Source organism: Manacus vitellinus, unplaced genomic scaffold, assembly GCF_001715985.3.
Source record: "Manacus vitellinus isolate BGI_N305 unplaced genomic scaffold, ASM171598v3 scaffold_1_pilon, whole genome shotgun sequence".
Taxonomy (NCBI): domain Eukaryota; kingdom Metazoa; phylum Chordata; class Aves; order Passeriformes; family Pipridae; genus Manacus; species Manacus vitellinus.
Window position 1 is genome coordinate 10,853,905 of NW_021939396.1, and position 59,245 is coordinate 10,913,149.

At 39.8% G+C, this 59,245-nt stretch overlaps 2 protein-coding genes across 3 annotated transcripts; one reads left to right on the top strand and one right to left on the bottom strand.

Moving 5' to 3' along the window:
- Positions 1–454: 454 nt before the first annotated feature.
- Positions 455–26,820, bottom strand: FAM91A1 (family with sequence similarity 91 member A1). Of its 2 annotated transcripts, none has more exons than XM_029959332.1 (24): positions 26,740–26,820; positions 24,459–24,543; positions 23,587–23,738; positions 22,646–22,703; positions 21,185–21,252; positions 20,269–20,382; positions 19,135–19,225; positions 16,789–16,851; positions 15,640–15,746; positions 14,813–14,851; positions 14,603–14,715; positions 13,904–14,022; positions 13,386–13,498; positions 13,100–13,186; positions 12,243–12,375; positions 11,453–11,601; positions 10,862–10,996; positions 8,765–8,878; positions 7,800–7,872; positions 6,734–6,883; positions 6,149–6,256; positions 5,784–5,907; positions 4,681–4,750; positions 455–3,554 (listed from the first exon to the last, which is right to left on the bottom strand). In XM_029959332.1, the coding sequence occupies exons 3-24, from the start codon at positions 23,668–23,670 to the stop codon at positions 3,378–3,380; spliced, it is 2,289 nt and encodes a 762-aa protein (XP_029815192.1). In that variant the 5' UTR covers positions 23,671–23,738; positions 24,459–24,543; positions 26,740–26,820; the 3' UTR covers positions 455–3,377. The 2 variants fall into 2 exon arrangements, with proteins under 2 accessions (XP_029815192.1, XP_029815193.1); XM_029959333.1 differs by lacking the exon at positions 26,740–26,820 and adding an exon at positions 25,715–26,100.
- A 5,946-nt stretch (positions 26,821–32,766) lies between these two features.
- Positions 32,767–57,352, top strand: ANXA13 (annexin A13). The gene is made up of 11 exons (XM_008934558.3): positions 32,767–32,863; positions 46,314–46,392; positions 48,626–48,720; positions 50,319–50,489; positions 51,045–51,078; positions 51,164–51,243; positions 52,478–52,546; positions 52,764–52,865; positions 54,808–54,883; positions 55,730–55,842; positions 57,017–57,352. The coding sequence occupies exons 1-11, from the start codon at positions 32,849–32,851 to the stop codon at positions 57,134–57,136; spliced, it is 954 nt and encodes a 317-aa protein (XP_008932806.1). The 5' UTR covers positions 32,767–32,848; the 3' UTR covers positions 57,137–57,352.
- Positions 57,353–59,245: the final 1,893 nt, after the last annotated feature.

The window sequence follows — 59,245 nt, forward strand, 5'->3', positions numbered from 1 at the left end:
AAAAGGTAGTTACATACACATTCTCAAGAAAATCCAGGATAGAATAAAGGAAGATTTAAACACAAGGAGGAGGTTATTAGGGATCTTTCACCATCTCGGTCTGTATTTCTTTTTTATATTGTCATCACACATTACAGTTATACTGCTAAAATGAATCCTCAGCCTGCATTACTTCATATAAACGATTTTGGACTCGTTTCTTCCAAGTTCCCAGTCAAAAATGTCTTTAACCAAAGCAAACAGATAAGACACCACAAGTGCCTTCAAATATCCAGTATCCAATATTACAAGTATAGATTGTGGCTGAAGGAGGTAAAGCAGACATCATCATCTGGTACTTTCCCTTCTCCTCAGAGGTTAAGATACTTTGATGACATTTGGTGGCTTGAGCACTATACTGACAGAGTGATATTTTAGTGCTGTGTCCAAGAATAAAACTACTGCATGAGAAGGATTCTGCACATGGTTTGACCTACACCACAGTTTATTTGTAAACATTTGTTACATGTGTCAATAATTTAATTGAACACAGACTTTGTACAATTCAATTTATAATATTAACAATGTCACACTAGAAGAGCACAACTGTATTCAGTTACAGTTGTACTTTAAAACTTTCAAAATACAAAACATTTGAAACACTGAACAAGAAAGTAAGGGAAAATTTGAGAACAATGAAGGAAAAGAAAAAAAGAACTGTGCAATAATAAGTCATGATCAAAAAAACTGAAAACAAACATAACACACTTCCTAACTGGCTCCTGAACATCTTCAGGTATATCCATCTGGCTTCAATACTACTTAGGTTGTGTCAGAGCACAAAGCCAAGCTTTCTTCTGCAAATTAAAAAGCTTGCTGAAACAGAAACTTAAAACAGGTTTACAATGTGTAATGCATATGATTTTCTCCACAGTCAATAAAACTACCTGAAGAAAAGAAATTGATTTTATTTGTTTTTATTTGCAATACAATATAAAATAGATTCTTTTGGTATGAAGATCTTTGAGATCTTTTGGGTTTTTACACCATATTTAAAACAAAAGTCACATAGTTTGAAGCCTCTTGACCATCCCAAGCACTGGTGCTGTAGTAGAGTTTCAGGTATTTCAGTGGACTTCTTTGGTTGCAATCTATTCAGTAAACTTCAGATATGCAGACTTGAATATTTAAGCTCTAAACTAGAGTTGAAGCCCCTAAATTAGAGTGGCTTGAGTTCTAAAAAACTGAAACATATCTGGAATTCTCACCAGAAGACTTATGGGTATTAAACAACTCTACTTTTATTTAGAAACTTTACTTTAGACCACCTAAATAACAAAGGGCATCCTTCACTTAGCAACACTGAAGAATATGCAGTGAGAACAATAAGTTTTCATCTATTTTCAAACTTCCATAAAACTGGCACTATCATCACTTTACATACTAGTATAGACAGTGCATGGCAAAATTCAATACAAAACAGCAAACTAGCTCACCTACTGCAGCTTACTGTAGCACTTAAAGTAACATCTATAGTCCTGAAAGTGTAAGCCATCACCTACTGCTTAATTACTCTGCAGTGCTAGGTATTGGCTTAATCTCCCTGTAACAGTTCTCACAGTAAATGTTTGCCATTTCTAGCAGGCTGACATCCAATTCCTCCTCCATTTCATTTGAAGGAAATAAGGCAACTTAAAAACCACTATGGAGAATATGCATGTCCAGTACAGAAGTCACTGTAGTATAAATCATCAACTTCATATGGATAATGTAACTGTAATATATGCAGAATAGTAAGTTCAGCTGTTGTTGGTAAAATTCCAGAAAAAAACAGATGTAAGAAAGCAGCACTGAGTAAACCGAAGTACTACAGACTTCCAGTTTTTTAGAGCACAAGTCCTACGCTTACACTAGGAATGTACATAAAGCAAAGGAAAGAGAATGGAATTTTCACAGTTGTAACTGAAGTCACTGCACTATCCTATTGTGGTGCATTTGTCCTTTTCCAGCTTCTGTCCTGATTTTTCTTATAGCCATGCAGAACAGGATACAAACCCAAATGTTGCCATTTTCCTCCTTGCTGCTGTCCAGCATCATCTGTACCACAGATCCTTGGCCCATTATGTATTGCAGGCTAGTAATGACAGGACGGTTAAGTCCCATTTTTAATTATGACTATTTAAAACAAGGCAGCTCTAGTAAAGAAGGGACTTGGCAAAGAAGTCTTAACATACTACATTCTCTTGTTCTCCTTGTGTGCTAAACGGGACAGACTTTTTTAAGCTGGCAAGAAGTTATTACCTAATATAAACAAAGTAAAATCATGTTACATAAAATCATCCCCTACAAACAGAGCTAGAACATGATTTTAGCTGAAACAGCTTACTGTTAGTTTTTGTCATAATCAATAGTTAATGGTTCAAGGAACACAGATTCAGAGAAGTCTCTGCCTATACATCCTCTGCTGTTACCTTTCTTTGCTAATGACTGACATGAAAAATCAAGAGCTCTGTTCTTTCAAACGTTAATCAATAAGACAGAACTAGTTATACCCCTTAAACTCAACTTATGACAACAAGAGTTTGCCCACAAACAGAAATCATCAACAGCTTCAAGTTACAGCAGACTAACTCCCAGTGTGATCAAATCTCATACGTTCCTGGTTTCATACAAAGAGCAGGATGAGTCCATTATCACTATTAACTCTACAAACAGAGATGACCACCTCAGACCTTTCCCAATTCCATACCTCCATCAAATTCTGCCAGAGATGAAAGTGCAGCATCTTCAAAGTGGCCTTAGGTCATCAGCAGGACTTTGAGTCTGCACTAACTCAGTCTCCTCTTGCCATTGTACTGATTTGTCAAGATCCCACTGTTAAGCTGAATTCAACAATTCTTAATGCCCCATATCACCATGATACTTTTTTTTTAATCACTTGGTATCACTGAGCTTTCAGAGGAAGAGACAAATCTCTTACTTTTATACAGAAAGATTTTCAGTAATACAGTACAAAACTAAACAGAATTCATGTCTGAGTAACGAACATAGAAAACTACTATTGCAATTTTGTGGTGACAGCATAGAAATTTAACAATCATCAGAAAGCCTAGAAAGGGCATGTTTAATTATAAAAGAAAGATTGTCTCGAGATAAAAATAGTGCTGACAGCTAAAAAGCTCTCTGTTGCAGCAAGATATGCAGTAATGAGTAACAAGTTCTAGACAGTTTAAGTACTTCCCCAATACTGCAACACAACACATTTTTGTAACACTAGTTTTACATAGGTTATGCTGCAGCAGCAGTACAACTTCTTAGTGGTTGGCACTAGGAATTAACCATAATAGAAGAAAGGCATTTAGTGATCAATGCACAAGAACCTCTGTTTGACTTGTTCCTTAAGTGTGGTTGAAAAAAACTGAGGAAGGGGCCCATCCGTTCCATTCGGATAATACACCTTCCTTGAACATGAGATTCTTGGCAGGAAGAGGAACACCCACGTCTGCAGAAATTGGCTGCAAAAGTGAACTTGAAGAACCAGCATCATGGAGCTGATCCAGTGTTGAAATACCTTCCTAAAAGCAAAAGGAAGAAAACCATGTCTTAAAAACAAATGAAAGACTTAATAGGAAAAATATGACAGGCTAATCTAATCTGCAAATACACTTCAAGTTTCTGAAGTATGTTACTTTAATCCAGTAAATTCCAAATAATTATGGAAGTAAAAACAAAATAAACAAAATTAAATAAGCATACAGTTGCCTCAGCTGCACCTGTGCATATATTATTTGGCTTCCAAGGAACCTTCAGGGAACTCTGAGGCTTAAAAATTAAGACCTAGAAAAAAATGAATTGAAAGCTCTAAAATCTTCAGGACATCTTTTGAACTGCTATTTATCCCATACCATGCTAAGATGTACACAAGTATTTGGAGGCAACAACTTGATCGTACACTGGGGTATTATTTCCCAGAAGTTTGGTTTGCTCATCTTAAAATTCACTTCAGCACGTTTTTTTTAACTCTGTGATCATCAGCTAGAAAAGTGTTATCTCAGACATAACACCTAACACATTAGGGCAGGAGTCCCTTGAGACTGACAGACGAGGGCTTCAAACCTACTAGGAATCATCAACATTCTTATCAGGACACAATTCCAGGATCACACTATCCATCCCTGGTTAAGTAACCTGCAAATTTGTTACCTTACTGAAAAGATAAGAATTTTACAGGAAAGTGCCATAAGACAGAGCAGCTAAGCAGAGTCCATGTTACGGGTGGACATGCCTTGCTTGGATACACTCGCATGCAGAATTAGAGCAGGCTGCAGACCTGGCAGATTCCTCTTGGCTTGCTACACAAGACCCTATTCTCTATCTAAACTCTTGAAAAATCCTCCCAGAGGATGTAGTTTTACATATTTATTACATATTTATACTCATTGAACACCAAGGTCTAGGAGCAACCACAACAGAATTGAGTCAAGTATTAAATCAGGCTAGGAAAGGGATAGGGAAGTACTTTTTTTTTTTGCTGCCAGCAACATTTTAGGTTGATAGTGCTCTTAATGCAGTTACCATTTAAAGAAAAAGCAAATAAAACAAACCATATATGTTTCCATACACTAAAGAAAGGCAAGTAAGAGGGCAGAAAGGGATGACAGACCATACAGAAGGATTAACATCTGGATTACTGCTCCTTACCTGGAATGAATGAACAAAATTAAGGACCTGAAGAGACAGCTTTCTACTGGAATGTAAGAGTTTTTGAAGGCTGTAAAAAAAAAGAAAAGAAGCAATGTTCAAGGTGCACAAATTTTTACTGAAGTATCCCCATAGTAACTTGATCCCAAATAACTCTAGTAGTACCTAACATCACATGACAAAGTTAAAAGATTTCACACAGAAGGCTTGGTAATTCTGTCATCACTGAAGAGGTGCTCGACTTATCTGCTCTTGAGACTAGTCAGGTAAATGCTATTTTCCCTATCATTTACACTGCATAAAGTGGAATCGTTGCAATTGAGAAATACCATTTTACATAAGACATTAATATATTAGACATTATCATGTCTCATTCTTATCTAGGACAGTCTGGTAACATGACTTTTAAGTTACATTAGTGACACTCTGTTAAAAAGCAGAGGATTTACTAGAATAAAATCCTTAAGCCATATTTTCAAGCAGCCTCATTTTTGGTCTCCAGAACCATGCCTTAGGAAAAAAAAAACAACAAACCCACAAAAATAATCTACAAAAAAACCCAAAGGAAAGAAACCCAGAAATCCCATTGCTGAAAGTATACTCCTTCATAAAAAAAAAGCTCCAGTAAAAAGCATTAGACAGCTTGATCATAAGCCATGACTAAATTTATCAAGTATGATACAAATACTTGAAAATTTCCACAAGAACTAAATGCATTTTACATCAAAGCATCACCAGCAAGCTTTCCTCCTGCACTCCAGAACACTTTAGAGGAGGAAAAAAAGCCTGTACTAGGCTAGGAAGGGAAAATGTGTAGGAAGGAACCCAAATTTACTTTTTTCCTGATCTGCTCGCAGACAGCTTACAACAAAGAATTAATTTTTGCCTAAGAGAAACTGTAAAAACGTCTAATCTTACCACAACTAAGGACTAGTTCTACATATCTAGGACCCAAAACCCAACGCCCTTACATACTAGAACTGAGCTGAAACACAGCTCAGGTCTGCTTTATAGTCATTAAATTGTGGGTATCTGTTCTTGCAGAAGCTCCAGACATAACACATACCACCTGTTAAACCTGCAGCTGATAACTTACAGCTCACCTTTCTTTTCTACATAATCCATGAGTGGCGATTTTTCTGCAGACCTTCTGATTCAATTCAGAGCTGAATAGTGGAATGCCAAAGCATAATTCCAGTGGAACCCATTCCAGTTCATTTGTGGGTACTTCAGAAAGAAAAACAAGAGATAACCAAACTGTAAGAAAAAGCAAGAATGTTGACCCCAGAATCAGCTATCTTAGATCAGGATCCACCAGACATTTCATACTTTTTCAGACAGCTCATTTACTGAACTGCTCAAATATTTAAGGGAATCTAAAGAGGAAGTTAGCATTGCACTTGTCCCAGACAATAATCAATCAACTGGACTGAAAATGTTTAGTATAAGCCATTTGTCATGTTTTCACCTTCAAGGCTTTGCTTGACTGCAGAATCCACTGAGGTTTCTTCTATTACCATCTCAAATGATTCTGTGCTCCCATTTACATCAGATCCTAAAGTTAGTTCAGTCTCTCCTAAAGGAAAAGTAAACTCTTAAATAAACATGTACATGAATATAAGTTTAGCTACCTTTGCCCAAGGACTAAACAGCCATAAAACTGGAGGAAGGGATATGGAGAAACATAGGGCCTGACTAATTTTAGGCCTAAAGAGTTATTTAGGGAACCTCAACACTTACAAAAGATTATGTTCTGGAATAGAAAAATGACACAATTTATTTTTAATATTTTAAAGAGTATTCTTTTTTCTTCTGTTGACTGTTCTATTTCAGTGATTTTTCGGTCTGTATTTGGTATTTCTGAGCTAGTCTCAAAGAAAAATTAGAAAGCCTACTGCCAATAGATCTACACTCAAAACAGGTTCGTATCTGTGTCGGACAGTATTTTGTAGAGTTACAAATCAAGGAATTTAATCCTTTGTTCACTTTTGCTCAAGTGATTATATGTGAAATTAAGGGGATGCAGACAAAAGAGAAATTATTGGTAACCAACCTCTTCCATCAGAAGTATCACTCAGCTTTCTGTTAGCACGTTGACTTGAAGGATTCAACATTGTGACATAGCCACAAAAATGCTGCAAGTCCACTTTGTTTCTCAATATTTTTAAAGCCGTATGAATGCCCATGTTCACACGAGAGAAGTCTAGTAGGAAACAAAACATATTCCAGCTTATGTTATAAGAAGCCTCCCACATAACCATGTCGTTCAGCTGTAGGCCATGGTAAGTTTTTTATTTGGATTTTTCTCTCTTGTAATGCTCCATCTTAGTGATGACATTGTTAGATCTGGAATAACACCAGGTGCTAATTGGTATTTTATAGTACAGTAACAGAGCCAAGGAGAAAGAAAAATACAAACAGAAGACAATCTCTCTCTTGTGTATATTCAGACAGCAGAGGTGGCAAGGTTCAGCTAGGAATCAGATGTCCAGCTCTTTCAGTGCCAGAGTCTTCTATGACAAATTAATGCAAGATATATGTTTCACATATCTGAAATTCTGAAGAATTAGAATACAGTACTAGAAGTTAACAAGGAGTTTAAACACTGACTTATTCATGTCAGAACTTAAGAGATGCAGGATTTCTTCAAACTTAATGCTAGATGAAAAAACAGACGTGTCAGAGAGAGCGAATATAAAAGTAACTAATTTTGAACCTAGTAAAAACTAAATTAGGAAGTTAGCTTTATTTCTAGCTGTCCCAGATTCTTCTAAGTGGTAGCTTAAATAATTGGAAGATTTATTTATGTACTTAATAAATACGCTAATAATCTAGTATGCACAAAGAAAGATTTGAAAGTGTTTGTGGAAGTTATTGCTTTATATATGTCTTAGGAGAGAAGAGAGACCAGAAAACTCATCCTAGTTAGGTCAGAGAAGATAGAAAGAAGATGGTATCTCTAAGCTCAGTACAGAGTTGTCAACCATTTCCATTTTCTCATCTGACTCAGAAGCTCAACAAAATTTGTATTAAAAGGATTATTGCAACCTTACTGCTCAAGATAATGTGCAACAGATGTGTAACGTAGTGTAGAAATTGCATTAAAGACAATCAGTTACCTCCCTGTTGCTCAGCTTCATCAAATGGGAAAGGTATGTGCATTGTTTCTCCCATTCCATGCATGCCATGCCCCTGAACATCAAGAAATTAAATTAGGAACAGAAAAAATACTCATCAGCTCAGCTTAGTCCTACCTGTGCTCCCTTTTAAGGAGAACCAGCCAAGCTGATGAAACAAACAAACGGAAATATTTATACATTAAGGCTCTTGTTTAGCTGAAATAAAGTACCACACCTTTCCCCTTAAAATGCACATGAGTAAACACCATGAAGTTAAACTTCAGTGAAGAGAAGCTGTTTTTCTCTCCAATAACTGGTTAAAAAAGCATTTGAAAAAGGTTGAGCACTTCTGGAGCAAAATGGAGTTTCCACCCCTATGTACAGAACATTTTTATGCAGTCACAGGCTGCTCACAAGTTGGCCTCTGAGAATGTGTAATTTTATGTTTGTTACAATATTAAACATCTATTTATTTGAATGATTAATTCTGAGAGTTTGTCTAAATGAAAGAAAGTGAAGAGAAAGCTATTTTACTTCTCCCAAATGCAAAACCCCAATCTATTCTGCTGTTTGTGATAAACACCATTTTTTGCTCATACTTTACGGTATGTATGAGCTAAATACCAAACACTCTGAAAAAGTGCATTTCTTGAATAACAGTTCATAATAAGTTACTTCATATCACTGTCTAAAAAACTTGTGGGCTCTTCATTTTCACTCCAGTTACGTATCTCCCCCACATATAACTAGGAAAACTCTGCTTGCCTATAATACCATAACACATGCATAATGTGCATTCAGTTCAAAACCCATTATCTTAACCACCACTGAATCACAGCAGCACTGGCTACACAAGTTAAACATATTTTTCAGTTTTTGACAAAAGTGTAGCTCTCCTACATTGTTAATCTCCTCAACTCAAAAAATTATGCAGGTTTTCATCATTTATACAGAGCACTCTGTACCTGAATTAGAACAGCAGAATGTGTTAAAGCATCATTCAACATTGTCAGCACATTTGAAGTAGGAACTACTCCTGGGTCGTGACCCCAAGACGTTATTAGTAAGCGATCATAACCCTGGAAGAGAAAATTAGGAGTATTTATAGTAGTAATGAACTAGCTAAGCACATAAAGTGAAATACTAGAGTTATGCATTAGCATATTGTTACAACTCAGAAGTTATCAAAGGTAATTGCAGCTCCACACTGTTATACTCGGTACCAAGGATCACTTATGCTCATATTCCTGGTAAAGACAGAAGTTTGCCAACCTCAAAGTTAAGATGCTATTTTGAACAAGAAGTATCTGTCACCAATTCCTGTAGAGTTGTGTGGCCATCACAGCAGTCTCCTAGCAAATAGGAGATTAAAGTAACCCCACATAAATTTAAAAGCAAAATAAAAGATGGATAAACTAACACTATCAGCAGAGAAAAAAGACTTATCAATCCCTAAAATACCTATCCAAGGGTGGGATGGGGAACAGGAAGACAACAACACTGAGTAATTTCCTAGTTTCTCAGTTTTCAAGATTGAACTCCCTAAAATTTCTAGAAATATCTTGACAGTTTCCTAAGAAAATGACACTACAAAATAGCAGTAAGAGAGAATCAGTCACACATGCATGCAGAGGAAAAAAAAGTGCAATAAGTTTGTGATAGTGCAGAATGTGAGATCATTTAGTTCATCAAAACCTGTCCTATCAGCAGTATTGAAGTTTTCCAGGGCTACTACACTGAATGCTTTTTACTAGTAGAAGTGCACATTTACTGGTAGTTTCAGCTAATGACACTAGAGTTTGAATCAACTCATCACCAATGGCCTTACAAAATGCCTTCTGCTCTAGAAGACTTGATTCACTTTATCCAGTAATCTACAAAATTTTTGCAATCATAAAGGGAAGGGAACACATGAAAGGTTTGAGGAATGGAAAATGCATCTACAAATCCTAGTGCTAGAGATGACTGCCAATGTTGGTACGCCAAAGTATGCACTCCCTCTCTGGAGGTCTCTGTACCATTCTAGTATATTTAGGTCCTCAAGTATCTACTCAGAATGTAGCTGTAGTTAAACAATATTATTTTATAAATTCCACTGTGAGGAACAAGACCCAATGTCTGTGGCATTTCAAATCGAAGTCAAGATACAATGATTTTTTGATTTTTGATAAGTTTAAAAGTTGTCATGGCCACTCCCACCTACATCTGTCTAGTATACAGAATACCCAGCAGTACTCCTTTGTGGCACATTTGTCCTTATTAGCATATCAGAGACAGAATGGGAGAAGGCAACACCTGAAGTTTTTCAGGCAAAAGTTGATCATCTGTGCTGCTTTGTGGGACTCCTTGCCAAAGCACTTATGGATGCTAAAAAATTCAGAATGGAAGGAATTTGGGAGATCAACTGATCACTGCAGAGACAGCAATTCAAGACACAATCTCTGCATACACAGAATCCCATACAGCTCAGGAAGTTCCAGACCAGAGCACGTGGGAGAGCAGGATGGTCTTAAGTGGAAGTATTACATGCTGTGCTGCTTCTTCCTACTTACAGACATGGTTAGAGAGAGGTTACTGGGCTAGGAAGACCTTTCTTCCAACCTACTGCAACCTTTATTAAATTATGCTGTCATTTAAACTGCAGGAAGAATTACAGCCTAGAATTTCAAAGTCTTCATCACAGATTTGGACAAACTGTAAGTGATCATGTTAGTCATCTCTGTCTTTTTCACACAGCTCTTCTACATCTTTGTAACACACCCTAGGGATGGACTAACAAACAAATTCAAGACTGCAGTACCATATTTTACACTAAAATTGAAAGAGGTGGCATCAAACATACTGGAGTCACATTCTGACAAAGGGAGAGACATAAGTATCATTCCTTTTTCAGGACCTCAAAAGAAAACAAGCCAAGATGCTACATAAAACTTGCTTCTAAAAAAGGAACATTATTCACAATGAACTGTACCTCTGACTTCAACTGTTATCCCTAAATAGCATACAGCATATCTTTGAAACATTTGGAGAAGGGAGGGAGAATAAATTCATGCACAGACTACCTGAAAAACGTCTGGAAGTTTTCGAAGGCGTGTTCCTTTAGAAAGCAACAGAGAGGGTGGTCCTTGTCCAGTTATGTGGTAAATATAGAGTTTGAACCAAACTGAACTGACTTCTGGTATTGCAGGTCCAATGTGCTGAAGAGAGATTATTCCAGAAAATAGAAATAACTTAATAATCAACTGTCACACATACAGATATCATTTAAAAATCAGCAGTTTTAAAGAAATATAAATCTAGTTTTGCAGTATTGGAGTACAAATGTATTACTCTCTACTGATGATATTCTAAGTATTTAGTGAAGTAACAAAAGACTCTTCACAGTAAGGTACTTTCTATGAATCTAACTCAAGAATAAAATATCTGTCCTTGACTCTACTTCAACAGATAAACTGATCACAAATTCAACAAAGTTTATTTACTAAATATTCAGTTTTCCTCAATTAAACATTTTTAGATCTATTACAATAATATTCTACATGCCAAGGATTTTGTCACTTTAAAAGGGACAACACCTAACAAATGTATCCAAACCAAAGCTATTAAGAAGATACTTTACTAGATGGGGGGGAAATCCCCCAGTATTTTTTCACCTGGGGTGTGCAGCTACTAATCGGTCGAATTTCATTGGTGAGTGGTGCCATGGAAACCAGCAGAGTATAGTTTTTGTTGAGAACTCTGCTGCAGGTCGCTGGATCCAAACCGAGCAAACTCTCGCATCGTAACAGGTCCAAGGGGAACCCTATGTTCAAAATGTCAGATTCTTAAATTATCACTTGGAATGGAACACAAAACACAAAATGTGATTTCACATTTTCCATTTTCCCCTGCTAAGCTGTAAATACAGCATCTCCCACACTGAAGTTTTAAATAATTGGGGTGAATTTTAATAATTCTGTACATAATTTTAGCAATTCCAGGCATACAGGGTTGTCTGACACAGAACTATAGTTTGTTCCTCTCTAACTAACTGATCTAGGAAATAAGCAGAGATACTGAGGAAATTAGCTAAGATTTACCAAAAAAACCCAAACCAACCAAAAAAAAAAAAAAAAAGCCCCATTAGAAGAATACACTCTCTTTCAAGACTTGAAAAATGTCTTTGACAGAATATCTCTTTCTCAAGTTCAGCTTTTCTTGCCATTCTCACGCTTTAATCTGTTGCCCTGGATGTTAAGTTTAAGCCTTGGCAAATAAATCTGTCATTCAAGAGGCAAATCCAGTAACATAAACTCAAAGGATGATGAGAAAGTGATGCCTTGGTTTCAAAATATTGTTAAACAAGCAGGATACAGACTGCTTTCAACAGCAGCACAGACAGAAAGCTGGGTCCATGGCAGATAAGTAACCAACTCAGAAGGATTCCCAAAACTGCCCCAGTACCGTTGTTTGGTTGATCAGGCTGTACAGCTTGTGCCCCCAGGTCTTTGTTATGCCGCAGAAACAGTATCGTGTTTCTCAGTGTAAGTGCATGATCAAAGTACCGCTGTGCTTCCCCTTCACCTGTGCTTTGAACCTAAACAGCAAACAAAATAAATCCATGGTGGTGGTTGCATCAATTACACAAAAGGAAAGATGAACAAATTAGCATTTTAAAGCTTTCTCATTGAGTAACAACCTTGCAGTTTCTATGCAAAGCTGACCTACAGCAACTATTAAATGAAAAGCGAGTCTTGGCCATGCTAATGGAACGGTCAAAAAGTACAAAAGACCAACTCTATAAATCAGAACCATGACTCAGTCTTCAGGTAAAAGGGTTTAAGTGTTCAGTCAACCTGACTGGTATAAAATGATACAGCAATTAACAGCAGTCCTCCTACACCATTCTACAGTTGTCCTTCTAGAATTATCTTTAAAATGTGTATAGGCTAAGCATTCCAGCACATAATGGTCAAATTTTCCTACAAAAATGATGTGCAGCATTTCAGAAACATTAACACCCTACTAAAAGGGAAGCGACATCCATTGAACAAGTAGGTGTGTGTACACAGACTTGGGCAAATGTAATTCATGAACTCACTTTGCTCACCAGATGCACCACACTCATACACATACACGGCGTGTCCTTGAAAGTCACTAGAGGTATACATGCAGTGAATAGCAATATGATAAGGTCTTATTTTCTTGGTCTTATTGTTAAATAAGCAGTTTTAAACAATGAAAATACTGTGAGGAGGGAGTTGGCCCCTTTAACACTTCAAGGGTTGAAAAAGCATTTTGGCAAACATGTAACAGATTACCTTTTCCAGCTCCACCAAGAAGCTGTCAAGACTCTCATCTGACAGTTTCCCAACTTCAAACATAGTGACTGCATGACTTTTCAAGTTCTGGAACAACAAAACAAAACTGTCTTAATTCTTTGAGAATGGACTGGTAAGGAGAAGTTTTATTAAGTAAAAAAAATCCTTAACAAACAATACAGAAGCTTTTTTACAAATATTTACAGCTGTGTTATCTTGATATCAAAGTAATTTAAAGCTCTGCATATTTATTCTTGGCATAATACACTGAAGAATTTAGACATACTGGTGAAAGATTTCCCATCATTAAAAAGGCAGTGAGAGTAGAATCGAACAGGAAGGCAATGCGCTTTGTGTGTCCACTAGACAGGTTCAGGCTGCTCACGCTGGCTGTTTCAGCTAAGAGAAAACAAAAAGAAAGCAGATGATCATATTTGTTTTATTTAAAAATAGTATCATCATGTTTAAGTCAAATCTAATTAAAAAAAAAAAAGAAAAAAGTTAGTTATCACCATACCAAATAAAACAGAATTCCCTTATTACTACTAAACTGATTGACTTAATTCAAAAGTTGATATCTTTCTGTCAATTTATATCCACACTACAGATCAGTTTCTTCTTCAGAAAAAAGCTATGAAGCTAAAGAATTTTAAACCAAGTAGACACAACCTCCCCCACTGAATATTCCATATGAAAAAAAGAATCTGCATAATCTGTGTTTCTGCACCCCTTTACAGCCTATGCCACTCTAGAAATATAAAAATAATTGATCCTAATGTATTAAAATTTACTGTTAGTGCTAACCTGGATCATCTTGACTGTTGGTATCTGTATCTGTGGCTGATGACCCAGCTTCCTGTACAGGACTTCTGTTTTCCCCACTGTCCCATGAAAGCAGCATCTTTTGAGGATCCAAAGTACTCCTATTAATGTGAATTAAAATCCACATCTATCGGTCACTGTGACACCAGAGAAGTATCTCTGCCTTCCAGTGCTAGTCCATGCACAGGCATACCCAGTACATGCCTTTCAACACTTCTAAGGCCTAAACCCAGTCAAGTTTGATATCCCTCAGACTGCTTTAGCTTCTGCAGAAAAGTTTACTGGGGGTTTGAAAATACCAGATTGTGAAAGAGATATGAAAAATCAAATCACCATCATTGAATAAGAATCCAATCGAAAAAACCTAATCCACTTTGTTCTCACAGTCTGAATAAGCATCAAAGAAAACAGGTAGAAGAGTCATTTTACATGGCTTAGCAGATATTGAATTAAAAGTGCACCAAATGTAGTACACTGAACTTACAGGCTAAATTACCATTCCTTATTCTCAGATTAACAAGAGGACCAAGAGTTCTTGCCATTATATACATTAGAAAGCCAAGTGAGATTTGTTATTGCATAAGTCAAAGAAAGCAACCAATAGCTTTACAATCAGATTTTGGTTCTAAGTTTTCCCTTCAATGAGAAAAATAAGCCCTGTGAAAGGGTGAAGACACTTACTTCAGTCTGTTTACTGAAGGAACATTCTTCCACGATGGATGAAGATTATCCAGGTTTATTACTTGGCCTTTTTTATGAGCAAAGCCTAACCGACAATACATGGACACAGCATTCTGAAGAAACACATAATAAGGAACTGCTGTATGAAACCAGGCTGCAAGACAGTGAACTTTCTGTATTGAGTTCAACAGATGCATTATACACACATACCTTTACTAAAGATAAGTCAATCTCTAACACGTTTGCCAGCTGAAAAAAAAAAAAAGGACAGGTCAGCAATACAATATTAACAATGCAGAGTAATTCACCATTTGTGGGATCTGGTGTCTTTCTGTTGGTTTTCTTTACTTTTAAACCCAGCCTGTATTGGTAGGAGCAGTTTTGTCTGCATCAAAATGATGAAAAAAAGAGGATGAAATCTCCTAATTGTCCCACTTGAGAGCATGCCAAAGAAACATGAGGCTATCCTCCACTGCGTAATCTCTAGGTTAATCATGTATATCATTTCTATGTTAGTTATGTATATCGTTTCTAGGTTAGTCATGTACATCAGAACACACACAAAGAGGAAAACAAATCCTGGATATATTTAATGGGTATTTTTCAGATGTTTATTAACAAAGTTTTGAGAAGACCTTATGAAAACGTATTTCTCATACTGAAACCATCCTTAAGCAAAAGTTACATTCCTGCTTTAAGCCAACATCCTGCATGCTTTCACTGCCAAAGAAAAAATTACTTGAATTTTATTTCACACTATCAAAACAGACTATGTTCCAGTTCTAGCTGTATAAAAGTCTAGTTTAGTCACCTTTGAATAAATTCATTCCACCTGATGGAATTGTTTCACTAAACTGAAGGTACTCCTCCAAGCTTAAAGTACTATAAAAGCTACAGGTTGGACTTAAGCCTGGCAGTATCTCTAAACAAAATCACTTGATATGAATCCATATCTCTGCTTTAAGTATTTTTAGCAGTGTGCTTTGGGCCATTTTCAAGTGTTCCTATCTCCCTGACACAGTTTAAGTTTTACTTACCTCTGCCACATTAGTGTGTTCATCTATTGAAACAAATATCTTGTAAAGGAGTGTTTCAAAGTAATCACCTTGCACTCTGTTCATAACAAAACCTTCAAGTGGTGGCACTGAAACAAGAATTACTTTCAAAATTACAATTTGGTACTTACTTTACTAAACTGAAACTGCACTAAAATGGAAAAATAAGTTTATACTTCTTTAATTTTCATTATACCTGCAATTTTGAGGATTTCCCAGGCACAAAGAATAAAAGCCTAAAGATAGCATATGCAGTATTTAAAATTCTCCCACTCCTTAAAAAAAGTAACGCTTGTCAACATGTTGACTTATAAAAACTAAAGCCACTCTACCTTACATCACAGCCTTGCACTCTCCAGCTCATCAACTAGAGATAATTTCCAGTGTCTAGCACATAAAATGACTGCAATGGAGACAAAATCATGCCTGTGTTTGCAGTAGGACACAAAAACACCACCCCACCCACACACTCCAGAACTGAGATTCCCAAAGTGATTCTCTAAGCAGTAAGTCTTCTGTATTTAGAGGACTTTCACTTAAATGATCTCTACTACAGCAATGACTGGTACTTCTGCATGACCAGGTTCCAAACAATTTATGTCTTTGCAGATCATACTGAATTCACAAACCCCTGAGACCTATCACAGCATAATGAGTTTGTCCAAAGGGCACACATATGCTGGGATGGTTTAGTCCATGACTAATCAAGGTAACAAGACCCATGAAGAATAGAACTGGTATCTATTAAAACATTATATCTGTCTGGCAAGAAGTCAAAAACCTATGACTTTTTGGTAACTACAATTCTCTGTGCTATTCTTCCTTTTCATTACAAACTTATAGAGGGATACTTATTAATTCATACCATGACTCCCATAAAAGAATCTCATCTTACCGAACTATGCGTTCAAGATAACCTAAAAAATTCAAGTTGAAAAAATCCTATATACAATAAAAACAATGTTTTAATATGGTTGAAAACGTTTAGTCAGGAAAAAGTTTCATAGCTCAAATGTTTTGTTTCAGCACACTCATGTACACAGACAAGCAGCTTCCAAGAGAAAGAACTACAGGATAACTGAAATTAAACTGAGAAAACGTAGGTATAATAGTCATGAAATATTTACTTACCTGCTATACAGCTATCATCAGATATTGGTACATCAAGGTAAATAAATCCTTTGTTATACAAACCTTTATAAATAAAAGGACACAGTTTTAGAAGAAAAGAAACATTTTCCAGACTACTGAAGATGTAAAGCAGACTTCCCCATCAGCCGATTCAGATTTTAAAGTAATTTTTCCTAATAGCCTCCACAGTAGAATATTTCTTTGCAATGCATGGACCAATAAACCCCACATAATACTGAAGAGGTGTTGGTGTCCCCCTAAACCAGAGTTCCTCACTCACACTCTGAGCTCTACAAGTCCTTTCAGGACAGCACAGCAAAAGAAGTTCCATTTGACAAACGTGAGCAGATCTCTGCTTAAATGTTAACTTAGTTTTCACCATCATCACTGCATTGTCAAGAAGTGAGGGTTTTATCCTTAACTAGCTTTATCAGCTGATGCTGGCTACATTTGGGTACCCAGGCCAGGACTCACACACTTGATAGCAAGGATACAAACTAAATCACATCAGTTCTGATGGTCCTCACATGTCCTTGCCACACGTCTTTACAGAAAGTCTTGCTTATACAGCTGCAAAAGTAAATTCTGGTGCCTTTCAGCACAAGGCATCAGCAAAGTTGTAGCAGATAAAGAGGAGCATTCCATACAACAAGGACAATAATACAGTAAACACTTAAATTACACTTTCCCCACTTGAAACTGATTTGAGCACTGAGTTCTGCAGCGAAGATAAGCCAGTGAGAAGTTTTTGAGGAATGGAAAAAAATCACAGCATAGTTATCTTTAGAGTCCAAGTTTTGTAACAGCTATCACAGAATATGCCGAGTTGGAAGGGATCAATAAGGATCACTGAGTCCAACTCCTGGTGCTGCACAGGACACCCCAAGAATCATGTGCCTGAGAGCATTGTCCAGATGCATCTTGAACATTAGCTATCCTTTAATGGTAAAGCATAAAGCCAAATTACAAAGTATAAATAAGCCAAATTTATAGTCCACAGTTCCTTTGGTGCTACCCAAGATCAATCCATCTACACCACATTCGTCACGGTGGGGGTGAGGTGTACCAACAACCCTCAGGTGAAGTGTTACAAAACACCTGAAGTAGAATTGTCAGGATGTTTCATGCACACACATTGCTCAGCCCAGCTGCAAAAAGTGCCTATACACCTGTAGTGTCTCTAGTTAAATTACCACCCTCAATCACATCATAAAGATCTTAAATAAAATGCCTGCATTAACCCATCAACTAACCCGAATTCACGTCAGCTAAGCAAAAGAATGTGTATCAACAAACCAGCTTCAATGGACCATTACAAGTCGTCAACATGCTTAAGGTGCTTTATACTGTCTCTCCTTCAGATTCAGTTCTCATAGTTGATATATCCTTATTTACATACCTGAAATGTACTGGTGGCATCGTAGTCTGGACTAAACAGTCCTCTTTCCCCATAAAATACAATCCTTCCTGCAGTTCCATTACATTAATTGTCTGTATATTCTTTTTCCATACATTAGATCTTTCTAAACCTACTAAACCTGAGCTGTAACCCTCTCCAGAAACAACACCAGGCAATATATAAAGATCATGAAGAGATTTTGGAATTCAAATTTTATTAAGCTCTATACTGTTCAGATCCCTCCAGAGCATGAATTTCACCTACCTCACCTTTTTTTAGTTGTTTTGTTCTGCTCAGTAACAGGTAGTGAAATTCTGCCTCAGTTTCTTATAAAGAACTACAGTGCAGGTTTGAGTGTTTGTAGTAAGCCAAGCACTTACAGGCAGACTTTTCAAGGAGGATTTTGTCTGTGAATTTTTTACTTCCTTGCCTAATATGATTTGTCTATACCTATTACTTGTCACACTGAAATGGGAAGACATGTATGCACACCGTTTTTCACTAACAGCTGCAGACTTCTGGGAATCAAAACAGCCTCTTAGATTTGAGCCCCATTTTGATGCTGTTAAAATAGTGGAAAAATAAAAAGGACTTTCCTTTGAAAAGCAAGGAGTGCAGTTTAACCATCCAGGATTACCAATTCTGACATTTTTAATTTTAGCTTCCATTGTCATCTACATCCCCTTCCCCCACAATCTTTACAGGCAGTTTCTAATGAAAGAATTTGTTGACTCAAACAATAACAGAACAACAGCTGCTAACTGCTCACCATTAAATCATTTACAAAATCTAGACTGCAGTCTGTACAGCTCTTGAATATTCTCCTTCAACTCTTCTTTTGCTTCAGCTTTCTACATTCCCTTTTATTCCTAGTTTTGAGACACTACTCTCAGAAAATTACTAAGGAAGATCTAAAAACAGAAAAGGAATGTTCATTAAAAACTTACTGTGAACTACATTGAAGTCTAATGAACCAGCCAGCTGAGGACCTGAATCAATTATCTTATCAATAGCAGACTTCTCTGATGTAGTACAAATCTAGGTAAAAGAAATCATATTAGTCTTCTGTAGAAATTAGTCTATGCAACTTTCTTAATACTACTCAAAAGACCCCAAACATTTCAGTCTCAAATTAGTCTTAAGTAATATAAGAATACAGTAAGTAACTCAGGCTCTTAACCAAAATATTTGCACAGAAGAATTCACTGCAGTTCCTGTTGAAGTCTTAAAATTTTTTAGCTTGTCCCCACACAAAATTATTCATGCTCTAGGAACAGTAATTAATTGCACAAGAATTTGGCAAGTGAAGTCCACAGTATAATAGGTTTGCTCCTTAAAACTTGCAAATCAAATGTTCAGCCACACAAATGGATTCACTCTAGAAAGAGGCCCAGTGCTTCAGGTTAACTTCCCTGGGCTGGTGGAATGTCAAAACATAAGTAACCACTGCCTAAGACATTCCAAATAGTAGCCAAAAAACAGATTCCATCACTGCTTAAAATATGTGCTAATCTAAACAAAACACTTCTAGAGAAGGAAATAAATCCAGATCAAATGACTAGCTGACTGTAAAAAGATGACTGTGAGAATGAAAACAGAATGAGGATGAAACATTAGGTGATCTCATAAGTTTTCCATGTGCAAACAGTGAAAAACTAAGCAGACACAAGAATAGAAACAATGAAGATATGTGTCAAATAAATCCACTGCCATTCTGATTCTAATTATAGAGAAGATTCAGCCAAAGCTGCCCTGTCAGGATTCAAACATGAAATTTAAGAAAACATTTTTTTTTGCTTGCTCCCTACAAACCATATGATCACATACATTAGTTACCACAGATTGGTTGATGCAAAACCACCTCAGCACTGTATGTAGTGCAGAAAGTACAAAAGAGAGAGAGGGCAGAATACATCAAAGAAAACATCACAATCTCCCTTAGTTCCAATCTTTATTTCCATAAGAGAGTTGCTATAAATCTGCAACATAATCTTTGTGTATTCCACACAAAAGAAAGCCCTTGTTTTCAGGGACTATCACTATTCAACCACACTTAAGAGATGCAACCCCTACTCCAATACCTTGATGTCATCCTCAGTGATGTAGCCGGCCTGCACGACCCACCACGCCTCTATAGCAATCTCCACAGGCTTCATGGGTAACAGATCATGAGCAGTTTTCCTTCTGAAAAATTTCTGCAGTGGTACAGTCCATTTGAGATAGTAATAAAGAGCACTTCACATGCACAGACAGCCTTTATAGAAACTGATCTGTATAAATATCCATTTTAAAGTACATTACATTCACAGACTGGAGACACACAAGACACAAACATACTATTAGCTCTGTCATTTAGTAAAAGTTTCCCTTCTCTCTCAAATCACATGGAAATGGGAAGGAAAAAAAATTATTTACATCTGATATTGTTAAATCTTCCCATAAACTCATCCATATTGTAGGTGTCACTAATTAAAACGCACACTATTCCGACATATTAGGATCAAATCCAAATTTTAACTATGATGTTTTCTAATGTGAACAGGTAAGAGAGCACAGCAAAAAAAGTATACAAACAGGATATTTTAAAGAAGTTCAGTGATTTTAAAAACACATTTTACAAACATATTTTATTTACTTTTAAGGACAAAGTACCCCAACAGTCTCAATAAGCTCAGTGCTAAACATGTACAGAGAATGTCAGTCCAAGAAAGAAAAACTGGAGGACACTGTTTATTTATAGACCTGAGTACCCTCTCTTGCATTTCACTGCCATTACTTTTCAGTTCACTATCAGCTGCATGTTTTGGTAAGCTCACTTTCAGTTGAAGGACTGTGAAGCTACTTCAAGAGCACTTAGGAGTTCCCTGAAGAAAGGAACGAACTGCTGCAAACTAAAGGCCCTCCTTCTATCAACAGCCATCACAATGTTTTCCACATGTTCTGTTTACATCCAAGGAGGGGGAGGGTAAAGGGAGGGAAAGTCAAAGACAAACTTACTTTTGAAGACCTACATTGGTTCATTAGATCAATATACTGGTTTCTTCCTATGCCAAGAAGTCTTAGACCTGAAAAATAAGTAAGGTTTTATTTCTCTTGAGACATGTTTAAGCTGAAGATATCTTAAACATTCTTTAAAGAATCAGAACTCATTACATAATAATATTTTAATTACTCTTATCCAAAATAAAAGGATAGTTATAGGAGCTAAATTAATCTCATAATCCATACCCATTCATTCACTGTGTACAGGTTAGGAAAAAAAAAAAAAAAGAAGAAATCCCCTATCACTCAAGTCACAGGGTAGCAGGGAATAATCCTTTTTTCCTACGCTCACATCAACAGTTTCAAATTAATAGTTATAGGTTTTCCTCCAAAGCCCATACCAGACACTGGATTAGAACTCTAAGAATTAGAGCACAAAAGGCTGCTTAAGCTTCTAAGGAAGATGATTAAGATATAGTTGAGTTAAACTGAATCAAAGTTTACTTCTATAATCTTTAGCCTTCAGCCAATAAGAAATGATGAACAGATATTAGAAAACTATTCTTTAGTTTTAACTCCAACTTTCTGGTTTGACACTAGCTTTTATGATAAAATGTAATTGAAGAAGTTTAACTTAATTATACTGCAGTCACTAATTTGCAGCTGTGCTAAGATAACAATTGTTGGTGGGGGAGAGAAATCAAACAAAAAGAGGGAAATCATTCCTCTCTTCATACTCCTGACTAACACTAGTGGTGCTGAAGAACGAAGTTTTATCTGTGAACATTACATAGAGGCAAACCAGTAGTTAATTGACAATACCCTTTTAAAAACAAAACCAACTCTTTCCAAAATCTACAGGTTACTCCTCACCTGACCATACACTATCCTTAAAGACAACTTTATACATATATACCAAAGGTGAGGAGTTAAGTCTTTAACTATAGGTAACTTTTCAGTGGCAGGTTTGATTAACACCATCCCTGTGCCAGCAGTTTACACTTTGCTCTATAAGACTTTTTAGTAGGCTGTTGATCTTATTCTGTTCTCCTCCACCAGGTTCAAGGTTTTTGCTTTCTTAATCTCCCCATCTCATACCAGAACAGTGTAATAAATAAAACATCTGACACATCCATGAGTGTCATAAAATACCAGATTCTCTTCCCTCTCTTTTCTGGTACATCATCCCTTAATTCACATTCCACTTAATTCACATGCCACTTCACAGGAGTGTGACAGCCTCTCAGTGACTTGCTAATGTCTTCAGCCCAACATGTGCCAAAAAACACACTAGAAAAGGACCAGCAGCTCATTTTGCTGGATGAAGAGTACACACTCCTCAATATCACTATTAAAACGCCTCTACACCTTCATTCACATGCTGATGTTCAAGCAAACAGATGCCTGCAAATTCATTTTCAGAAGCTCCTTATTTCCAGCTCACTGAAAGCAGTAATGCAAGTAGGTAATACTTACAATCAGCTGCAGTGAAGTTGGGTAAAGAATCATAGCTTTTTTCACTATTCATTATATCCTTAAAAAGATAAGAAAACTTTTAGTTTGCAAGAAGAAATTGTTGCAGAAAAGCAGGACTAAAAACCTGCCTGTCCTTTTTATTTTAAGAACTAAATGAAATTTAAACAGGTCTATTAAAGTCAGTTACCTCAAACTTGCCAATCATTTGATTAATCATTACACAATAAGTTAAATACATAAAAAGTGAGACTTCTGTTTAAAGTTACCTTTGCAAAGAAAAAAGCTGACTGAAAGACTAATACACAAAATCCTGTATCTCTCTTCACAAAAAAACAAGCACACAAAATTTCTAACTAATAACAGAATAAACAAACAACTAATCCATTATGTCTGCAATCACTATACACACAATAACATAAAAACATTCATAATATCCAACAAAAATAAAAGAAGGTTGCCAGAGTGCTGATAGAAAACAGAACCATTTTTGTTCTCATAAAAACAGATCTGCTTCAGGCTTTTCAAAAAGCTTCTAATATGGTTAAGTGTCCTTTTTGAAAAAAAAAATTAAAAAACATTCAAAGTTCTGGGTTTTTAAAATGGTGATTCTCTTTGTTTTATTAATCTGAAAAAATGGGGTATTCCTTTTACAGATTGAAGTGAAGACTCATAAATCTCAAGCATCAAAAGAGAAAGTCTGGTCTCAGAGTGAGTCCCACCCCAGCTCCACATGACAAAGTCCAGCTCTTTAAAGGCTAATGGGGCAGAAACAAAAAAAAATGCAGGTACAAGTAGTTCTCTGGAAACTTTCCTTACTGTCTCCTTACTTCTTAGAAGACCCTACACAAAACCAAACAAACTTGTATGCATTACAGGGCCATTACCAACATCTCTAGACAGAGAACAACAAAAACACACTCTCACCACAGTTCTGCACTCACCTCCATTATGCCTGTGTAATAGGAAAATGGTGTTACCCTCAGACCTTTCACCATGATGTCAGACAAATGATAAGGGTACAACATGAGATGATCTCGACTGTATTTTAACAGTTCTTCATAATATTTACGTTCATCTTTCTTGACGTGCTTAACTAAAAGGGGAGAAAAAGTTGCACTGCTCTATGATGTTCGATTTAAAAAAAAATAAAAAAGTGTTACAACAAAAGGATTAAAAACAGCATAATGGCAATTGACAGAAAACTAGGAGCAAAATAAAGCAGTAGTGCAAGGCATTCAGCACCCAAAAATTCCTACATAGGATACAAGTAGTCTCAGAGCTGTTAGAGATGACACCAAAACAGGGCAGATTTATCTAATGGGTTACCAGGAAGTGGCCCATTGAGATAGAACTCATGAAGGCTGTAGAAAATTCTCTTTTAATTAGTGAAACTATTATCTACTTGGTGAAGACAAATGGATGCAGTCAGTGCGAAGTAAATTGAAGTTCTGCAAACGAGTCATAGCCAACAGTCAATGTGAGTCAGGGTCACTGCATCTCATCTAGTGACAGGCTTTACAAGTCAAATGGTCTCTTAACATCTCTTAATTTCTTGGAAAATGGCAGCAGAACTACAGCAGGAATACAGTTCCACTTGGCAACTCAGTAACCTTCAAGAGTGCTTTGCTAGAAAAGTTGCCAAATGGACTCAAAAGTCAAGATTTTTCTTGATGTTTTATTATTTAATAGTATTTAATTTTAAGGAAGGGAGGACCTTTGAAACAGGCTTGTTCTTGCCTTTTTTACAGTAAAGACAAGCTTCCACACAGAAGGACAGGACAGCAATTAGAAGTTACTTTGCTCCTTTACTCACCTAAGTTATTCCGGTATCGTAACTGATTGCGGATGCTGTAGAGTACAACTTGCCTTTCATATTCCCTCTGGGAGTTTCCAAGACCCTTGAAAACATAAAAACCTTTTAACTGACTTGCACAAACCCCCTTTTAGTTAAACCACTGCAGTGTCTCGTGAGGAAACCTATGCAGGTATTTGTCATTGCTCAGTGAGCTCCCAGTTCAACAGTGACAGTATCTTTAGTCTCTGTAGGAGTTCAAAAATATCTTTAAACAGGTTTCTACACAAGATTCAGATTTAAGCCATCATCTTCAGATATTTTTTTCCCTAATACCACTGTGATAAAAAAGGGAGCATCTGATTTTCAAACCAAGCACATGATGCATCAAACATCTTCCAAGCATTCAGCATCTTTCAGCCTTGAAGAATTACCCAGAATTAGTGTAGCAAAAACCAAGCATAGTGAATGGCACGTGAAGCTTCCACTGTTACACCCAAGAAGCTTATAATCCCCCAAAAATAACATAGTGAAACTGCTCAAGCTGCAGCTTCACGGAAGTGAAGCAATCAAGTGATCCTAGGTCACAAGATTAAGGAACAAGCACAGCACATTACTTGACTATCAGGAAAGAAGATAAAAAGAGAACTTTGGTTTATGCTTCAAATGCCTTACTTCAAAAACTGTCCCCTCAATATTCTTTAAATTACTTGTCTACTCTGCATCAAGTCATTTGGGTTGTTTGGTTTTCCTCTTTCCTCTCCTGGTTCCCTCACTGATGCTTACACTAGAAGAGATCCTCTGATGAAAAGGTACTTTACTGCATATATGGGATAAACAAGAAAGTTGCACACAAACTGCAGAATCAGCTATTAGAAAAGCAACCTCTGATATCTGTAACTGAATAAATATCCAAAGAAGGATCTAAGTATTTGCTCAAAGTACAAAAATATTAAGGACTATGTTAACACTGAAGTAAACAAAACAGGATTCCAGAAGCTACACTGAAGTAAATAAAACATTAAACACTGGTATATTTTCTATCCTGAATCACACAGCCAAGATTATGGCACTCATGCTAGGCAAGTAAAGAGAAAGCATCATTCATTCCACTCCTACTGCCCCTGAAATCTCAAACTCAAGGAATTAAATTACTCGAGGCCTGCAACCACTACTCATCCTCTCCATCCTTCCTCTGTGCAAGAGAAGGAATTAATTGTTTAACAGCATCTCCTTTCAAGCAGCATAAGACTTTGGAGACAAGAACCTCCTCTCACCTGGTCACACTACCTTCCCTCTGCTATCGGAGCCCCATTAAATCCAGGCAATCAAAATTTCATGAGGTTTTGTTTTCTAGGAGCCATTCGCAGCACAGACCTCCTTGGCTACCGAAACACGGCGCTGCACAAGCCTCCGAGGACACCTGTCCTGGTTCGGCTCACACAACCACGGGTTGGAGAAGGGACACCCAACTCCCGTTTTTCCATCTGCAAAAGCTCAGCGGGTACCCTACATCTCCCTCTGGCACCCTGACATCTCCCAAGGCACCCCTACGTACCCCTCCTCTCCCCGAGGCCATATATACACACACATACACCCCGCTCCTCGCACACAGAGCCCACACCGCTTTCTTATCCCGTTTTCTCCAGAGGCACCACACACACACACACACACATACACCCCCCACACACACCCCTCTCCACACAGGGGGGCCCTGCACACCCCCAATCACCTCGCTCTGCATATGCGGGCCCCCCACCCTCCTCACACCCCGCTGTCCCCACGGAAAGCCCCACACCCTCCTCGCAACCCCCCTCCCCACAGAGAGCCCCACACCGCCGCCCATATCCCCCCTTCGCACAGCCGCCCTCCCCCATCCCGCAGTCACCCCATGGCCCCGGGGGCCCGCCCGCCTTCCCCCGGGGCCGGCAGGGCCGAGCCCCGCCGTGTCCAGCCGCCGCTGCCCGGGCCGGCGCTCGGCCGCCCGCACCTGCTGACGCTGGCGGGCAGCCGGGCCCAGGGGTAGTTTGTGGCGATTGGAACTCCACGTTCGATGTTCATGGCGAGCAGGCGCGCCGCGGGGCGCCGCGCCGGGAGGCGCTCCGGCCCGGGGAGGAGCCGCTCCGGCGGGCCGCCCTGCCCTGCCCGGCCCTGCCCTGCCGCACCGCCGCCTCCCGCTGCCGCCGCGGCCCGGCCCCCGGAAGCGCCGTGCGCGCAGTTCCGCGGCGGGTCGCGGTGACCCGGGAGGGAGGGGAGGGAGGGCTGGGACGCGGTGCCGTGTGTTGGAGAGGCGATTGCTCACCTTGGCTGCGGGCTGGCACCGACCGGGAACGGCTCCAAGCCGGAAATGCCCCTGTTGCCTGCTTGGTTCGGCTTAACAGCAGTTCCCTCCTGGTGCAGCTCGCGGCACGCCCGGGCAGACGCGGGGAACAGCTCAGAGCAGGGGCACAAAGGAGCATTCCACAGCATGGAATCACAGGATCAATTAGGTTGGCAAAGACCTCTGAGATCATCGAGTCCAGCTTGTGACCGGATATCACCTTGTTAACCAGACCACGGCACTGAGTGCCGCTTTCCATAATGTCCTCCAGGGACGGTGACTCCGCCACCTCCCTGGGCAGCCTGTTCTAGCGTGGAATGGACTGAATGAGGAAGATCATTTTGCTGAGCCGTGGCCCTGGGCTGCCCCAGCTGAGTGTGCCCCGATATGTGGTGTGCACAGGGAGGGCTGAGGGCTTCCAGCCCTGAATGCCAGCAGAGCCCATCCTGTGTGTACCACTGAGCGAGTGGATTAGTGTCACCGAGGAAGCTGCTTCAAATAAAACAGCGGCAGGTGCCTCTCCTGATCTTAGGCTCTGGGTTCTTGTGAGTCATTTTTAGTCTTAACCTATGTCAAAATCAGTGCCAATTTCCAGGCAGAAGCATTTTCTTATGGTCGGGGAATTACTGATGGGGGGAAGGGCACTATATTTTTAACCCTACACAGCATTTTAGTGGATAATTTTATGTATAAGAAGAAAAAAAACAAAGCAAGTGAGGCCCTGATTTCCTGTGCCATTTGTTTTTTAAAGCTGTTACCCTGCATGCTGGGTAATAACCTTGGAGCAGTGGTGGCAGCTGAAAGGGGATCAGCAGCAACAGAAAGAAACTCAGTGCTCTGTTGTCTTCGAGTAGGTCCCCAGGGAACTTTGGACCCAGTTCTTCAGCATCACTGGTATCTTCAGGATCTCACTTAGGTGTAACTGCAGAGACATGAAGCCTCAGCCAGAGGACATGCCATACAGAGAGATCCCTGCAGCTGAGGAGCAACTCACATGGCCTCCACAATCTATGATAAGGCCTCCATGCTCATATCACCAACAGAATCCAGTCCAGGAACAGTCACAGCCTGCAAATCTGACCTCATCCTCCAATTCTTTTAAAGTCAGTTGTCAGGTTTCTTAGGAGCCCTTCTGTGTCACACCCCACAATGGTTTATAAATAAACTGTGAGAAGACAATAAGAAACCCTGTTAGCCTTGCTCATTCCACATAAACCAGATGGTACGGGTTGTTAGCTGGTACTGTCTGTTTGCTTTTGATATCAGCAATGAAGACACACCTCTAAATAGGTCAGGACAATTTTTTTCTTGGGTGGTTCTCAGATAAAGTATCTTGTTTGGGGCACCAGCACCTGAATAGTACTTTTAGTTAGATGCATATGTGAGAATCCCCAAGCTAAAAATTAAGGTGCTCAAAATAACAGTAATGTAGGCAGTATTCCTATTCTATTGTATTCCTATCAGCTGCCTCAGGCTTTGCAGTTATAGCACTGGCAGAAGGGAAGAAAAATCAAAACAAGTAGAAGCTATTGACACGGTAGATTTTCAAAAAGGCAGCATTATTGAGCAGAGCCATGATTAGAAATGAACAGTGAAAGTACTTGATTTTTAACAGGATTTTAATTTATTACCAGGAAAGGTGCCATGCAACAGAATTGTTCTGTATTTATTAATGAGTTTGAGAATTTGCAGACAATTGATTCAAATTCACATTCTAAATGAAGGTCACAGATAAAACAGTCTGACCTCTTGCACCTTCAACTGAGGTCTTTGAAGTTATAATCACATGGTTTTTAAATCATGTGTGTAAAATGCAGTAAGCACTGAGGATCAGATTGCTGATCCTTTTTTCCAAACCTTAGGATATCATTAAAACCACATGTACTCCCAGGTCTGCTCCTCAGAGATAGATATAGATTATAGATGTAGATATATGTGTGTAGGATGTTGCATAATTTACAGTTTCTCCAGCTGACCTTTCAGGCATTTGCAACAATGAACAGATTTATCCTGGAACACAGGCACTATGTGTAGCCTTTTGCAGTTGTTTATGACTTTCCCTGACCTGCATTAGTGGTCACAGGAAATCAACTCTGGTGTAGAGATTTCTATGTGCTGTTGACTATATATAATGACTGGTTTTTTTCCCCTCTTCAGGTTGATACATAAGACTACTTACTCAAAGGCATTAATTTCTGGCAGAAGTAATCTTATTGCTACACATTTTTCTTACTATACTTCCTGTCTTTTCTTCATATAGAGAAAATTTGCTTCTTGGGTTTTAATATATTTGCTTCCAGTTTCTCTCAGCAGCCTTCGTTCTTGAAGTCACCTTATCAAAAGACTTTTTGTTCACTGACTTTTCAAAAGTATACTTTTTTCCTTATTCCAGGTCTTCTGTGCTTTTTCCTTGCAACAAGATAACTCTGTGTGTCATTACCACTTTCAAACAAACTGCCTTCCTTTTCTGGATTTTCAACCAGTTCCTCCTTGTTTAAAAACAGAAGTAGCATCTTGGCTTCCTCTAGTCACTTCCTTTATTTCCTGAGACAGAAGTTGATTTTCAGTGTGCTCAACAAGCTCTTTGGACTGGTGGGGGCCTGCCAGTAAAATGTAGTGCTCTGAAAGAGTGAGCTGAGCTAAACTCCTCTGAACTGAGCAGCTGTACTGCGATCTCTTACTCGCATTCCTTCTGGTCCTGACTGGCCTGACCAGCTGCACGCCACCCTCACCAGCATGGGAAGAACATTTGTGCTCCAAAATGACTTTTGACTCTTTCTTGTCAGTGACTTGTGCAGCACCCCTGAGCTGCCTATTCAGATGGACAACTGTTTATCAGATCCCTAGATTGAAGAGTTTGCAGGGAATTTTCCTTAGAAATAGTGGTTTTTTGCATAACCAGTGATTTCCTTCAAGGGCACTGACTTCCAACTGGAGACAATTTCATTGTAAATGCCTGGTTTTAGCCGAGTTTATTGACTGGCTAAATTTTTTATCTAGGACTTCCACTCCATTTTTCAAGCCCTTAAATTCCTCTCCAAAGTGAACATTTGAAAGCTTCAGTCCTTCCTGCATCTCATCCCTGTTAGTGAATGTCTTTGCAAACCTTTGTAAATATTTTGGTCCCTGATAGTGCCTGATCAGTCTCTGGTCAACCCTCTGCCCGATTTGTCTGGTCTGGATAAATCCCCAAATACTGTCCAGAATTCTTGTGGTTGTCTTTACTTTCTGAAAATTCTCAGTCTCACAGAAGTTCACAAAAAGTCAGCAGAGTTGAACAAGAATGCCAGGCCTGTAAGAGCTATTTCACAGCTCATTCCAATGCTGTGGCCAAGGTTGGTGAAGGCATTAATTCTGTTGCCTCTGATGTAATCCAGAAGCTGTATTTCTCTGTCACAGAAATCCAGATGTCTGTCTCTCCAGGGAAAGTTCTGCCTCTTCTTGCAGACAAAGCACCATCCCACTGCCCATCCATGAGGGCACACTGCTACCACCCACTGCTTTGTACCCTCTGCAAGAAGGGCAAAGCTCAGCTTCACTTAGTTCTGACCTGTTACTACATTGATGCTTTACTATTTCACTTACTTTACTAGAGTGAAGATTTTCATTGCCTCTTCCATTTAGTCTCAGTTAAGACCCATCAGCTGCAAACAATTCTGCGGTTACCTTTAGAATAAAGAGTAGCTTGGTGGCTGCCAGCAATAATCTCCAGTGGCAATGTTATCAGTTAACAGTTACACACTGCAGTGTGTGGCATTTTGCACCTGAGATAATATTTCATCTCCTTTTCATCTTTTTGAATTCTCAGAATGCCCCCATGTCATTGCCTGGGGTATGTCACCCACAGGTCCTCATGTCTTCTTCAGGGAGTCAGCCCTGTTACTTACAAAGCTGAAAAGTACCATACAATCCTTAATTTGTGCTAATTGTACAAACTTTTAAACTTTCAGAACGTAAGCATAACATAAGTCAACCACATTTATCAGTGAGAGTAACACAGTTTTCCTACTGATACCGCATTTGCATGTTTAGACAGACCATTTGCATGCACAGCATGGTATAGTAGGACTCAATCTGCTGTTTGTTTTAAATCCTTAATGAGTCACACCTTCTGGGCTGCTGTATTTCATTCACAACCAGTAAAAGCAGTAGGAATGCCAGTCTGTATTTCAGCTTATGAGTGCTCTCATACTCAGTTGCAGAGAAACCTTTCGGTTGCTTTCTCTCAAACTGTAGTATATTCTTTAATGTCAGTTGGGGTGGCTTTATTCCCAAAAATATTCTGAAAGAAGTGGGTAGTTCCCAGTTCATTAAAGACTTTGAACATGCAGTATGTTACCAAGATCATTGAATCATTTTTTCATACTTGCATTTGATTTTTGCATTGCTTGTGTTTGAACACCATAATCAAAGGTGATCATTTGTTTTTAAGTGTGTTTGAATGGTAATAAGGTCTTTGCAGAAGGTATGTCAAACTATTTTAAACCTAGAATTTTTACTGTACTTTCAGTAACACAGTGATTTTCTTTTGCTTACTTTTTACAGAATCACATAGGTTTTTTCCCTGAACTGCTATAAATTCAAGTGTACTTGTTTTGGTCTCTTATTTTTCTCTGGGTATCTTACCTGAGGTCTAAAGGAGGACCTTGGCTGGCTGTCAGTTGTCCACAAAGCTGCCCTCTCACTCCCCATTCTCAAAAGGACAAGGGGAAAAAAATTAGGCAAAAAAGCTTATGGGTTGAGATAAAGACAGGGGCAATATTCACCATTTACTGTCATGGGCAAAACAGGCTTGACTTAGGGAAATTAGTTTATTTTATTGCCAATTAAAAATAGAGTAGAAGAGTGAGAAGCAAAGACAAAAGTAAAAAGACCTCTTTGCCCCCACCTTTCTTCCTAGGCTCAACTTCGCTCCTTCATTTCCACCTTGTCCACCTCTTTTCCCCGAGCGGTGCAGGGGAATGGGGAATGGTGGTTTCAGTTAGTCCATAATACTTTGTCTCTGCCACTTCTTCCTCCTCATGCTCTTTCCATGCTCTAGTGTGGGTTCTCCACAGGGTCTCAGATCCTGCCAGAAAACCTGCCCCTGTGTGGGCTCCACTCCACTCCAGGCTATCATTCCTGGCCTGCTCCAACAAGGGCTTTCCACAGCCTGCAGCTTCCCCCAGGGCACACCCACCTGCTCCCATGTGAGGTTCCCCACGGGCTGCAGGTGGATCTCTGCTCCACCGTGGAGCTCCATGGGCTTTGGTGGCACAGCTGCTTCACTGTGGGCTGCACCACCAGCTGCCGGGGAATCTCAGCTCTGGCATCTGGAGCACCTCCTCCCCTCCTTCCTCATCAACCTGGGTGTCTGCAGGGCTGTTTCTTTCAGGTTTTTCTCATTCCTCTCTCACAGCTGCTGCCCAGCATTTTTTACCCTTTGTTAAATATATTACCACACCACCAGCATCATTGACAAGGCTTAACTTTGTCCTTGGGTGGGTCCATTTTGGAGTCACTGGCTCTGTCTCTGTCCAGCATGGGGGCAACCCCTGGTCTCTTGTCACAGGGATGCCCCTGAAACTCCCCACTACCAAAACCTGACCACATAAACCAAATAAAAACAGTGAGATTCTGTTCAAAATATTTTGTAGGAGCTGAGGTCCTCAATGACATATTAAATACCCTTAAATCCCATAAGATCCAATATGATCTCTTCAAAGGAGGCATCCTTCTTTCTAAAATGTTTGGAAGGTTACTGTTGGGTGGTACAATAGTTTTATGTTTTAAATCATTGTAATAACAAATAGATAAATTAGTATGTATGATATTGAGGCTTACACTGTGAAATCCTGATTTTCCTTAGAGAAACCAGTCAGCTCCATGACACAACAGGATATGACATTTGATAGTGGGGATAATAAAGCCACCAGGTAATAGTGAATACACCCCACCTTGCAATGACTAGAATTTAAATAGTCATAAGTTATTGATTAACCCAGGGTTGGGTAGGATTTAGCTGCTGTAGTAAAAGTTGACTATTCCATCTGCATGCTTGTTTTACTGAAGAGCAGAAGAGTTGTGTCTTCCATATTCAGGCTAAGCAAAAATGGGCAGTTCACATGTAAGTAGTTATTTAATTTGGATTGTCAAGAATGCAACAATTTCCTGGGTTTATTTTTGTCAATTTTCACTTTAAATGGCATTAATACAGCTGCAAGTGAAGATTTAACCTCAAAAGTTAAAACCTCAGCTTTAAGTCTGTGTGGTAAACTTGTGCGTAGCTGGTAACGTTGCTTCATTGCAGTACATGAATAATGAAATTATTATAACACACAGGTCCTAAGTGTTTTAATGTTCCTTGTGGCTTAGTTAAACAGGGCAGCACACTCATTTTGATAAAAAGAAGTGATGTGTTGGATGTCATGGGAAAACAAATTTTAGTTAATTTAGAAAATTTGTATTGGAACATTTTGAATGCTAAAATAATTCCTTAAATAAATATGAAAACATTCCTGTCCCAAAGGCCAATACTTTGAAAATCTGGCTGTTTATCACAGAACAGTAGGGACAGGAGTAATCTCAAAGTGTGGTGCTTGCAGAAGGGCCTGATTAAAATCCAGGTGTCAGGATTTACTACATTAAATTAGTATATGAATTTTGACTGAGATAATATTGGCTAACATTTGTGTGTCTGAATAATGACATTTAACCTCAAAAAAACATGATTGTCAAAAGCTTGTGTGTGATAGCAGTGAATGATTGGTCCCTCTGAAAGTTAAGTAGCTTGTGCTGAATAAGCTGAGGGGTTTTAGCTCCAATTTTAAAACCAATGGATAAAAGCAATATTTAGTCAGCAATGCATTTTCTCCTTGAATGCTGAAAACCTGTAATTTTACAGTTTATATCAATAGAAGACAGCCTAATTGCTGATACAGGCTAATGTGACATTAGTTTCTCTAAGATTTATAATACTTTGTCATGTGACTGTTTTTTAATTCAAAGTCAGCAAGGCCTTGAAAGATGCCAAGGATCTGGTGCTTGTGGACCAGTTCTGCAGGACATTTTCTTTGGCCGACTGAGCAAGAGAACCCATACATACCATTTGCACAAAGCTCCAGTTACTAATCCAAGGAGCTTTTTGTCTCCCTGTGTATGGGTGGATGGTCCCATCTTGACACCATCTTTTTGCTGACTGGCTGTTTGGATAAGGGGAGAGAAGGGAGCAGTTTAGCAACCTACCAGTGCATAGGAAACAAGGCGAAGCCCCAGGTGCCCACGTAATCACACTTCACAGGGTTGTTGGCAGGTGTCTCCTGAGGGTCCTGGCCCTGGAGAGCCTTTCAATGGACTGAATGTCCACTGAATGCAGTGTAGAGCAAGTGTACTCAACTCAGGTTTAAACTAGCCAGCCAGAGTCTGTCTGTGGTAGGAGTGATCACAGCACTGCATCTCAGGCAGGTTCAGCAGGTGCACGAGCTCCATGCTGGACTAGGTAGCCTTGGATGTAGGTGCAGTACAACAGAGTTGTGCTGTAGGCTACGTTGGGAAGATGTGTGAGCCCATGTTGAAAGAGAATTCCATGACTCATCTGGGAATTGCACCATTCAGTTGTTACTGGGATGTTACAGGTAATCTTGGAGAACTACTAGCACCCGTGTCAGAGAACCACTTCTGGAACAGCCTGAAAATAAAATAAAAGAGTTTTCAGCTGCAGTTTGTTCTTTCTCCTAATCTCATATTTTGCAACCGTAGGCTCATGAGTGTCTTATGCATTGTGTTTTCTAAACCTCCAGAGCAAGTCTTACAAACTCACAGAGGATATACGAAAACCAGCCATAGGGACCACCAGTTTGTCAGCAGATGAGCCAGTAAGCACTTTTTTTATGAAGGATGAAAAGGGCACCTGTTGCTGTTGGATTATGGTGGCTTTGGGAGGCACTGCAATGCACAGGGGCAGCTCCTCTTTTGTGGTCAATACTGGCACTACTGGCTGGGTAAAAATGGGTTGTTTCATTCTGTTGAATAACACATCTCTCCAAAATTTCATCTGCTTTGAAATTTCAGAAGTGAAATTCTTATCAATAGCTTCTGCTGCAAGAAATATAAAATTGATCATCTATATCAAATGAGATATTTTACTTGCTTAAATGGATTTAAGTTTTAAAACTTCTTTTTTTTGTAATGTCATTATTAAATGAAGTTTTCATTGAAAGCTAAGCATTCTTCAGTGAAACGTTCCACTATGTGGATGTTAAAATGGAACTTTTCAGCTATGTCATTTTAAAATGGAGCTTTCATCACAATTAGCATCTTTCTGAACATGTTAATTTGAACAAAAAATCAAATTTGACTGAAAAAAATGCTTTCAGTAAAAATTTTCCAGCCAACACCAACTGTTAGAAGCTGAGTTCCCAACTGCACCTAATGCAACATTATAGCTTGAAATCTGCACAGTTCCAAATCCTTTTTGATCTCTGAACTCAGTCTGGTTCTTTTTTCTACAATCAAGCAGTGTTTTTGATGGCACATCCCTAGAGATTTAAGTTCTCTAATTATTTTATTTATTTTCAGTCTCGCATTAAGCTTATCTATGCTTCTGCTGTCCTTAATATTAAAAGTCAATCCACCTGAAAATCTGGGTTGCTGCTCTGCTATAAGGAGGATGGTTTGGGGACATTTTGGGAATAGCAGCAATGGTTTTTGTTATATGATTTGGAAAGTTTGGTGGATTTTTACTTATGTGAAATGGTGCAATTTTTTTTCACCTTCTGTCTCTCAAAAATACATGAAGACTCTTTATGCATTATTCTGTGATTTTAGTTAGTCTGGGGATGGTGAGTTCTTTGGTTTTAGTTTAGCCATTTTTAGAGATTCTCTGGCATACCTTTGAGTTTCATCTTCTCACTAAAGCAACCTAAACCTTCTGCCAGGGAGGGCTCTGTAATATATGAAGGGGATGGCAGGTTGTTGTGGTTTGAGAACTTTAAGGTAAAAACGTAAGTATAACATGGAGAACATATTCGCCTGAGGAGTCCTCTTGGGCATTAGGTCACAAACATCACAGGGACTTCTCTGTTTCCTATGGACATAACTGCCCTTGTAGAAATGTTTCCTTAGTACAAGTATTACCACAGCGTGATTTTATTATCTCATCACGAAGCCCAACAATTGCTCTTTGTTGCTTCCCCTGGCAGACCAGTGTTCAGTGACAGTCGATTCTTGTTTGGTCCCTGGCCATAAGCCCACAGTCAGCAGAAGACAGAAATAACTTCTTGTTCAGCCACTCAGCACTGGGGAAGAGCTGTAGCAGATTCTTTTCATTCCCATGGTCCCTTTTTACCCAGGATATTTGCTGCTCCTTTTAGGTCTGAGGCTGTCCTGTGAATGCTGCTGTAGTAGGTGTTAACACATGAAAAAATTATGATGCATTTGTGGCAAAAAAAAAAAGAACCCATCTGAAATATCAGTCATTACATTTGTGTTTTACATGATGTAAATAGGTCAAGGAATTATATTTTACAAAAATATAAAAAATTCCGAAGTATCTGGACTCTAATGCTCTTCTCTGTATACAACAGTTTTAGTATACTCTACTAAGTTCTGTTGTTACTGTTTAGGAAATTTTTGTCACTAGACTCTCATCTCCACTGGATAGGTTTATTGGCACAAATCAGTTATGATATCTGGTAGCTCAAGCTTAGATGCCTCAAAAGAGGGACCCTGAACAAAGAAACCCATTGGGCAATTAAACCCTCACAATCTAAACTCCCCATTCCTCATGCAATAGTCCAGACCAGTGGTAATATTATGGTCTGGGGTCTTGTCCCTCTTTATTGGTTCACTGTTTCATTACCACGTGGTTGCCACATGGTCATCTTCATATTGGTTTTGGTCAGTTCTGTAATCCATGTTGTAATATGGTTGGTACAGCTCATATACCACAATCTGTGGCTGTCCACTCCAGCTATTAATTTTTCAGTAAAATTTAAGCTGCTAGGTTTGTCTATTCTAACTATTATTAATGTCCAGGTTGTTCAAGTTTCACTACAATCCATCTTTACTATTATGAATGATCAGATTATCACCTCCAGGTTCCACTATAATCCATCTTTGACTTAAACAACACAGCCATACGGTTTAGATAAGGTTCAACTTGCAGCCCAACAGTTCTAGCTACTTATGTCAAACAAGAACTCAGCCATTTTCAAAATAACATAAAATTTTCAACAGTTGCTATCCAGAAAAATTACTCTGCCTTTATGTTAACTATGACTACTGGCTGAAGCAATGGATCGATTACTGCTGCTTTAGGTGACTCAGCTGACCTAAATGTATCTTGAAACTTCCTCCACCTCCTTCCTGTGATGTAGAAAGTTGTTAGACACAGAAATCTCCAAGTTTCATGAGCACAGTTGCTTTTTTGGACACTAAACATACATATCTGCATAGTAACAGCCCTTCATGTGTCTATGAATATATAGATGGTGTTTAGGTAATGCATATTGCAGAGGAATATTTTAGAAACAGTAAAGGGCCAAGGGGAGAAGCATGTCATCTTGGGGCTTCCCTGATGGGGTGCAACATCCTTCAAGTTATTCTCCTTGTAAATAATAGAGCTTTAAAATACATGAAAGAGTCAGCATGATGTTCCCAAAGATTGTGCCCAAGTATTTCAGCCCTCTCTAGGTATACTTAAGTCATGTTAGCTTTCACACTGGCATACACAAGAATTTACTTCAGTTTCATCACGGTTAACCTACCAGAACTCATCACAAGTCTTAGTTAAAGTAATGAGTGTAAAATTTTTAGTAGGACATAAGAACACTTGAGCCAGGGATTTGGTATCTCAGCTGAAAAAGAGCCAAAATATGCCAGTTTCCAAGTGTTTCCCAACCAGGTATTATGGTCAATAAAATAATAGTAGACAAGTCTGCCCCAGCATAACAGAGACTTGAAATACTAGATTTGTCCAAGGTGAATAAAGCCATTTGTTTGCTTTTTTTATGGCTTCCATTTGCAAGGTAAGTATTAAAAGGAAGTGAAGTGAGGCATGAATCATGACTATCCATAGGCATGGTGTCTTTGAAGATTTCTAGCATCCTTTCCTGCCTTGGCTTCAGCTGCTCCACCAGGTGAGTCAGGCCCTTGTCAACCCCATGTCCCCTCTGCCAGCCCCATGCAGGTGCTGGGTGTGCTCACACGTCTCAAAGGTATCTGTATTTAAGTATCTGGCTTGAACCCTCTAGAAATAAAAACTGCAGTTTTGAAACACTGGCATTCCCACTGCATGGTGCCCTGGTAGCTAACTCTGATTTTAAGAGTACTCCGTATTAAGGTGTTCCACCAGCTACAGAAATGTTTAGAAGCATTTAAAACTGGGCAGTATAAAATTCAGCCATGAGAGAACCACGCCAAACTTATTTTTTTCTCTTAATTGTGGACTTCTCTGTCATGGTGATGAGCATGAATAAATTGGATAAAAAATTAGTCATCAAGTATTATGAGATGTAATATGATATATTAACAACTACTAGAAACAGGAGGGACATTGTAGGAGAAAGATGGTTTTAATTTTGCAGTTTAACTGTCAGAGCATTACCTTCACTGTTGCCATTTGTTTGTAATAGGAAAAAGTAAATGTGATTAATTCTATTAGGATCTCATTGTCACTGTAGGTTTAGTCTCAGATATAGAAAACAGGGTTTGCACCTCTCGGTTTAGAAAGAGTCACAGAGTCATTGCAAAGGCTGTTGAGTAATGAAGTTTAATCCATAAGACTTACATATATTGTATCATCCAGTATAGATTCATATAGAAATTGTTTTGATCTTTATAGCAAATAGACTGTCAGGAACAAGCCAGGATGTTGCTGTCATACAGCTGTTAGACATAAAACAGCTGCAAGGATTTGGGAGAGTGACAGCCTGGCCAGCAGATGGTGGATAGCATTCGGAGAGACTGATACCATTCTCTGAGCAGGCAAGGAGGCAGATGGCAATTTTCCAGTTGCATATTGTGGTTGACAAAAACGTGGTTGAGAAAAATGCTCAAACAAAAAAAAATATGACAGGACAAAAATGACAGGTATGTTTTACAAACTAGGAAAAGAAGGAACCTTGTGGTCAAAAGGACACATGCTGTCTCAAGGTAGCACTTGCTAACTGATACGTCAAAAAGGTGTTTGTCAACCCCACCTCTTTATTACCACAGCACAAACCCTGGTGCTTTCTGATATTGCCCTGCTGCAACGTGCTGCAGCTGTTTGCTTCTGTTTGGTTTTAAATGTTAGTGCCCATTGTCGTGGTTTGAGACTCTTAAAATCCAATTTCCGATTTTAAGCCCCCCTCCCACAACTCACCCCAGTGCGAGATGGGTTTTCCAGACACAAGACTCAATATGTACGCTCTCACCTGTGTACTAAAAGCTTTCACATTTCACATAAATTCCTACCTGAATAATTGAGCCCAATTATTTGAATTTTACTGGAGAGCTTACAGAAGAACCTCTTACTCTGATGCAAGGATGATAGGAGATGGTGAGCACACCATCCACTAATGATGAGATATCCTCACTCTGAATGGCCTTTCCCAGTTAGATGAGACCTGACCCTGCCTACCAGCAATTAACTTTGTTTTTTTTGCTTCTCCGCTATATTAAAGAGCTCTAATATTTGAAAGGTTTTCTTATGGGTGCACCCTCACACTGAAATGAAATGAGTTTTATCTGCTTTTCTGCCCTTTCTGGTTGGCGGTCTGGAGCTTTCTGAGCAGGCCAACCTTTTATCCCCCAGGAAAGTTTGCAGCCCCACACCAAGCTGGCTAACATGAGCACGAGGCACCACAGATCACGAGGCACCAAGGCCCTCATCCATCCCATGGCAGAGCTGGAGGCTCCTGGCAGAGGAGCGATCTTCTGCCTGCTAACTCAGAGAGCTCTCTCATCCACAGCTCTGAGATGTGTGATATGTTTCTCCAGGCTCTTTGCCATGGGTGAGGCAGATGTTGCTTGTCAGGCAGGCTGGATGCTACCACTGAACTGGCTTGTCCTCCTCTCTCTTGGTGTTGATTCCAGTCTCGACTGCATTGTTAGCTGACACAAGGGGAAGATATACTTTCTATTGGAATGCAAAGGTTTAAATAAGGTGACATTATTATTTTTATTTAAGAATAATACACCTTATCTAGTGGTAGAAGGCTGTGACAATTATAGAATCATAGAATAGTTTGAGTTGGTTGTGCTCATACCTTCTGCTGTGATCCAGAAAAATTGACCCAGGTCAAAGGGGCCCAAGGAACCACTGTGATAGGGTGAAAAAAATCTTTACGACTGGCAACATCTGTCTTAGTAACTCAGACTATTGATGAAGTACAAAGCATTAGGTTTTCAGTCCATCTATAGCAGTAGATCAGAATTAAAATACAGCAGCCTACTCCCATGTTTGTTCTTGTGTTTTATTCTTAACAGACAGAAATGCTTGAAATGAATGATGAGGTTTGGGCTGTCATTAAGAGTATAGCTTTTGGTGGGAGTTCAGAGTTTGTTCTGCTTAACAAGATGTTATCCTGACAATGTGTGATGTACTAGAAGGTTTTAATCATAAGATCTAAGACAACATGTCCTTTTTTCCTCCATCCATTACTGTTAGTCTAGTTAATCTTGGATTCCAGTTGCATTATAGCTCATTAAAGACTTCTGCCAGGATAAATAATTAATCTTGGATATGTGTGTGTTGATAAAAAATTAATCATGTAGGTGTTGATTTGCCAGAAGCTGTCTTCTGTGATCCTAGTGTATTAGGTACAGTTTAACTAACGAGGTGCACACCCTTGTATTGTTGTTTCTTATGCTACCAAGGCGACTCCATGGTTTGGGATATTTCCTGGTAGACAGAGAAAACAAATTTTTCCTCTCCACACAAAAGAGAAAGACAGAAAATCATAGAACTGGAAGGCACCTTGAGGTGTCAGCTCACTTATCCATTGCCTACAGCAAGATCAGCTCTGCCTAAACCAATCCTGACAGCTCTAACTCTAGCTGTGCTAAGCTGGAAGAGAACTGGTTCATTAGCGTGAGACTGGACTCCTTGAAGGTCTTTGAACTGGTGACTCAATAACTGTGCATAGTGAGAACCGAGAAATCTCAACAGGTTCCATAGCTTCCTATCTGTGATGGGGTTTCAATTGTTCTGACTTGTCTATTTGGTTTTCTGGTGTTTCTGTCCTTACCTTTGGGATATTATGGATTGTTTGGGGGTTGGCTTCCTGAAGAAACAGAATGCAAGAGGATGTAGAGGAATGCAGTATGTATGTATCTGTCACCCTAGCTAAAAACACTTGAATCCACTGGATAATTTTAGATTAATTTACCAGCAGGTTGTTAATCTCAAAACTAATAGTGCCTGTTATGTTTCTTGAAAATCTTAAGAGAGAGACTATATTAGAAATCCCCTGAACAAAAGACCGAGGCATGAGGTCAACCCTTATAAGACACCAAAGAATCCACACAGTGATAGGTCATTATGCCTGTGTCCATCACAGGAATTGGTTCAGCTGCAGTAGGTGGTAAAGGCACCAAAATGAGCCAGTCAGGAGATGTAAATCTGTAGGAAACCAGGCAGAGGGTCTGCTGGTGCTCGCCTGCTTGGTAGAGAGGAAAGCTCAGATTGTTGCACATGGAACTAGTTTATGTCATTCTTTTTAAAACCTCATTTTTCTCCAGTGCATTTTTGTGAACATAATTAAATATATGTGAAGCATAAGAAAATGTCTGGAAAAACTCTGGTGTGATTGTGTAGCCCACCTCCAGTATCCACTGGTGATGCTCTCAGGTATGTGAAACATCCACACCACATTCATGGGTGCAGGCCCACAGGAGACCACTCGTGTCTGATGGGCAGCAGGCAGCTTACCCTGGGACATCTCTAACAGCACCAGAGACCTATGTTTAGACAACTGAATACTGCCCAGAATTTTATTCCAGACCCCACTCAAGTGCATGAGTTAATGCTGTAAAGAGCATGGCTGGGTCAATCTGCCCTTTCTGTGAAATTTAATTTTTATTTCTGTTAAAAAAAAAAAAGAAAGAAAACAGCAGCAAAAGAGAAGCTTGAAGTTAGACATCCACTAAATAAAGCACATAAAATGGACCTGGCAAAAATAAAGAGCAGGGGTAGGCACTCAACATGCCTGGATAAATCCAGCCCTTTTTAGAGCTTTGCCCAAAGCTACTTAAGCTGCATCTTGACTGTTCTGGTCAGCAGTTACATTCCTGCTGGCTCTTGCTAGTGATTTTCTTGTAAGGGTCTGCATCTGCATATATCCATGTACATTATCAGTTCTGATCTGTGTTAGAGCTGCAGTAGGTGACCAGCATCCCGAGCAGCTGCTCTTTCCATTGTTCTGAGAGTACTCCTCCATAAATCTCTGTTCCTGAGTGTGCTTTTGGCACCTGCATGAGATGATGGAACTGGAAAAATAGCTTTGATTTTTCAAGCTGCATTATCAGCTGTTTTCAGAGAGGGCACATTGTCTCTCTTTTGCAGTATGGGAAGTTACCTGGCATGTTCATGATAGCATTTCTTCTGTTCTTGTCTACTGACAGATGAGCATCTACTGCAAGGTTTGTTGTCTTTTGCTCGAGGAAGATATTAGATTTTGTTTTCAGAAATGTCTGCAATGTATTGCAGTATCCCACCAATTTGAAATACTGATGCCTTGAATCCATCAGAGTTCAGTCCTGCCCTCCACTCCTTTTGCTGATCTTTTTGTTAAACAGTTTCTTTGTGCTTCTCTAAGCATTTTAGACCATCTTCAACTATAAACTCATCTTACAGATCCTTAAAGTGAAATGTAGAAAAACTACTTGATGTGCTTTACAAGTTAGAAGTGTTAGTTTTAGGTCAGCTATAATCTGTCCAGTTTAATAGAAATAAATCTATGGCAATTCTAGCCAAAGTTTCAAGGGAAAAGGATTATTGTCTAAAATAAGCTTGAGTGAGGCAAAAACTATTCAGGTTAAGTTAAAACAAGCCTTGACACAGGCCATAAATACAACTATGCTGGAAGTGAAAAGATTTCTTACCAACAGAACTCTGGTTGCACTAATTAATATAGAACTATTGGAGAGAAATGAGAAGAAAATTAAATCAGTAGATGGAGCCAGACTGATTTTTGAATGCAGGTTCTCTTACATCCTGTGTCCAGCTGCAAAGTCTGTGTTCAGACTGTCCACCTGATATTTCAGACTCCATGTCATGCTATCACCAAAATTGCTAGAACAATTTTAAGTCAGTAAACACTCAAATCTAATCTAAGATCCTAACTCTAAAACAAGAACTATACTAAAGTGATTCTGCCCGTGTTTTTAAAAGAAAAATGCCTACAAATTACAAATGGTATTAAACATTGATTTATTTTCCCATGTATCCCTTACAGGAAAATCCACCTGTCAAAATCCACAGGGTAAGAAGTAGTACAGTTTTGAAACAGCTCCCCCTTTCCTGCTTGGGAACAATACATCAGTGGGCAAGGTCAAGGCCGGGATTCAGCAAGTAGTGGATATTAGCCAGGGCATTTCAGTGACCCAGGCATTGGCCCTGACAGTCACTTACCCAGAGTATCAGGTTTCCTGTCTATACAGCTGATGCTAGTATTACACACAGTACTATAAGAATGGTAACCCTCAGGCACACCACTTAATGTCCTTCAGTGATTTATTTGAAGACAGAGGCTTTAGCAGAGCTTACTCAGTAAATTCGTCTGGTGCTTTAAAACAAACATGTCCTGAACATCATTAAGAAACAGGCCTTCCTTCCCTTCCACATGATTTTTCCCTTGAAATGTTTCTGTATATATATCTTTATGAATCCTCATAAACCTACAATATTATTTCAGTCTCTGGTGTTACCATTTTCCTGCCTGCTTCACCTGTGCTACACACAAACACAACGCCTGCAATGACAGGTTGTACCCAGGAGTTAGGGACTCATCAACCTGAGGATAACTGACCAGCCATCAAGACATAGGAGAGCAAACCACTCTCTCAGTGTCCTGCCATGACATTACCAGGACCAGGTGCATCTGTGGAGGGTTTGAGCAGTGGGAGCTGCAGCGGCAACAGCACTGGCATGATAAGGGCAATTCCCACAGCCCAGCACTTGCTGAGGGGCAAGGCAAGGCAGTACAAACCAGCTCTTGCCTTTCAGTGTTTGTGTAGGTGTTTCTGTCCAGGTTGAATGACTGAAAAGTGGGAGTGAATGCCAGATGAAGTCTCTTTCTTCTCACCAGTGCATCTCCTGCCCCAGGTCAGGAGGCAGTGAATGTGAAGCAACAGTTCTCCCCTCATATTGATGGAGTGAATCTGAGAGTATATAAATTAGAATAGCACTTGGATAATCGCAAAGTAGTCAAATGTCTACATTTGATATGTTAGCACTTTTGTGCCACAGAACTTTCCTTTTTTTTCTGATTTTTCAGCTGCTCCCTTGGTCCTTACGCTTACAAAGAAACTCTTTGCAAACAACTCTAGAATAACTTCAGAAGTGGCTGCCTAACACAGACAGCAAGATCAACCATAAGCATATTGACACTACAGAGCCAAAATAATGATATCTCTCTGGAGCCTTATCTGCTCCAGGCTGAACAACCCCATCTCTCTCAGCCTGCTAGTACATATATTTTGTACATGATGCCACCAAAGGAGAAGCACCTACACCCTAACATCACAGAAAAGAGTGAATGCAATTAATTTTGGATACTAATCGGTGTATCTCTTTTCTAACTTTGTGTTTTTCCCTTTCCATTTTGACCAGTTTCCTGGGAAATTTGAAGACTGTTAAATAAAATCTCCCATTAGAAAATATTGATTACTTATAAGCATTTTATTTCCATGTTGTTTGAAAGGTTTAAAGAACCTTGCGTATGAGCATACAGTAGGATACATCTTTAAAAACAACATTTGTCACAATGATGTGGGAATTAGTGTTAGCTTGTGCTGTAGAGATGAAGAGAAATTATTTTATTGTTGTTGTACCTTACTAATTGTTATAGTTGTAAAAATAACTTTCAGTTTCAGTGAGATGGCTGCACTACAGCAGTAAGTTGTATCCCAGCTACTCACTGCATTGGAAAAGCCAGGTACCCAAATGGCCTTTAGTCTATCACAAAGGTAGATTGGTAAAGCAGTGTAGGGACTGGATTTGGGTTTTCTCCTTGAGAACTGACCCTGAGGGAGGACCCCTTTAGCCAGAGTTGTAGCTCTTTCACCAGAGCTAGAAGATGACAGCATGAAACTTTTTCAGAATGCCAATAAACAGACTTTCAGGCTGTATCTATACTTGCAAATAAAACACGTTTTCTGGCCAGATGGGCACATGGCAGACCATGGCCCACAGCCACATGGCTAAATTCTCTTTATCCCACAAGCTGAATAATGTTGTGCCTAATGTCTTTCAGAAATTGTCTCTACCCTGTGCTATCTCCAAAGACAAGGAGGTTAATCAGCCATTTAACCTCTTCTGCTCCTCAATAGGCCTGTGACATTTTCAGGAAGGCTTAAAAGCAGACTGCCATGCCCTGGGGTATCATAACCCTTAATCAACTGTGGTGTTGCCAGTGCGTGGCAGCCCTGCCAAGCAAGTAGCCTGATCCTCATGTTGCCATTTGAATAGTAATGCCAAAGCACTTGCAGTTCCCATTTAGACCCCCTGGAGTCCATGGTCTATATATAGTTTCCCTTGATTTCCAAGCCTAAGACCTATGTTTTAGTACTATTTTAGAGTTTAGGCATTTAAGAGATCTGATTAATAATATTACAGTGGTTGAAATTGTTGCTGACCTCGTGGTCTCAGAGAATTCTACCTTTGTCTGAGAAACAGCAGAATAGAGGATATAGGAGCATTTCAACCTTTGTGATTTACAGCTTGTCAGATTAGAAGCACACAGAGTTTTTTGTTTACACTGATATGTCAAGCTATAAACTGCAGCTATGGCTGTGGACTTTGAGTTATTTTCCCAAACAGGTTTAGCTGAAGGTAGCCACATCCTAATTTTCCAAAATAATAAAAATACAAATAAATAAAAATAAAAAAAAAACCAAATAAACAAAACCCCCAACAAAAAAACAGCTTTAGCATGTCATATATCTCCAATTATCTTGTTTGCATCAATGCATCAACAAAAGAAAGGTTTTCAGGACCACTTTTTGTTCAGAACCTGGTTCTGTACGCACCTGCCAAGACTTTTGTATTTGCCTGTTGTTAAAGTGGTACAAGCAAATAATATTTGATCTGGCATGAAGATGCCTAATATGAAGTTATTACCCTTAATTATTTGAATTAGCCAGAACTGGCAGAACAAAGTTATGTAAGTTCAGCACTGTGTGTCACAAGGTGACAGCTATTTGTGGATCCATTCAAGGAGCCCTAGTGACAAGTATAGTATTTCGTCAAAGCCCAGTGTGAACTTCAAGGTTTAGATGGTGTGAACAAAGATCAAGCAAAAACCAGGCCCAAACTGCTGTCATTCTAATGCAAAATTGTTTTCCATGTGTCTGTTGTGCCTCTGTCTTTCTAGTCAAGCCATAAACACCATCATCATGGTTTTGATGCAGAGCGAGATGCCAAGAAAATACACAGTGCCTGCAAAGGAGCAGGTAAGAAAGTTCTTGGGTTTTGTACAAAAGGCAGTTAATATTATAAAGAGCATGTACATTAACTTAAGGCAAAACAACTGTTCCAATGAGTTTAAGGTAATCTTTATGCTTTCTGTCACTTACTGACTCAAAGAACATTCACACCCATGAAGATAAAAGGGAAGGGAAGCCAGCTTGTTTCTCAAAGACTGGTAAGGTCTAGTTTGTTAATTACTTGGCTCTAGAGAATTGGGGTAAACATACTATTTGTATATATATATCCCTGTGCTAGGAACATGAAGATGCCAAGATTGATATCACAGTTGTGAGGTCCTGCTAGTCAGGGCAGATTTAGGTCATGGTTATATGTCCTTTCCCAGGCTTTCAAGGAACCAGTAAAAAACATCACCACCTCTATCTTCACCACCGTTAGTGTGTTCATCAGAGCCCACTACAACTCTATCAACTGAAAGGAATATACAGTTCTTTCAACCTACACCACTGATTTTTAACAAAAAATATTGGCTCCCACCATCTTCTGAGGTAGTTTGAAGTAAGCTGCCTGACTGTGCACTAATGTGAGTGAGGAATGCACAGCGTTTCATGGCATCCTCAGGTCCACAGAGGTGACAATGTCCAGTAGAGGATAAACAGCCAGGCAGCACGTGAGATCAATAAGTTATTAATTCATTCCAGGTCTTTGCAGAGTAAACATGTATTTAAGCAATTCTTCCTGGTATAGCACTGAGATTAAGAATCAGCTAGTTAAGTGCTAAATTTCAGGAACTTTTCCTGTCTTATCAATTGAGCCCCTTCAAGACAGTTCCCAGAGGACTCTCCTCCAACTGAGAGCTTAACCCCACATTGTCAGAGAGGAGTATACTTCCTTCTAAAGTTGGACCATATCTTCTGCCTCAGTTCTAAGCAGGAAGAACTGGGCAATATGTCCAACTGGCAAAAGCTGTCCTGCATGTACCTGGTGGTGAGATGAGGCATGAAAATGCATCAGCTGTTGCTGAATGCCAGAATAATTTGTAATTTTATCCTTTGTACTGGTTGCTACTCAGGCACCCTTGTTGGTCCCTGCTCCCAAAACACTGAGGCACAGTACAAAGTGCAGTAGGTGGGTGCAACAGATGGAAAAGCACAAGGAGAGCATGGGGCAGTGTCCACCAGCAGGATGTGCATCAGCAGACCTGGCACATGGCTTGACGCCTTTGATCTGCTGTCTAAACTCTTTGCATGCTATAGGCATTTTGGCAGTGCTGGGTCATATGCCTCTCCTGATTCAAATTCTCCATTTCAATACTTGTCTTGAAGAAATAATGCCTGAGTCAAGCTGCTGGCCCTTAAATGGAAGTGCACTAGGACACCTGTGTTAATGCAATAGCTGCTCTATTGTGTCTTTTGGACATCCAGGTAACATGACCGTCTCTTTAGCCACAGAATGCCTTCCAGAAGCTCTGTTCAGTTCAAACATCTGTTTATATGGCTGAGGGCAAGGAAAGTACAAGAACAAGGTCATTGCCTTTAGTAAGCTTCTTCCACCAACTGCATAAGTTACAGCTCAAAGCTGACTGAGGGCTTTTCTCCTGGAGGGGTGCTGCATGTTCAGTTCCCCTGTGTGATGGGCACCACATCAGCTGCATCTCTCTGGGCATCCCGTGCGTTGCACTCTTTTTGCCAAGCAAAGCAGCTTCAGCAGATTCAGACCATCAAGGCTGGTTCTGGCTCCTCTTCCTGACTCCATTTAACAAAAACTGATTTTGTACAGGCTGTACATCCAGGCTGTGGGTTAATGAAGCTGATTCAAAGACATCCTCATCTACCCCAGCCTCTCACCCCACACCCCTCCTTCTGTTGTGCCAGCATAACAGTTCACACACTTAAACTGGATCTGATGACTGATTCCTTGGGACTACTCAAACAAGTATTGTCACCAAAAATATGTATGCCTATGGGCACTGGCATAACCCTGATTTTAGGAGCAGTGTCTGACCTTCTTAAACTGAAGACTCAATTTCCCTGATAAAATATGAACAGCATGAGATGGTGAATTTTTATTTTATGGTCTGAACATTGTATCTGACTAAGTTAAATTTATCCTCAAAAGAATGTTAGATGTTACAAATCCTAAGGGTGGAGCCAGTGGGGATATATGTACAGCAATTTCTTTTCTCTTTAGAGATCATATTTTCTTTCTTCTGCATTAGATTCCTGATAGAATAATTCCTATGCACAACTTCTTTTTCAGGAACTGATGAAAAGAAAATTATTGAAGTCTTGTCAAGTCGAACATCGGAGCAGAGACAACAAATAAAACAGAAGTACAAGGCTCTGTATAGCAAGGTATTTTGAAATAAATGGCCTCTCTGCTTCAAACCTCATGCCTCTAGAAATACATGGTATAGGCCTCTGCTTTTGAAAATACCAAGGGCACAGCAGATTTAAGGAGGACACCAGTTAGTTTCTGATTCAGCAATTTATTTTATCTCCTAAAATACTGATTATATTTCTAATTTTATGCCTCAGTCTTCTTGAAATCAGCCTTAACCAGATTAGAGCATTTTAATCAAAGTTGGGAGAGCTATAAAATAATTCATAGCTGAAATACAAAATATTTCAGCTTGTGCTCATCTTCAGCACATTCAGAAAAAAAGTTAATGTAAAAGGGAAATTTTAAGTCAGAGTCCCACTGAGACCAGATGCAAATTCAAAGAAACTATTTGATCTTGTACAATTACCTTTTATTCCAGTCTTGAAGTAAAACATGTTGCAAAACTAAGAAGTCTCATTAGGCACTTGAATTCTGCAGGAGGAAGTATAGACTGCCTTAATGATTTTGTGTGCAAGAAAATAAAACCTTCCATAATATTATTTCAGGAAACAGCTGAATCCTGCAGAGCTCATTATTAAATTGGTATTTTCCTAAGGTCTGCTTGCTCATTAGTCATTAATCGGTGTCAATAAGACAGTCAGCACTGAATCTGAAAGCCTTCTATATGTAAAATTTACAGCAAGCATGATATAGATTTTCATTCCATAACTACTATGGATTTAGTTCTATAATGAGGATTAATAAAAGTAAGCATCAGAAATGAGCAAATGTCTTGAGACTTCCCAGTTACATCAACACGTATCAACCTTTCTCCCTTGCCTGGGCATCGTGAATCTCTCAGGAAGGAGACACAAGTTGTACCATTTCACCCTCCTGATTCTCCAGGAACTTGTAGGGTTCATGGTGCCTGCATTGATGGCAGCCTCTGACTTGAACACATGTGTTCACTTGGGGTTGTGTAAGAGGGAATTTAATAACTTCTCGTTCATTTTTCTGAACTTGTCAAGTGCTTCCCATACTACAGGAAATGTTAACTGCAGATACATTGTCAGCAGGCATCCTCAGCTTACACACTGGCTAGTTCTTTTCCGAGGTCTCTAAATTTTGAATTAAGTAGATCACATCCAAGAAGGTTGATTTTTTTTTTTTTGGATGGGAAAAAATGCTGATTGCTTGGCACCAAAGCACTTTGCAAAAATTTGTTGTTTTTTCCAATAAGTTAGTTTTAACCAAAAGGTTCCTAAGTTTGATCCCTTCTGTGGCAGCTCTTTCCAAGCAGGAAGCTTCTGTGTTTTGCTTCAGTGTAAACTTCTGCTAAGCTTTTAAGAACACTAGTTTGCATTTGTTTAAACAAATAAGAGTAAAAACTAGACTGATATTGACTGGTATTTGAAGATGGGACAATCATTTCATTCAATCTGAAACCAAAACTTTCAGGGAACTTATTTTGCAAAAAAAAAAAAGTGCGTATTTTAAGGCCTTGTTTTAATATTTTTGTCCCTTTGCGGTACAGAAGAAGCTTTTGAATCATTAAATTCCCCCAAACAAATAAAGAAACCCTCTAATCCCACCTCAGCTTTTGTGCTAACCCTCCTGACTGTCCCTGCAGGAGATGGAAGAGGACCTGAAGGGAGACCTGAGTGGGAATTTTGAAAAGGCTGTGCTGGCTTTGCTGGACCTGCCCTGCGAGTACGAGGCCCGAGAGCTCCGGAAGGCGATGAAGGGCGCTGGGACGGATGAGTCGCTGCTGATTGAGATTCTCTGCACACGAAACAACAAGGTTGGGACACCGTGTGTCACCTTCCTTAGGTAGCAGGGCAAAGAGCTCGCCGAGAGCATCCACCTGGGAGGAGAAGGAGGGATCAGCCCAACTTCCACGGATGAAGTGCCTCTTGTCAATGGCTGCAGTAATAAGATTGCCACACTAGAGCCAAAATTCCTGCAGGAGTTAAGAGCAATATAATTTAAATTTCTTCCTTGGTCCTACTCCTATCTCCTGTGGCTGGCACGGAGGCAACACTGATGAGAGAAAAATCCCTGGATATGTGTTAAAGGCAGCTTTGGCACTGCTCTAGTGGTTCAGAGGTATAGGAATGAAATCCTACTGAAAAAGCCCTTTAGCTCTCACCTAGATGCAGGGGAAAGGAGAGGAACACCTGCATGAGTCAGATATCCCTCAAAGTGCTGTCCTGAACCAGGGAACCTATGGCTTCTCCCATCCCCATGGTTGCTACACCTCACACAATATGGGCATGGTACTGATTTGCTGGTGTTTTGTTTGCTTATTTATTAATTAATAAAATTTTTTTATATTTTTTTTTTTTAATTTGTCCAGGAAATTGTAAACATAAAAGAGGCCTACAAACGGCGTAAGTAGTTTTATCTTTCAAATATCTTCATTTAAAGTTTTTATCGCTGGGTGAGCCCTCATAGATTTTTTTTTTTTCTTCCCAGTGTTTGATAGGGATCTAGAGTCTGACGTTAAAAGTGACACAAGTGGCTCCCTACGGAAGATATTAGTCATGGTGCTGGAGGTAAGGCTGGGGGCTTTCCTTTTATGTGGCTACCTGACAGAGATATTTCCTTTTTTTGATCCTGTCTTCCCTAAGTAATCATAATAAGTATTAGCTGGTATTTATAATAGTGTAGTTATGATGCATAGTATAATAATGAGGTTATTACAATAAACAGAAGGCATTCTTCAGTATAAGAGCCTTTTATATCTAGAGCTTTTTAATATATAATCAGAAGTTATAAAGCCAGAAGGAATTTTATAAATTTTGATACTTTGAAAATAACAGTATTGTTTTATTATTATTTATAGCAGAGTAATGGCTAGAATACTCATTTGAGGTCATGGCCCCATTATGCTGATTTTTTCCCCAAACCAGCAAAATCTTATTTCCATCTCAGATAAGTATTTTAGAATTCAGATAGATATAGAACAAGTAAGATAGAGATTGCTGTTACGTTAGTTTTCCATTCACCAAAAAAGCATATTTTCCATTAGAACACACTTTATTTTAAAGCCGTTTCATGAAACAAAGCAAAAACCCAGTATCTTCATAAAGACACACTATGACTAAGAAAAATAGGATCACACCTAGAAAGGCAATGTGGTAGCCAGACAGATCTGACAGCCCTGGGAAATGAAAAGACTGGATAAATATAAGAAGCTTTAAAGATGTAACAGTCACATCACTAAATACATGACAGTTAAGATTCTCATTCGGAAAGTATTGATACAACTCTTTTCAATCTCCTAGAGTATATTTTCAGGAGTGGCAAATACATATTATTCATATATTCTTTTTCATAGATCAGTCCTTCATATTTTCTCCCAGGCGGGTGAACACTTAGGGTATATAGGTTAGTCAGGAAAACATTTTGCAGTTATTAGGGCATATCCAGCACTGTGAAAACTGTCTGCACTTCACTGCAAGTGCTGGGAACCTTCCTGCTCCAGAAACATCAGCGTTTGCAATCTCATTAGGGCCCAAGCACACAGCAAATAAAACTAGGAGATAAACCCTATCACACAGGCAACAAAAAGTCAGCAAAACCGGGGGCTGTGGTGAACACGAACGGATGGTTCAAAGCAGCAGCACCGAGTCCCACCGTGCCCATCACCAGGCACTTGTCAGCAGATGGCAGCAAAACTATAACCAAAGTATTCGTGAGGCCCACAAGCCGACCGTCTTCCCTTCCACTAAGATATGTAACCAGCACTTGTTTGGGTTTTTTCTGTAGTCATCTCTTTTTCTCTAGGCAACCCGAGATGAGAGCGAACAGGTCAATGCAGAGCTCGCTGAGCAAGATGCCTCAGATCTGTATAAAGTAAGTGCACTTGGGGGAAAATCCCCATTTGCCCCATGCTGTGCAGCAAGGGCTGCCTCAGGATGACTAAACACACCAAGCATGGGAGCAATGACAGTGTAAGGACATGAAAAAGGGGGGCTCAGGCTGGAGCTTGGTGGATCAAGGGCTCTGGCTGACTTCTTGTCTCTACTGTGAATAAACAAGTGCTTCAAAAAAATAACATGTGATTTTGAAGGCAGGAGAAGGCCGTTGGGGGACAGAGGAGCTGGCTTTCAATGTGGTCCTAGCAAAGAGGAGCTATAGTCAACTGAGAGCTACTTTTCAAGCCTATGAAAAGGTGAGTTATTATCTTCTGCAATGTGGGTTGCATAGGGCCTGACATGTAGGTGCAGACCCTAAAATGACATTTAATGATCTGAAGGGACCTTTTCAACCTAAATAATTCTGTGTAGAGTGGACAATCCATTCTTTGTCATTTTATAACTTCTTGGATGCTTTAAGAATTTTGGAAAACATTTTTATACAATTATATCCTGAGTTTACAGAAATAATGGATAAAAGCTGAATCTTTTGCCACTGAAGAACCTATTCCCCTTCATAATCTACACAACATCCAGCCAAATAAATGTCACAATGTTGTTTCCTTCCCACAGCTGCACGGCAGTGGGTGTCCCTATTCCTACAGCAAAGGGACAGGTTCACAAACTGCTGCCCTGAAGCAAGGTTTTGCTTTTCTGGTCTTTTCCTCTCCTCCTAAGCAGAACCTGTCAAGGTCTCTCCTCCTGACCCCCACACTTCACACCTCATATTGGTTGGGCAGAAGCACAGCAGAAGCTTCCTCTCTGCCCACGCTGGGCAGACAGCTTGTGCAGGTGCTTTGCTGTGCTTTCCTCTGTCTCTGAACATAAGGCAAAATAGGCAGCAGGATCCTGGCTGTTTGGTACTTCTCCTGATGTCACCCACCAAGGCATTTTACACATGCTTGGGCCTGGACCTCCACTGAGATATCTTGCCTGGAAATTACCTCAGAAAGAAAAAGCCGTGGGAGATCCAAGGTCCTTCTCCTGGCAGCGAGATGGAAGCTCAGCAGTGATGTTTATTCTTAGGAAAGAGTCCCCCTCCAGCCTCTGGCTCACAGTCCTGAACTTCCCTGGGATGACTCAGAGTTCATCAGAAAACTGTAACCCTGGGCACTGAAGATGAAAAAAGCTCCAGTCAAGGCCATATTTCAGTGTCAGCATAATAAGGAACCGATAGTTGGGAAAATGTTTGCAGCTTAATCCAAGTTTTGGTTTGTTGCTGGCAGGAGAACAAACCCAGTCACAAACTAATACTCTCTCCCTCAGAGTGGCCCAAACCCTGAGGATTCATTTAAATGCTCCAATAGCCAAGCTACCTTGGCTTTTTGGTTCCTAAAGCCAAGAGATTGGGTTGCCCAAACCAATTTACCACATCCTGCCTGGCTGTACTCGAAGTAGAAGTGGGGCAAGATTAGAGTAATGCAAAAATCGGTCCTCCTCTGCAGTTGGAGAGATAAATAGGGCAAGATCTAAACCAGGTTGGTTGCCTGCAAAACTTTAACCTAAATCCTCAGAAGGTGTCCTTACTGTCTTGTGTGCATGGTGTCCCAGCTCTGACCTAAAAGTTCAATGGAGTCTTGAATCATGCAGGGCCATCCTGATAAGCAAAACAGAGAAAAGTAAAAGACTTTGAGGTTCCTGAAGTTCATAAATGTCAGGATAAACTCTGTTTTGAAGTGGTAGTCTGCTTTCCCCCTTTCCTAAAGAATAATATAAAAACTTGGGGACAACTGCAGTGCTTGTAAACTTTCCCTGGGAAGCCAAAGACAATAAGTAACAAAACTTCATAGAGCTGGTAAAGCTCCAAAAATTATCTTATTTGTGTGGGAGCCATCCAGAGCCTTTGACAGAGTGGCTACACAAAGCTCAAACAGTTTCTCCTGACTGGGGGTCACTCAAGAAGAAGCTGCAGTTTCTTTGTCCTAGAAGCTGCCAGACACATGTGACTGATGTAGGTTATCCATCTCTTAACCACTGTGCCTTGCCTGGCTGCATAGACCCTCTCTTGGTGCCAGTGGCTCTGTGAGCACTTACACCAGAGAGGAACTTCATTTGCCCTTGAATTACTCCCCTGGAAAGACTGTAAAGGATCTGAATTGGCCTTTTTCCATTGGATCCCAAATCTGATGCTGGTTTTATGGCAGTGAGATGACATGTTCAGACAGCAGCTCTTATGGCTCCTTTTTGTTGTCCTTGTAGGTGTGTGGGAAGGACATAGAAGAATCCATTAAAAGTGAAACGTCTGGAGACTTGGAGAAGGCTTATCTGACTCTTGGTAAAAAAAAAAAAAACAAACAAAAACGAACAGTTTCAAGACCTTTCTTTTCTAGTTCTTGCAATGACCTGACATTGCTTGTTGGGGATCTGAGTACAGCTTGGCAACAGCCATTGAGATAGCCCTAAACTGAGCTGATATATCTGTCAGGAAAAAAAGAGGCAGTTTTCAATAGTGATTTGGACTCCTTGGTTTCAGAAATAACCAACCAGATGGTTCTCTATCCCCACAGCTAAATTATTTACCCTCTAACAGAGAACAGCCACCTCCAAGCTGCCCCTGAGACCTGGGCTGCTGATAATTCCCAGCAGATTCCTGGGCATCATAGAAGAGTGCTGGCCAACCACAGAAATGTACAGGGTCCTCAACAGCAATTTAGTACTAGGGTTGACTGTGACTGATATTTAAGCCTGTGCCCTGTCTCTAGTTGGCTTACTGGTTTTGCTGTTATCCATCTGGATCTAGGATTTCCCGGATCTTCTCCCTGTGATCTACAGAGTGAGCAGCTACCCCAAGAATAGATGGGCAAGAGGAACATCAGAGGGGAAAATGCTCATTCTCATTTATGTCATTTTCACTGTGGAATGGCAGAGTACTCAGTGCTGATCTCCCTGTGTAACATATTTTCCCTGTGGAAAAATTGTGTGTCCCCATTCCGACTCCAAGATTTCTCCTTGCATACTGATAGAGACCAGTCTCAGAATTAAAGCCCTGCCAGCTCATATGTCTGAGCATAAACCCTAGAGAGTTTCCTTTATTTCTTCCTTATTTATTTACTGCTGCTTGAAGATGTATCACAAACTATAAATATACAAGTATAATGAGGCCTCTTACTGTTTTCTCTAGTCAGCTGTGCCAAAGACTGCCCAGGTTACTTTGCCACACTTCTGCACAAGTCGATGAAAGGAGCTGGGACTGATGAAGAGACCTTGATTCGCATCCTTGTGACTAGGTCTGAGGTAGGGTATCCTGCATCCTGTAGTGCCTCACATCAGTTCTGGGAGAAATACAAATGTAGAGGGTATGGAGTGAGTCCTGATAGATCATGTGCTCAGTAAACCCTTTTCAGCCCAATGACATCAGTGGTCACACTCTGCTTCTGTACCCAGGCGACTCTAGTTTTGATATTAAATCTATTTCTGTTTTCAAAAGAACTAAACCAGGAAGCATGCAGGCAATTTCAAGTGGAGTCAACTGTACCTGGTTAAAACTAACCCATGGGGAGGTCTGGCCCCAACAGAATGTATAAAAGTAAATTCCTAGTTAAGTAATGATGAAGCAGCAGTTCCCAAACTGAGAATTGCTTATAAACATATGCTGCCAATTTTCTCTGATTCCAGCTGGGAAAAACAGATGGGGAGGAGGGAAGGAAAATAAAAAGCCAAAAGAGGTAACTGTCATTCTGAAAAGCACGAAACTTCACAAGACATTTGAAATTTTAAGCACAATCTTTAAGTCTTCCTTGTAAACTCTGTAGGTTGTAACTTCAGGTCTGTTTCAGTCGACATAGAGGAAGAGCCTTTCAAAGGGACAGGGAGAGCATATTTCCCTATGATCCACACTGTGAGAAATTAGGCTCCAGGGTACTCTCTCTGTTAAGACACAGTCCAATCATTATAACATTTAAAACCTGCAGTGACAGAGATCAGATCTGTGCCCTAGGTGCCTTTTCACTGGAAATCTCAAGACAAGGAGTTTTCTTCTCCCCCCCCCCCCAGTAGTAACTAGAAAATTACTAAAACCCTCTTTTAGCCATACTCCTGGAAGTCCCTCTTTCCCTGCTTGCCGCCATGGAATGGCTTCAGGAGTTCACAGCAACCTGTGTGTGTTTTCCCAGTACCAACACTGTGCCAGCACCTCTGGGCAGAGATTCCCCAGTCACCTGGCATGGCTTTCCACACAGGCCCTCTTCTCAGTTAGCATCCCCTCACCACACCATCTGATGCGAGCTTACTTCAAATCTGAATGTTAAGCTGAAAGTCCTCCAAGATTTTTAGACCTCCTGCTTTCTCCTGTCCTCCTCCCACCAGGTGTGGTGAACCTTGGATCAGACCCCCGGGGTCCTGGTAGGAGCAGGGCATATTACTCAAAGCATGCATTTCTCTTCTGAAGAAGCTCTTCTTGTCTCCTCAGAGCGACCTGCCAGCAATAAAGGAGAAGTTCCAGCAAATGTACAAGAAGCCATTAGCTGAAGCTGTCCGATCCGATACCTCTGGGGACTTCAGAAAGCTGCTCCTGGCAATTTTGCACTAAAAAGCCACCAAGAACGAAGAGGCATGCTGAGCAGCCACCTCTTGATTAGTTTCCAAAATAGCATCCAAAAAATGTGGCATTAGCACAAAGAAAAAATCCAATTTATTTTCTTTCCAACTGGGAAATGTGTTGCCAAGTAATGTTGGATGTGAGGTTTATGTTATGGCTATCTTGCCAAATGTCCTTAAGCAATAAAGCCATGTTTAAAAAAATGGATCTAAATTGACCTCTTTGTGTTTGCATATGTGGAGGAATCTTCTGTCATTGTTTCTTCTGGGTAGATTTTCTGTCTTTCTCTCATTCTGAATATTATCCCTATTCTCTCCTCGATTCAATGGATGGTATGTCATGCTGTTACAGTCCTGCCAAGAGAAAATGGATAGTAATTTCTTCTCAGCTAATTATCACAGCTCTTTAAACAACCTGAAGGCTGTGAATTAAGGATTTAAGTCAGGACCTGATTAAAATCCTGCTGTCAGCAGGGAAGGCCAGAGTGATTTCCCTGGCTGTGAGTTGCCCTTTCAGCATAGTCACCTCCTAAGTTTTTCCATGAAGGAGATAAGGACTTGCAGTCCCCATCAGCACCACCTCCTGGGATATGGTGCAGGAGAACAGCAGGGAAACAGATAGGGCTTTCATGAGGTAGATCTGTCAGGCAGGGAAATACTGTTCCCAAAACAGCAGACATGGGCCATAGGACAGCTGCATGGTCTTCATCCTGGGACATTTCCCAGATCTGACTGGATAAAACTCCTAGCAACCTAGTTTGATCTCATGACTCACCCTGTTTTGAGCAGGAGCTTGAACTATAGACCACTGGAGGTCCCTTTCCTCCTGAATTACCCTAAAATCCTATAATCATATATAAGAGAAGATGTGGTTGAAAAATAATACGACAGGACCTAACAAATAAGAAGAGGAGAGTGAGAGTTTTGGTCAAGGAGATGGGCTTGTGAATTTTTTTGTGTATCTGGCCCTTTCCCCCTTTTGAGTGTACCACTCTGCAATGGGAAGGGTCTTTCACACCTAGATCCTCAGAGACAGGATGTCTGATGGCATCAAATTCCCATGGAAAACAGTATTTTTGAAGCACTGGACCTGTTTCTCCCCGCTTGGATCAATGTCACAGCAGCAGGACATGGCTGTCTAGTTATAAGATGGGGCAATATAACTGGGAGATGGGAAAGACAGGTGGCTTTGAAGAACAATGATTGGTGTGTCACACAGGTGTAACAGGATGTTCTGGCATTTTAAAGTCCTGTGCTCCTTTGCAAACATTTCTAGCCACCTAAAAATATCTGGGAGAAATCCTGAATCTGAATGCCTAAATGCCTTTAATCAGAGACATTTTAACGTTCAGACCCAGAAAGAACAGAGCAATGTAAGATCTGCATATCTGCTTGTTGCTGTTGCCATGGGTCTCTTGTAACCAGAAACTATAGAAAGGATAGATGAATAATCTACTTCGGTGTCCAGTGTTCCTAGTGATATTTTATCCTCCAGAGATCACATTGTATGTTCAGTCCAAGATAAGCTGGCAGATACCCGTTCTCAAATGATGTAGTTTGAAGGAAAAGCCAACAGGTGCCTGAAACACACATGAAGTAACTGTTTTGGGCAAAGGATTTGTTTTTAAATATTCCAACAAGAGTGCCCCAAGCTATATGAGTGGTTTCTGTGGAACCTCTAGAAGCTCAGCACTCTTTAAACCAGCTATGTCCTTATTTAATGTGAAGCACATAACTTTGGCAGCCAAATATATTTTTGCCTGAAGACTGTTTTAATTAACACTAGTAGGTCATTCTTACTAGAGAATGAAGACTGCAATTGCTTTCATCCTAATCTTTTATTCCTTAATTAGAGATTGGCCTGAAACCAAGCCAGGAGCCCACACATCTTCACACCCACGTATATTGGGCAAAGTCATTATTGAATTACATGTTTTATCTTCTATCTGTACACAATAAAAACAGTGATGGCAGTGACTCTTGGGAAGTTGCTCTATAACTCCAATGCTGTAAAACATGGAGACTTATATGCATCTATAAGGCTAGGTCAGGGGTTCAAAATTCAAGTTTCAATTTCAAGGCCAGTATGTATAGATGCAGC

What these genes read in the sequence shown, in the direction of transcription:
- ANXA13 (XM_008934558.3), top strand. An exon ending in ACAAGGCTCTGTATAGCAAG is followed by an intron (nt 48,721 to 50,318) that starts GTATTTTGAAAT and finishes CTGTCCCTGCAG; the next exon opens with GAGATGGAAGAGGACCTGAA. An exon ending in GAAGGCTTATCTGACTCTTG is followed by an intron (nt 54,884 to 55,729) that starts GTAAAAAAAAAA and finishes TGTTTTCTCTAG; the next exon opens with TCAGCTGTGCCAAAGACTGC.
- FAM91A1 (XM_029959332.1), bottom strand. Translation starts at nt 23,670, where the DNA reads ATGTTGTACCCTTATCATTTGTCTGACATCATGGTGAAAGGTCTGAGG. An exon ending in CAACAGTCAAGATGATCCAG is followed by an intron (nt 13,499 to 13,903) that starts GTTAGCACTAAC and finishes GTTTTCTCTTAG; the next exon opens with CTGAAACAGCCAGCGTGAGC. An exon ending in TGATGGGAAATCTTTCACCA is followed by an intron (nt 13,187 to 13,385) that starts GTATGTCTAAAT and finishes TTGTTGTTCCAG; the next exon opens with AACTTGAAAAGTCATGCAGT.